This window comes from Hordeum vulgare, chromosome 5H (genome assembly GCF_904849725.1).
Source record: "Hordeum vulgare subsp. vulgare chromosome 5H, MorexV3_pseudomolecules_assembly, whole genome shotgun sequence".
Classification (NCBI taxonomy): domain Eukaryota; kingdom Viridiplantae; phylum Streptophyta; class Magnoliopsida; order Poales; family Poaceae; genus Hordeum; species Hordeum vulgare.
In genome coordinates, this window is record NC_058522.1 from 567,402,196 (window position 1) to 567,474,284 (window position 72,089).

A 72,089-nucleotide genomic window follows, 5' to 3' on the forward strand; every position below is an offset into this window, starting at 1 on the left:
GACGCGTCGTCATCACTCGGCCGCTCTGCGCACCGTCGCTCAGTCGGACACGCGTCATCAGCACTCGACCGCCCCGTGCGCCGTCACTCAGTCGCACGCGTGGTCATCACTCGGTGGCCCTACATATCATCGCTCGGACGGACGCGTCGTCATCACTCGGCCGCTCTGCGCACCGTCGCTCAGTCGGACACGCAATGTCCGCACTCGGTCGGTCCACGCGTCGTCACTCAGTCGGACGCGTCGTCATCACTCGGCCGCCCTGCATGCTGTCACTCAGTCGGACGCGTTGTCAGCGCTCGGCCGCCCTGCGCGCCGTCCCTCACTCGGATCCGTCGTCAGCACTCGGTAGCTTCGCGCATCGTCAGTCAGCAAGACAAGCCATCCTCACTCGGCTGGAGACTCCTTCGTCACTCTACAGCTCCGCGTGCCGCCGCTCGATTGGACGGTCCTTCGTCACTCTGCAGCTTCGCGTGTCGTCACTCGACTGGAGGCTCCTTCGTCACCTGGTTGCTCTGCGCGTCGTCATTCGGCCACCCCGCGTGTCGCCACTCAGCTAGACGCGTCTTCATCGCTTGACCGCCCAACACGTCGCCACTCAGCCGTACGTGTCTACTTCGCTCGACCGCCCCGTGCGTCGTCAGGCAGCTAAGTCATTTTTTCACAGACTGCATTCTATTAAATAATCTTTTCTACATTACCGAGTGTCGAGGAAGTCCCACATGACGTTCACTCGGAGGCCACGCCACTGAGTGTACCTCTGCACTCGGTTGTTTATTTTTATGTGGGAACACTTCACTTCCGCTTCGTTTAGGTCCAGTACTCAAACGAGTTCAGCCGGATCCTCCACTCTTTTAGACTCTTGCTGGTTCCGAACCAGCAATTTCGTGGCACACCCAACGGGTGTCTATGGGTGCAATTTACACAAACTATTTCAGAAAAGATCAGATTACTTTGATAGTTTTTTATGCTGGCTTGTGCTATTTTTCATACACAGGTTACTCGACGCATCCGTGCGCCATCCTCGTCGCTGCTCAGGCTCAGTCGCCGCAATGATCATTCATGCGTTTTCACGTGTTCGGAAGACCTTTCAATGGCATAGTGGACACGGCCGCCCCGCGTGCCGTCGGTGGGTCGGACGCCTCCTCGACATACATCACTTGGCCGCCCCGCGCGTTGGCACTCAGCCAGAATCGTCTACCTCACTCGGATGCCATGCGCATCGCCACTCCGTGTAGCACGTCTTCATCATTCGGCTGCCCCGCGCGCCACCGTTCAGCTCAGCTGCGACTCCGTATCGCCTAAGTTAAAACTACTACGGGTACGGACACGCTCCACACTCGGGGGCTTAGCTGCGACTCCGTATCGCCTAAGTTAAAATTACTCCGAGTACGGACACGCTCCACACTCGAGAACTTAGCTGCGACTCCGTATCGCCTAAGTCAAAACAACTCCGAGTACGGACACGCTCCACACTCGGGAACTTAGCTGCGACTCTGTATCGCCTAAGTCAAAACAACTCTGAGTACGGACACGCTCCACACTCGGGAATTTAGCTGCGACTCCGTATCGCCTAAGTTAAAACAACTCCGAGTACGGACACGCTCCACACTCGGGGGCTTAGCTGCGACTCCGTATCGCCTAAGTTAAAACAACTCCGAGTACGGACACGCTCCACACTCGGGGGCTTAGCCGCGACTCCGTATCGCCTAAGTTAAAATTACTCCGAGTACGGACACGCTCCACACTCGGGAACTTAGCTGCGACTCCGTATCGCCAAAGTTAAAACAACTCCGAGTACAGACACGCTCCACACTCGGGGGCTTAGCTGCGAATCCGTATCGCCTAAGTTAAAATTACTCCGTGTACGGACACGCTCCACACTCGGGGGCTTAGCTGCGACTCCGTATCGCCTAAGTTAAAACTACTCCGAGTGCGGACATGCTCCACACTCGGGGACTTAGCTGCGACTTCGTATCGCCTAAGTTAAAAACTACTCCTAGTACGGACTGTTGGGGAACAACGCATGGGAAACAAAAAAATTCCTACGCGCACGAAGACCTATCATGGTGATGTCCATCTACGAGAGGGCATATTCGATCTACGTACCCTTGTAGATCGCACAGCAGAAGCGTTAAGAAACGCGGTTGATGTAGTGGAACGTCCTCACGTCCCTCGATCCGCCCCGCGAACCGTCCCACGATCTAGTGCCGAACGGATGGCACCTCCGCGTTCAGCACACGTACAGCTCGACGATGATCTCGGCCTTCTTGATCCAGCAAGAGAGAAGGAGAGGTAGATGAGTTCTCCGGCAGCGTGACGGCGCTCCGGAGGTTGGTGATGATCTTGTCTCAGCAGGGCTCCGCCCAAGCTCCGCAGAAACGCGATCTAGAGGTAAAACCGTGGAGATATGTGGTCGGGCTGCCGTGGCAAAGTTGTCTCAAATCAGCCCTAAAACCTCCGTATATATAGGGGGAAGAGGGGGAGCCTTGCCTTGGGGTCCAAGGACCCCCAAGGGGTTCGTCCGAGCCAAGGGGGGGAGTCCTCCCCTTCCAAACCGAATCCAACTAGGTTTGGAAGGAGGAGTCCTTCCCCCTTTTCCCACCTCCTCTTCTTTTTCTCTTTGATTTTCTTCCTATGGCGTATAGGGCCTTCTTGGGCTGTCCCACCAGCCCACTAAGGGCTGGTGCGCCACCCCCAAGGCCTATGGGCTTTCCCGGGGTGGGTTGCCCCCCCCCCCCCGGTGAACACCCGGAACCCATTCGTCATTCCCGATAACTCCGAAAACCTTCCGGTAATCAAATGAGGTCATCCTATATATCAATCTTCGTTTCCGAACCATTTCGGAAACCCTCGTGACGTCCGTGATCTCATCCGGGACTCCGAACAACATTCGGTAACCAACCATATAACTCAAATGCGCATAAAACAACGTCGAACCTTAAGTGTGCAGACCCTGCGGGTTCGAGAACTATATAGACATGACCCGAGTGACTCCTCAGTCAATATCTAATAGCGGGATCTGGATGCCCATATTGGATCCTACATATTCTACGAAGATCTTATCGTTTGAACCTCAGTGCCAAGGATTCATATAATCCCGTATGTCATTCCCTTTGTCCTTCGGTATGTTACTTGCCCGAGATTCGATCGTCAGTATCCGCGTACCTATTTCAATCTCGTTTACCGGCAAGTCTCTTTACTCGTTCCGTAATACAAGATCCCATAACTTACACTAAGTCACATTGCTTGCAAGGCTTGTGTGTGATGTTGTATTACCGAGTGGGCCCCGAGATACCTCTCCGTCACACGGAGTGACAAATCCCAGCCTCGATCCATACTAACTCAACGAACACCTTCGGAGATACCTGTAGAGCATCTTTATAGTCACCCAGTTACGTTGCGACATCTGATACACACAAAGCATTCCTCCGGTGTCAGTGAGTTATATGATCTCATGGTCATAGGAACAAATACTTGACACGCAGAAAACAGTAGCAACAAAATGACACGATCAACATGCTACGTCTATTAGTTTGGGTCTAGTCCATCACGTGATTCTCCTAATGACGTGATCCAGTTATCAAGCAACAACACCTTGTTCATAATCAGAAGACCCTCACTATCTTTGGTCAACTGGCTAGCCAACTAGAGGCATGCTAGGGACAGTGTTTTGTCTATGTGTCCACACATGTATATAAGTCTTCATTCAATACAACTATAGCATGGATAATAAACGATTATCTTGATACAGGAATTATAATAATTATTATATTTATTATTGCCTCTAGGGCATAATTCCAACACGGACACGCTCCACACTCGGGAACTTAGTTGCGGCTCCGTATCGCCTAAGTTAAAACAACTCCGAGTATGGACACGCTCCACACTCGGGAACTTAGCTGCGACTCCATATCACCTAAGTTAAAACAACTCTGAATATGGACACGCTCCACACTCGGGAACTTAGCTGCGACTCCGTATCGCCTAAGTTAAAACAACTCCGGGTACGGACACGCTCCACACTCTGGGACTTAGCTGCGACTCCGGATCCCTAAGTTAAAAACTACTCCGAGTACGGACACGCTCCACACTCGGGAACTTAGCTGCGACTCCGTATCGCCTAAGTTAAAACACCTCCGAGTACGGACATGCTCCACACTCGGGGGCTTAGCTGCGACTCCGTATCGCCTAAGTTAAAACAACTCCGAGTGCGGACATGCTCCAAGCCCGGGGAATTAGCTGCGACTCCGTATCGCCTAAGTTAAAAACAACTCTTAGAGACTTGATTTTGATCTAGAAATCATATAATGCAGATACAACAAACATTCCACATGACGAGCATTGGATGACTTAAACCCTCTGCCGGACTGATCTAGTCCGACAGAGGCTCGGGGACTACACCCAGTGGGTGCACTTAGCGTGCCCCCACTAGAAGAGAAAAACAAAAAAGAAACATTCTGCTTGGTCAGGTCCACCAACAACATCCAAATTCAACAGATTCAACAGATTCAACCGACTACCAGCACTCAGTCAGAGTCTAAAGATCCTGTTGGTCACTCGGATCTACTTCAATTCTTAAGTTCACTCGGACGTACTACTCAGCGGAATCGATCAGGGCGAATGATGAAGACATCAATCAACGCATAATTTTGCAAGGCCCTGAAGCACGTTCAAGTTCGGTCCGCTGCTACAAGATTTACATCGACACCTTCACCACTCGGACCCTGATCCATTCGGGGGCTAATGACGGGGGTATAGCCCTAGGGTAGGGTCATAGGTCTGACCAATACGTCCTACCCAAGGGCACCTCATTATTAGTTTAAGGACTACAAGGGAAATTCTACTAGATCGTGACAACATCTAATGCACTCGGTACGGATCCACTCAGACAAGTACATTCCATCCACTCGGATGACAGTCAACCACTCGGCCGTATGACTCACTCGGTCATGCAAATACCAACAGTCGGCAAGACATCTGTAGTGGGCTGACATTATGGCATCAATGCCCCATCTTGTAACATAAGAGGTGACGAGGTGGCGCACTCTATATAAGCCACCCCCTCCACATAGCTAAGGACATCTTCTTCTTCTTCTCCCCCAGCGGGCCCATTCTTTCCCTGGAGCTCTGGCTCTCTCTCTACACCATGTAACTCATGTCCATGACAGATAAAACAAAGCCTCTCCGGAACACAAGACGTAGGGTTGTTATCTCCACTGTGAGAGGCCCAAACTCGCTAAAACCACTGTGTCACCCATGTGCATCTTGATAGATCATGCTCCGTTATCCTACCCTTTTTCTATTGTCGGAATCGTTACCACGACAATGCCTCAACAAGAAGATGGGTGAGTATGTAATTGAATATAATCGTTGATGTATTATATGTGTGTGATGAATAATTATTTATTGTTAATTACATGCATTAGGAACTCATGTGAATTAAGTGTTCTTCATTGCTTTAAAAATTGGAATGGCGATACATGTGATCGATCTTTTTCACAGGTACAAAACTAATATTAGTATTCTTTACTATGAACACTTATAGTGGACTAAAATAATTTGAGTGTTGCTTTGCAGAGATCAATTGATGATGCGAGGGAGCTAATGATAGCGCAAATGATTTTTTCTTTGAAGAACACACTTGGGGAAATTAAAAACAAAGTTATTAGGATTGCAGGGAGAAAGAAATAGATGACATGAGAGGAGATTCATGGGTGTTTGAGTTTACTACGGGACTAGATTATTTTATCATATTTTGTGCTTAAACATTTTATACGTAATAGTAATTATATAGTTTTAATAATATATAAATATTACGTTGTTGTTGAAAATTCTATCAACTGTGCTATGTTGTCGGTGCATGCAGTCGGCGCGACGTCGGCGCATACCGTCGACGCGACGTTTTTTTTAAATGAACGAACCGGGGCAACTGCGTCCGCGTTCGGCGGGGCATGCAGTCGGCACGATGTATTTTGCATGAAAAAAACCGACGGGCATCTGCGTTCGCGTGGCGTCGGGACATGCAGTCGGCGCGACGTTTTTAGCCCAGAAAATGATGGGATCAACGGCCCGCGTGACGTCGGCGCATGCAGTCCACGCGATGTCTTTTTTGCACGAAAAAAACCGACGGGAATCTGCGTTCTCGTGGCGTGAGGGGACGCAGTCGGCGCGACGTTTTTTTGCCTAGAAAACGAAGGGATCAGCGGCCCCGCATTGACGTCAGCGCATGCAGTCGACACGACGTTTTTTGCCCAGAAAATGACGGGGTCAACTACTCCCGCTTGACGTCGGCGCATGCGGTCGACGCGACGGGGTTTCACCCAGAACTCACGGCGCCGTCATGGCGTCGGTACATGCATTTTGCATTAAAAAATAGCACAATCGATGTCGGGTGAAGTGCTCGTAGTATTGTCTTATATAAAATGAACAACATATAACATGAAAAACATATATGTATTATCTTAAATAACAAGAAAAATATATACATATTGTCTTATGTAACACAATATTATTGTAGATATAAAAATCTAAAAATTACAATAACACCGCTTCTGTCTTCAACATTACTGGATGAAACACCGCTTCTGTCTTCAACATTATGAAACACAATATTATGTAACACAATATTACTGCATGAAATAAATTATAGGTTATAAGAAAATAATTACCGAAATGAAACAACATAAGTAAAATAACAAACAACATACGTACTCTCGATTTTGGTTGCAAGTGGTCTTGTTATGACCTGAAAGTCTACATAGTCTACATAGACGTCCGTTTTTTTCATCAAATGCTTTTGGTCTTCCATTTTTGATCACCTCGGGACCATTCTTATCCTCACCTCTAATATTCTGTTTAGGTGCCCCTTTGGTGGACACCTTCACTGGATCACGAATAAGAATATGATTCTGCTTAGGCTGAAATTCATCATTACTCACAAAGATTTGCTGACTGGGTTCTTCATTATTCAAGATGTCCTTATTCGCTATAATTTCTTTTATTGCTGCCAGCATCTTATGGAATACGAATGGGTTATGACATGCGATATGAGAAGCTTCTGCAAATACACTGCTCAACGTACTTTATCTAGCTCTGGCCTCCTTACCCGTCCAACCCCATGAAAACAGATCGCTGGTGCGCTTCACGGGCAATCCAGATCTTGCTTTCTTCGTGAACCGTCGCAGGATACAACACTTAGGTATTGCAGGTAAATTGAGTGCATTCAAAACATGAAGAATATGCTTGCAAGGAAGGCCTTTGCGAGTCATACTTCGACAACTGCACTTTATAGTTTCTGCAGAGTTACCTGATGCGTAGTCCACATTAAACATGTGATCCCTTTTATTTTTCCAAGCAACCACGAATCTGTGACTGTCTGCTCCTCTTAATCTATCAATTACCTCAAGCTGATGTACCTTTTTAAAATCTTCCTGCAAGATGTAAAAGTTTGCCTTCGTGAATGCTTTGGCAGCAAACACCTCAATGGTCTTACACTCAGTCACTGCTACTGGTAGAGTCTGTGAGGCCTCGCAATCGTCATGCGATTCATTCTCGCGCACGTGCATGATGCAATTCTCATAGTGTACAATCATATCAACAATTGTCATACCGTAGTCCAGATGTAGGTGCAGGCATGAGTTCAGGCTCTCGCTCCTCTGATTACTACGCATATCAAGAAATAACCCACCAGACAAATATGATGCAGCCCAAAGCTTCTTCTTCCTGTACATTCTATGGAGCCATGTTTTTGTTTTCTCCATCTACCATTTCTGAACAAACGCGGCCCATCTCTCCTCGAAAAATGCATGTGTGGTGGCGTAGTACAAGAGTGACCTGAATTCCTTCAATGACTTGTGGTGGAGGTGTTTCTGTATGTTTTTTCAATATGCCATGAACATAGACGATGCCACACGTCAGGAAGCACCTTCCTGATAGCCCTTATCATCGTTGCATCTCCATCAGTAATTACAGACCGGGGCTTCTTCTAGCAGTGAGCTTTCAAAAATGTCTCTAGCAGCCAAATACGTACCTTCAGTCTCATCTGAAACAATGGCGAATGCAAAAACCGTAGTGCAACGGTGATTGTTGAGACCAACAAAAGGGATAAATGGCATTACATACATATTCATCTTGTACGTACTGTCGAACACAGTGACATCACCATAGTCAAGATAATCCCGACGTGATTGCGAATCACACCAGAACAGGTTGTTCAGCCTACCTTCAGCGTCAACGGTATGCTCAAAGAAGAAATCCGGATCCCTGTCCTTTCTAGCCAACATGATTCCTATAGCAGTGTCAGCATCACCTTGGACAAGCAGTTTCATCTTCTCCCTATAGCACATATTATACAATTTCCTCCTTCCAAACCCTGTCTTAGCGTACGAACCGTACCTGCTGACAAAGTTATCAAAAATGATATGCTTTCTTATCCCAGCTCCTGCTATAGCTAAAATCTCTGCTTTCTGGAAATCTTTGATTACATTGTGAGACCGGAGGAAAGGGACTTCGTCCGGTTTTGCAAGAACATGGTTATGATCATCGAAGAAACTGCTCACATACCAAAGTCCACTCTTTCTATCAAGCTTCACTTTTAAATGGGCTTCACAGAAACATCGACTCTCCGGTCTCAGTCTGCGGGTCCGGCCTTCCATGGTTAAAAATTTTGCCTGTCGTTTTCCTGCCCTGGAACAGAGATACCTCCTCATGCGTAAAACTTTTTGGGAACCTTTTCTAAATCTTTTCAAGTCCCTTCTGATACCGAATCCACGATCTTTGTCGTACTGGTTATAGAACATGTATGCCTCTCCTTCTGACCTGAATGTCTTGGCCATGACTTCCCAATGCCTATCCGACGTCTCTTCCTGATATTCATCATAGCCGATGTTAAGGTCAAAATCAAGATTGCCAACATGCTCATCGTTCCCATTAGAACCATCAACACCTCCCTGCAAAACAAGACATATCACCATGTTCGTCAGTCTTTTGATATGTTTTCAGTTTTCATGAGTAATTTGAACATGTAATATAACTTACTTCGCTCATATTTCCTTCATTAGATGCATTGTCATCATCCTCATCATTATAATCATCCTCATCATTATCAACATCCTCATCATTGTTATCATCCTCATTATTGTCATAATCCTCATCATTGTCATCATGTAAGGTTCTCGTCTCAGCGTCACCATCGGTATTTCTCTGTGCAGATTCAAAAGTGTAAGTGGTAATACAATTTGTATGTTAGTAATAATACAACAACATATTTAAAACATACCTGGGTTCCACTTTCAGCATAAGATTGATCATCGCTGTCATAATCGTCATTGTGATCATTAGCATGCACCTATTTAAATTCAATAGCAATTGTAAGTGTTAATGTAATAACTTATATTTTCATTTTTTATAGTCAACGTACACAACACTTACATTACCACTATATGATCCATCCTGACTCATATAGTTGTGTCCGAGTGATTTATTTGCATTCAATGACGAAGATTCATCATCACTACTAGAGTCATCACCAGCATATCCGGTGTTGTCTTGATCTATTAATAAACCTTTCAATAGGTATTGTATCAATGTCACAATAAACACTCATACATAGAATCATGAAAAATTGTATGGATTAAATGAAAAAACTTGCTGTCCGTCGTCGAAAGGTTGATTGACATCGTTCGACGTCGGTGCCACGTCGGTCACTGCAACCGTCGGCGTCAATGCGGAGGGAGAGGGTCACGTCGCCGGTGGAGACGTGTGCGGCGGCGGAGACGAGACGGTGGGGGAGTCCTGTCGGCGGTGGATGCGACGCGTGCTGGACTCGCGGCGTCGGCGGAGACGTGCGGGGGGTGGAGTCACGTCGGCGCCGGGGACGGCGGTGTAGACGTCGCGGCGGTGGAGGCGGACATGATGAAGCTAGGTTTTTTTCTCAACCAAACCGCCACGCGTGGGTGACGTGACGTATGTACGACGGGCGGGCGGACGGGGCGACAGATACGGTACAGAACGTGCCATGACCATACTGTCCTTATAAGTTTAGTGGGGGTTGGGTGGGTGGGGGGGGGGGGTATTGTTGTACCGAAGAAGTGCTCTTCATCTTGTTTTTGTGGTTTTTGCATATGTCGGAGAGTATGCAAACGGCATATACTCCTTTCATCCTAAAATTCTCTCTTTTAAATTTATCTAGTTACGGAATGTCTAAACGGCACGGACTCCCTCCGTTAAGTAATATAAGACGTCTTAGATCATCACTACTAGCGGAAAGGTTTATGACAAGAAATTCATCTTGACAGAATAGAGGCATAGAGCAAACACCCGCCACCTAATTACACAGATGAAACTCGACCAATACAAGAGTTCACTCCTAGCTCTGCTCCGGTACCCAAGGAACGAAAATGCTAGACTACCAGTACCGTTCACAGCGTCCCAAAGTCAGGCGTACATACAGCAGCAGCCCAGCAAGTGCGCCGCCGCCTTGGCCTTCTTTCTATTCTAGCTCCAGCTCCACGCCGCCGCTCGCGACCTGGTGGCTACCAGAAGCAGACGGACGCCGGATTGGCAGCCGGCGGCGCCTTTCCGCGGGGGATGCGGCCGTAGCGGAACCCGTGGACGGTGCCACGGCGTGGGGAGGAGCGGCGGCGGAGCGCGGGCGCGGCCCAGCCAAAGCAGAGGCGGATGCGCGCCCGGAGCCGTCGGAGGCCCTTTGCGGCGGCGCGGCGCAGGCGTCGCGCCCCGGCCCAGACGACGCGGCGCGTGCGCGCGCGCGGCGAGACCTCGGCGTCCCTTGAGAAGTGGTAGCTCCGGAGGAAAAGCTGCCGCCGCTCCACCTGCCGCTCCCACTGCGCCATGTACTCCACGTACAGCCACGCCGTCGTCGCCATGGCCTTCTCCCCCGCCGTCGTCGCCGGCGAGGCCACTCGCACAGGCATGGGCGCGGACAGACAGGTTCTTGGCTCTTGGCTGGCTGACTAGCACTGTTCGGCTCCCGGTCTCTTGGTGGAAGCAAGAAAGTGGTAAAAAGAAGGTGATTAAGCAAAGCGCGTGTGAGGACGACGAGTAGTGGTGGCGGCGGTTTGCGTGGAGATCTAAGGAGGGATACGGCGAGACGGAGGATTTGTAGGGCGGAGTGGCGGCTGGCGAGCGACGGCGGGAGGAGGGGGTTGGCGGCGCTGGCCGCAGGCAGCTTCGGGGGGAAGGGAGAGGAGAGGAGAGGGGAGATGGTTGGAGTGGGAGCGGGCGGGTGGCCGGTTTTATGCTAACCTTTGGACGTTTACTTTACATCCACAAATCATACAGACACTTTCTGCGACGGCTGACAACCAAATTTTAGTATGTTTTCCCTCTCGTGCTAGAGGAGAATTGTCATGTCTGGCATCTGTGTGTGGTGCGTACTTGGAAGTCGGCGTTTACATTACATGTTGCAGAGATTGGACAGTTAGACGACTCTACATAAAGTCTATCATTTTCACCAAGGATTTGGTCTGAGCAAAGTCAAGTTCCAGCTTAGCACAAAATATTTGAGGATCGATCGGCACTTCCACACTAATCCAATTTAACAGCATGACCCTGGCCCATGGCATGTGTCTGCAGATTTCCGTTCCAAAAACTAATGCATAGTGCAGAAGGCGGGGCCAACCCACCCATTTGGTGTGCCTTTTTCTCCTCTTGCAACCGTTGGATCGTCAGGCAGGCATTGACCTTTTTTGCACTAATTAACTGTTTCGCACTCTGTGCATGTTTTAAAGCCTGAAACTAGCACGTGAATGCATGCTGAAATCGTCCATGCATGTCAATCCGAACGTAAATGGAACGCAGATTTAGATTTTAGCTGTAGAATGGATGGTGGAAACGCCATTGGTGTGAACTGTGAAGACAAGCTAAGCTCTGGCTTCGTACGACCTTCTCTTCTTAACCCTAGGTTCCATTTCGAAAAAAAAGAAGATAAACCCTAGGTTCGTACGTGGTTGCGTCCCGTTAATTTAGGAGTATAACGAACGACGATGGTCAATGGAAGTCATTATTATGTCACGGTGGGTTAGGACGGGCGAGCGGTGCTCGTCGAGGTGTGTGCCCTTGTCAATGATATTCTGTCAATGCTAACTCGGTTTAGGCTGCTCATAGTGGGGAGTAACTAAGAGTAGTAACATGATGTTGTTATTAGTCTATGTTACTACCTTCATAGTGGGGAGTAACATACATGTGGTGTCATGCAAACAAACATTTATTAGGTTGTAGACACATAGTGCATTGAAATATGTGATGTGATGGTAACTAGCTATGTTACCACTACCATCTCTCTCCACATTAAATACTTGCCACGTCAGATTTTTTACCCACGTGGCGTTGATGTTACTACTTAGTTACTCCCCATTATGACTAGTCTAATGTCCTGCATGCCCATTGCCCAATGCCTGATAATTTAAGTACTCCGTACTATTTAACGGGCGAGGTTGCTCGCCGTGGGAGGAGATGTCGTTTGTTCGATCGTTCGCTTGTGCACACGGCTTCCCATGGCGTATTATCGCCTCCATCGCCGCCAGCACCCAGGGTTATGTAGATTGAGTGTGAATGACTGCCAAACAAATATATTGATAGATTGAGTGTGAATGACTGTCAAACAAATACTTGATAGATTGAGTGTGCACGTCCGGGAGCGAGGAACGATGATTAGGCAATGATGATGGCGGGTCAATCGGCCGACTTGGTCTTCACATTACGCCGGCTGCTCTGCTCTTGCTCTTGCTCTATATACATTCACCGATTCACGAGTAAGTATTCACAAGACTGCAGCTGTATGCTTCTCCCCTACGTTACGTGGTGTAGCGCACCGCCGTTACACCCCATGTAAAAGAAGAAAAATGCCGATGCATAACTAGATAGTACAGTTTCCAATGCCCGGCCACTGCCAGGCAATGCCGTCAAACGTGAGTGATCGCAAGGCAATACGGGGTACGTTCTGCTGCATGAGAGCCATTTGGCCGGACGGACCCAAATGATTATTAACTAAGTTTCTGTGTCAGAATGGGGGAAAGAACTCAACTCAACTGCGCACAGTGTCAGCTCCCACGCAGTCCTGTCATGAACCATGAACCTCCGGAACTGCATAATGAATCTCAACTGGTTTGCAGAGTGGAGGGAGTATATTGCACACACGCGTGTACAATCAGTTAAGAAGGTGTACATATGTGTCAATCGTGTGTAACTCGACTGCACATGTCTTGGAAACATATTAGTAAAGGCAACTCGCAGAATATGTAATCATCCAAGTCAATCCCTCTCTCCGCCTCTCTCTCAAATTAACAACTCCTCTTTCCTTGTCCATTGACAGTTTCTTGGTGCTCCCTCTCCTGAGCTTAGTGCTTACCTCCACCGATTGCAACACACGTGTCCACGTCAATGGCAGTTACTGCTGAAATATTATCTATAGTGTCACTCTCAACCATGACTGCTGATGTGCCTCGATCCGCAGTTGGTTATTATTCGTCCTGGCACGTCATTTGGCTGGCTAATCCGCTCAAGGCATGTTCCCTGCGTGGTACGTGACACGGAGCGTACGTGCATGGCATCCATTTTCTGCGTCCCATGGCATGGCCGGCCGCGTTCACCTGTACTGACGGAGTGTTCCTCCGTGCATAGAGCTTTGGTTGGTTCCGGTTTGCCCACTGGTTTCACGTACGGACAATCCCATTTTCCTTCCTCGTGGTGCGGAGTGGTCAATGGCGTGTTCGCTATGGGTTCCCAAGAGAAAAATAGCGTGTTTCTGATGATGGGATTAGCGCCAAACAAAACAAGAGCAAGTGACGTGACCCCGCCCTCTCTTATCCTCGGTTTTCAGACTTAGGCCTGATGTCATGTGGTTTGGCGTCCTTCGCTACTAATGTTCATGACTAAGGGGTTGTTTGGTTTCCAGCAAAAGGTTGTCACGTCTAACCTTAGTCATGTCACAATACCTTAGGCATGTGTTTGGTTCATTGCCACACTTGTGGTTTGCCATATTTTTCTAGTTATATGGTCAACACGTTATACACTCAATTTTTTGCCAAATCTTGCCATAGTTATAGTGTCCATTTTGTTAGCCACAGTTTTTGTGGCAGCTACACATTGCCTAAGGTTAGTTGTGGCAAAGTTAGTCATGAACCAAACAGGCCCTAACTTTGTCACAACTAACCTTAGGCAAAGTGTGGCTGCCACAAAAAATGTGACTAACAAAATGGACACCACAAGTGTGGCAAGATTTGATAAAAAATTGAATATATGATATGTGGACCATATAACTAGAAAAGTGTGGCAAGTCACAAGTGTGGTAATGAACCAAACGCATGCCTAAGGTATCGTGGCATGACTAAGGTTAGGCGTAGCAACCTTAGGCCGGGAACAGGGGCGGACCCACGTTCATGGGAGTGGGGGCCTAGGACCCCACTCAAAATATGAAACTCCAGTTATACTTCTTTAAAATTTTAGAATTTTTTGCCCAAACTATGTAAATTTGTATAAAGTGTGCCCCCACTCTTATTATTTGCCCCTACTTAAAATAGTTTCTAGGTCCGCCCCTGGCTGGGAACCAAACAGCCCTAAGCCTACTAGTCTCTGTTGCCAACCATCCCAATCGTTGAGACGCAGCGTAACTGTCTTCCTAACGTATGTGCATGCTGATCACCAGGTGCGACCGTGTCCAACTCGATCACATCGATCGCATGGGCAGCTCGTCGGCGTATCGGCCGGCACGGATCACACCACCGTCAGCAGCACATCATCGTCCCTGCCAACAAGAGTCGAGACCTCTTTTGAACTCTAGTTTTGTCCATCCTCCAAAGGTCCAGTAGTTCGGCCTCACCTGACCAACCATGTTGAACTGCCCCTCACAAGGAGTCAAATCTCCTGTCGTGCACTGCATTTGACCAAAGACACACTGGGCCTTTCCGCAACAAACTTGTTTTGAATCCGACAGTATGCCAATGGCATATGTCAGAAGGAAGATTTGTTACAAGAAGCTCATCTCCGTTATGAATGATTGGACACGAAAAAGGGTTTCTTTCGTTTTGTATTACAAAGCAACCAACACCATACAACCGATGATAGGTGTTGTGGTGGAAGCAGCACATTCACGTCCAAAAGAAACAAATGTCGGGGACGACGGATCAACAAAAACGAAGAATCCTCGCGACTGCTGCGTCCATCGAATATCTCACACCAAGCTCCTAAACCCCATGACGCCGATACCCATCAACACCTTCAAAAAAGGACACGGCGATGACGATGTTGTTGTCAAGGGTTTCCCCCGATACGCGATAAGGAGAAGGAAATGGTAGCCCCTCACACCTTCAAGGATGGTCCTGCGGCACCATCAGGTACCACCGCATCATTGTCGACCAGGCCGGTAGGGATTTATCCCGATCCCAACCTTCACATCAAGCGTGCTAGAACCCGCCACCATACTGACAACCACCCCACACAAACACGATTTTGAAGCTTCCCACGCTGTCTCACCAAAGCTAATACGCGAGGCCTGAAGGAAAGAGACACACGCACGCGGGAAACCAGGAGCAGCATCATCGTAACACGCGGGAGGGACCGACCTCCACCATTGAGGCAGTAGCCGACTGAAAGGAACAACAGAGGCATACTAGTCACGTGGGCCCGCAGGTTCGTCCAGGCCCCGAAGGGGTCCGTGAAGCCCCGGCTGCCGTGATGCAGCAGGTGCGTCCATGGCTCCGATCCGAGCAGGAGTTGATTATCATCCGACAAATAGCAGCACCGTCGAAGGATCGAACCGGCCCGCCCAAAACCCAGATGGGGCCCAAGGGCCTCGATCTGAGTCGGGGCAACGCGCCGGACCAGCACAACGGCAGCCGCTACCTCGTCGCCAAGGGGCAGCACCATCGCGAACAAGCCACCCGGAGACCGTCGAACAACCTACCGGCCAAGGAGCACCGCCATGCGGACGCACCCCCGAGCAGGAGGCCAGGACACACGGGGAAGGGAGATCCCGCCGCCGCCGACACCGTCCAGGCCTTGCTTGGCGGCAGGGAGGATGGACATTGGGCACAGGCGAGGGGCGCCACAGGAGTGAATGATAGGACAGACCCACCACCTAATTACACAAATGAAATCCAACCACTCCTCATGTAGACAATATGTATTATCATACAAAGTTATAAACTGGATGAGGGCGGGGTCTGTTCTGTTGTATTCCCTCTCTATTTTAGTTTGCATATAAGATTTATCAGAAGTCAAACTTCGTGAAATTTGACCAACCGTATAAGAGAAGAAAAATACATTCGCAATATGAAATCAATATCATCCGATGGGTCATGAAATTAGTTCTCATAGTATATAACTTTCCTATAGATTTTCCATTGTAAATGTTGATACTTTTCAGGATAAATTTGGTATAGTTTGACCTCAAGCAAATTTTATACCCAGAGTAAGAAAAAGGAAGGGAGTATTTTCATCATGTAGACAGATTATAAGCATGCCTGACTCAGCGATCAAATGTCCAAATTATATACTGAATAGTCAAACAAACAAACAAAAATCTTTACATGTTAGTGGAACCCAGCTTCTGCAAATGCAGTTAGCACCACTGAATCTCACTTGTCCTTGCCATACTAGCTTCTATACTTAGCTGTGCTCCGTTCACATACATACAGTAGAAGCCAACATGTGTGCTGCCGCCTTGGCTTTCTTTCCACTCTAGCTCCACGCCGCCGCTCGCGACCTGGCCGGCTGCTACCAGAAGCAGACGGACGCGGCGTTCGCGGCCGGCGGCGCCTTTCCGTGGGGGATGCGGCCGTAGGGGAACCCGTGGACGCCGCCACGGCGGGGATAGGAGCGTCGGCGGAGCGCCGGCGCGGCCCAGCCGAAGCAGAGGCAGATGCGCGCCCGGAGCCGTCGGAGCCCCTTGGCGGCGGCCCGGCGCAGGCGTCGCGCCCCGGCCCAGACAACGCGGCTCGTGCGCCCGCGCGTCGAGACCTCGGCGTCGCGAGAGAAGTGGTAGCTCCGCAGGAACAGCTGCCGTCGCTCCACCTTCCGCTCCCACTGCGCCATGTACTCCACGTACGGCCACGCCGTCACCATGGTCTTCTTCCCCGCCCTCGCCGGCGAAGCCACTTCCATGGACAGGGCGCGGGCGGGGTTCTTGGCTGGCTGGCTGGCTGGATTAGTCGGCTCGGCTCTCTGTCTCTTGGTTGAAGCAAGAAGCTAGCAGGCGATGATTAAGCGCGTGTGGCGGTTTGCGTGGAGATCTGAGGAGGTGCGTGGCGAAGCGGAGGATTTATAGGGGAGGGTTGGCGGCTGGCGAGCGGCGGCGCCGGCGGGAGGAGGAGGGATTGCCGGCGCTGCGTGCAGGCAGCTTCGAGGGGAAGGGAGATGAGAGGGGGAGATGGTTGGAGTGGGAGCGGGAGGGTGGCCGGTTTTATGCTAACGTTGGACGTTATGCCTGCGCTTGACCGGCTAATTCAGCAATTCCGTTTACTTTACTTTACACAGACTAATCAGACACTTTCTGCTTGATTGGAAAATGACACTGCCATTTATAGCTTCCTTCCAGTCTGTACTAGTACCATTATTTTAGTGGTTTAATTTTCTTTTCTCTCGTGACGAGGAGACTTGTCATATCTCTGTGTGGGGTGTGTACATGGAAATCATCGTACTTCCTTCATTTTTATATACAGTGACACAAATTCATATTACAAGTAGTATTAAGGTAAAAATTAATGTCTTCTAAATCAATGTTGCATGACAACTTGTCTTCTAATTTGTCGTGTAAATTAATTTATATTTTTCTCTTTCATGCACATCATTAAGGCTGGTTGTAATGGGCAGTATCATATACTAGTATCATGCATATGTAATGCATACCACATCCATAATGCATAATATCATATGTTAGTATCATAGTGTAGTTCATTTATTGACATGCAAGACACATAGTAGCACATCATTTAATATGATACTCAACCCTCGTTTTTTTCATTTAATTCTATGTCACCTCATCGAAAGTGCCTAGTTGGCATGCATAATACTACCATTACAGGCAGCCTTAATATTGCATGCAAGGGATTACAGGATTACGGTACGACGGCCACATGGCTAGAGGAGCGGGGAGGGGCTGCCGTGCCATCAGCCATGGGAGACGGGCGCGTGGACATGTGGTGGTTGGTCTGCCATAGAGAAGAGAGGAGGACGACGAAGAGGCGTTGACCTGCGCTGACGGGAGCTCTGTTGTCGCGCCTCTGTCCGCCTCCTCTTCCCCTTGTTTGCTTGCTCCTTTCCCTCAAGTGTGGCGAAGCGGGAAATCGAGCGATAGATACAGAATACCAGCCAAAGTCGAGCTCCTGACCTCTAAATTTGGGAATAGATACGCGGGCTGCGGAAGCGGGCCAGCGAATATCTGGAGCCAATTTAGCGACTCAATTCGCGGACTATCCAAACATTGGCATTCGGACTGTCCAATGCCAATAACGATATGTAGGCCTCAATATCAACTTGCAAACAGGTGTAGAGGATGGATCGATGCTTCCACTTTGGCACTAATTAACTGCCAGAGCATGTGCAAGTGCAGGAGCTGTGCGATGTACTCCCTTCGTTTCTTTTCAGTTTGCATATAAGATTTGATCAAAATCAAGTGATACAAAGTTTGATCAAATATTTATCAAAAGATATCAACATCTATAATACTAAACCTATATGCTATCAAAATTAATATCATTATGCATCTACTAGTATTGATTTCATATTATAAATATTTATATTTTGTTCTATAAATTTAGTCAAAATTTATGAAGTTTGACTTTGACCAAATCTTATATGCGGACTAAAAAGAAACGGAGAGAGTAAGTACTACTCGGATTGTGGGCCTAGACCCGTTCGTGTGTCCATTTCTCACTCTACTAACCGTTGGCTCGGCACTTGGCAGGCAGGCAGGCTTTGACCTTTTTTACTGTATTTATTACTTCCTTCGTTTTAAAATATAAAACCTTTTAGTGATTTCAATAGGAGACTACATGCGGAGCAAAATAAGTGAATCTATACTTTAAAATATGCCTATGTACATCCGTATGTAGTTTATAGTGCAATCTCTAAAAGGTCTTATATTTAGGAACGGAGGGAGTACTGATTAAACCTGAAGCTAGCGCGTGAATGCATGCTCAAAACGTCCATGCGACCACGCGTGTCAATCCGAACATAAAATGGAACGCATGTTTAGATTTTAGCTGTATACTAGAACGAGCGGAAGAAACGCCATTGGTGTGAAGACAAGCTAAGCTCCGGCTTCGTACGACCTTCTCATATTCCTTGGGTAGGTTCGTACGTGGCTGCGTCCCGTTGTGCTGATAATTAACTATATACAACGATGATGGTCGTCATGTCACGGCCGTTACAGGGCCGAGGTGGACGAGGACTGACCAGACGGACGGTGCCCGTCGATCGACGAGGCTTGACCTTGTCAATCCTAGAGTCGTTCATCGGTTCTTGGCGAGTTTTGTTTGGATTTAAGGGCTACTGATGGTTATACAACCACGGAGCGGCTTTGACTGACGTTGTGCATATGCCGGAAGCCTGAAACTAGCGCGTGTTATTAAAATAACAAACTGGATAAACGCGAGTCTTATCATCTCATACACGGGGAAATGGTCTTTAGTCTTTTTTTTAGATAAATGAACCATCATTAGCCAGTGATGACAATGACGCGGGTTAATGAAACTAGGTGGGCCCTTTACTAAAATGGGCCGCGTAAATGGATGCAGGTCACGCGAGGCTGATACTAGGAGACCCGCGTTGGAAGCAACAAACCCGCTTATGTTTAGTCCCACCTCGACTAATGAGGGAAGCTTCACCCAGCTTATAACCCCACCCGCCGTATTAGAACCGTCCCTTCGGGGACATCCGATAAAATTGGAACGATACAGAGAAGATTAGCATGGCCCCTGCGCAAGGATGACACGCACAAATCGAGAAATGGTCCAAATTTTTTTGAGGTTTCGCCCGCAGCTCCTCTTCCTGCTCGCAACTGTGTCCCTGAAGTCTCTTACTTGCGCTTGTTTCTTTGCGGGCGCTCGATAGTTTAAGTGCAAAGTTTTGTTGGAACTTTACTTGCAAACTGCCCTCCAATTTTTATTTTGAATACATACAGTTCCTCTTGGCAGTTCACTTGCCCATTTTCTTACAATACTCCTTTGGATCATTATCTTCTCGTAAGGTTGAACATGAATTAAAGTGAAAAAAAAATGGATGTGATAATCTTCCCAAATGTAGTTTGTATGCAGGTTTTTAAAAGTCTTGGTTATTGTTCACTTCTTTGAAACCTAATTGCACCTCCCTTATGCAACTTGTCATCAGTCCCTTGTAAACATTATACGTATTTTTTGTTAATACCCCAGCCATATTTATAATTTATATTTAAAATTAATTTATATATAACTGTTAATATGGTATTTTTTAGATAAAATTACACTTTAGTAGAGTCGTCATATGACTCCCGGTTGCCATAATTGATGAAGCTCATTTTATGAGCGATCCCGTAGCCTCCATACTTGGAGGTTTGGGAGGTCTAGTATGAAGCTCGCTTCATACCCAAACGCCAGCACGGGATGAAAGTTTTATCTTCTTCGAGTCACGTCAGTGTTAGGTTTTGAATATGTATGACACACGTACATGCGTCCACGTGTACATATATATTCATTGGTCAGGCGTGGTGAATGGACGACTATCCACCCACCAATTGAGGTCGCCCACCGCTTCCATGAGCAGATTCAAGCCCCGGCAGCCCGGGCGGCGGCCTGGGGCGTGAGGCCCATCTCCAGTGTGTACGGCAACATTTACTATAGCTATACTGCTACAGTAAATGAAAGTTGCATGGGGCTTGGCTCATTCCTAAGTCCGTCACTCACCGCTCCCCTCGGTTTCCATGCCGTCCGTTCAGATGGCCGCACCATTACATCCCTGATACTCCCTCCGTCTCGATGCATTAGGCATTTTAGAAGGTGCACTGCAACCTAGGCACGCATAGATTGGGTAGGAGAAGAAAATTAAATTGTAGAGGAAGCCAATCACATCATTTCTTTCTCAACTGAAAACGTGCTATTAATTAAAAGACCTCTTGAAATCCAAAAAGTGTGCCGCATAAATTGCATTCACTGGTCCTTCAATTAATAGATGTGGTCTAATTAATATGCATGCAAGTAGTACTACTCTAATGTGCCTTACTGTTTTGTGATTATTTGATTTTCGTAAGATGCCTAATGCACCGAGACGGAGGAAGTACGTTGCACATTCATACACCAACTAGCTTCTTGGACTTAGTAGGACGTTCAACCTCAAAAACAAAAACTGATTTGTACGGTATTTAACCTCTTGGGCACAAGTAAGAAGATGCATGTGTCTAACGTACGTCCAGTAGAACCTCCCTAAAAATTCGATTCCACATGTCTTGCTAGCAAAGTCAATCCCTCTTGAATTAACAAATCTCTTTGCTTGTGGAACCTGGCGTATGACCGTGCACAACTATTAATGTACTTTCTCTCTTTCATAATATAAAAACATTTTTAACACCATAGTACTACCAAAAATGATGTTTTTATATTGTGGGACGGAGAGGGTATATATTATCAGTAGCTTGTTTCGCACTCTCTCTGCTTAGCATAGTACACACGTGTCCACGTCGATGGCAGTTCCTGCTGAAATATTTTGTGTCGACGTCGATGGCAGTTTATACTGCCAGCTGAAACAGTGTTTTTATTGTCACTGTCAGGCAACGGTGAGGTGTCTGGATCCGTGGTTTATTTCTAGTCGGCTGGACACGAGTCGCGTGTTTGTGCGTGGCACGTGACACTTTGATGCATTGCAGCCATTTGCATGGACAGCCCGTGAAAAGGAGCATCGCCCTCGAAACTCCTGATTTTATCACAACACGGTTTTTCTTGCTGGCGGTCAATGGCGTGCAAGTTACCAAGTCGACAAGAGAAAAGTAGGCTGCTTATCATAATGGTGGGATTAGGACGAAAGCTGAGCAAGTAATCATTATGAGCCTAAAAGGGGTCTCAATTCCGCTTGGCGTCATTAGCTCAGGGTTTAAGGAACCTGAGCAAGCGATAATCTCATTCTCATTCCTACGATATCATCTGTGACTTTTACAGCGTCCCAATGTCGGACATACAAGACAACAAATGCGCTCCCGCGCGCGAGCTCGATTTTCCTTATCTATTCTACCTTCACGCGACATGGCTACCAGAAGCAGACGGACGCCGCGTTGGCGCGGGGGATGCGGCCGTAGCGGAACCCGTGGACGCCGCCACGGCGTGGGGAGGAGCGGCGGCGGAGCGCGGGCGCCGCCCAGCCGAAGCATAGGCGGATGCGCGCCCGGAGCCGTCGGAGCCCCTTGGCGGCGGCGCGGCGCAGGCGTCGCGCCCCGGCCCAGACGACGCGGCGCGTGCGCGCGCGCGGCGAGACCTCGGCGTCGCGCGAGAAATGGTAGCTGCGGAGGAACAGCTGCCGCCGCTCCACCTGCCGCTCCCACTGCGCCATGTACTCCACGTACGACCACGCCGTCGTCGCCATGGCCTTCTCCCCCGCCGTCGCCGGCGCTGCTACCAGCACGGACATGGGCGCTGACAGGTTCTTGGCCCTGCTCGGCTCTCTGTGTGCCTCTTGATGGATCGGAAGCAAGAAAGTGTATGCGCGTGCGTGAGGATGATGAGTACGTAGTGGCGGCGGCGGTTTGCGATCTGAGGAGGTATGCGGCGAGGCGGAGAGTTTATAGGGGAGGGGTGGCGGCGGCGGGAGGAGGAGGGGTTGCAGGCAGCTTGGGAGGGAAGGGAGATGAGTTGACAGGGGAGATGGTTGGAGTGGAAGCGGGAGGGTGGGCGGATTTATGCTAACCCTGACGTTTCATTTTTGTTTTCTTTACAGGGACTAATCAGCCACTTTCCTGCTTGATGAGAATTATCGTATCTGCGTGCGCGGGGTGTACACGGAAGTCAGTGTGTACATGTTCTGGCAATCGGACAGTCAGATGACTCTGCATAAACTCGATCATCCTGACCAAGGAACTGGAGGTCTAGAACAAAATCAAGTTCAAATTAGGCACAAAAACATTTTCGAGAATTTTTGTCCAAAAGGACCCCCTGTCGAATGAGATTGCCAAAAGAGACCACCTGCGAGTGAAAAGGAGGAAAATGACCCCCACCCGGGGTGGCGGCAGGCGCGCCAGGCGGCACGTGGCACCTGCCGCCACCGCACGAGGCGGCCGTGGGGCCTGCCGCCACCGCGCCAGGCGGCTGGGGCCTGCCGCCACCAGGTGAGGCGGCCAGCGTCGGATCCCATTCCCGCCCACTCCTGTCCGTAACGGACAAAGCTGGGTGGGCCCTGCCGCCTCGGGAGCAGGCGGCGAGGGCATTGTTTCCGCGCGGCCGACACTGTTGCTGATTGCGCTGATTTCCGTACGCTGATTCCCAGGCTTATTTCCCGCTCGCACCGACGAAACAGTGAGAATTTTTCCCGCTCTCCACCGACGAAACAGTGCGAAACTTCTTCTTTAGAAGCGAACCGCGTCGCTGCCTCCTCTCTCACTCTCTTCTCCTGCCGTTGCCTCCCGTGTCACTCTCTTCTCTTTCTCTTTCTCACTCTCTTCTCTTTCTCTCAAGAGCTACTCCGTATGAATGTTGATGTGGCGATTTAGGACGGTTTAAAGTTAGATTTTGAAGACGTTGTAGTTGAAGAAAAGATAGATCAAGGTAAGAGCTTTCCATATCTGTTGGTTGTGTTTGCATGCATGATGTATTTATTTTGTTTGATTAGTTTCTAAGTATGTGTTTTCTTTTGTCTTAGTGAGCGTATTATCACTTTTGTGGAACTATTTTGAAGACGTTGTAGTTGAAGAAAAGATAGATCAAGGTAAGAGCTTTCCATTTGTGTTGGTCGTGTTTGCATGCATGATGTTTTTATTTTGTTTGATTAGTTTCTAAGTATGTGTTTTCTTTTGTCTTAGGGAGCGTATTATCACTTTTGTGGAACTATTTTGTCATGCGATATGAACTACTAAGTTGAAGATCAAGGTATGAGACTTTGTTCATATTTGTGTTCATGTGATAATAGGTCGACTATGTTCATATATTACCGATGATTTGTTCGTGTTTGCATGCAACTGGTATTTAGAAAGGAGCCGGAAAAATGCCTATGTAACTAGCATTTTTGTAAAAAACATGTAATAATATGTTAGCTCCATTAGTATTATTACATACAAGACGCGTGTGTAATATATTTGTTTATTTGATAATTTGTCAACCCCGTAGAAATATGACTCGTGATATATATATATATATATATATATATGCATGCAGTATGTATTTTTAGACTTTTGCTAGCACGGAAATAATTATGTGTGTAATATTTTTGTTCATATGAAAATAGGTGGAATTCGCTGATATTATTCTGGTGATATATTATATTCGGAAGGATATCCTTATTTAAACCAGAGGTATGAATGACATATTGTAATTCATCTTCTATTTATTTTATAGATGTAGTGTCACGATAAATGATACAATATAAATTATTATGCGTAGATGTAATGGATGTTGTTAAATTGTTATATGTAAAAAAAATAAGTAATGGATGTTGTTATTACAATGTAAATATAAAAATATGATTTTTAAAGGACTAACGATGTAAATATGGCTGCTCGTTAGGTACTATGGAAAATTTGTTAGTGTTTTATGGGCACATCGTACGTGAGGGTCCTTCTGGTGTGGATGTGTCTAGGTGCGGGATGACTACGGTTGTAGTGAAAGACATGGTTAATGTAGAGTATGCGGCAGTTAGAAGGTGCATCCGATCGGTGTTTGGTTCAGCGATGAATGGAAAAAAAATGACCCTGGAGGCTTTCGTGGTTGAGGGAGGAAATCGTTGGGTTCTGCGACGGGTTACTGGTGAAAGAGCATGGGCTTCGTACATGGGTTTTGCAAGCAATCCCAATAACTCCATGTATGGACAACCCATGGTTTATGTGGAGTTTATTTCTGCCAGTGATGTCGCCGAGTGCAGTAGCGGTGCCGGTGAGGCCGAGTTGGCCATAACTGTAGCCCCCGACGCCGGCCCATCGGAACCAAGTGGTGGCGAACATATGGCCATAATTGTAGCCCCCGACGCCGGCCCAACGGAACCAACAGGTGGCCAACAAGTGTATGACACGGGATATTGGTCTGCGGTCGTTGACATGAGCGAACATGTCGAGGGATTGCCGGAGGCGCTAGATGATGACGATGATGGTCATTCTTCTGCGTCTTCGGAATCAGATGATGATGAAGTTGTTCCTCCTGAGAATGCGGTCGCTGCAGCAATCAACCCAGAGTTTTTACAGGTTATGAGCATCACCAATGAATTTCACTCTGTTGCTGGCCTAGACGCGGGGAGTCTGGCCGTTGGACAGATTTTCCCAGATAAGAAATCTGTTAAACAAGCAATACATAGCTATGCAATTGCTATACACTGGCAACATAGAGTGAAGCAGTCTGATAAAAAGGAGTTGAAGCTCATATGCATCCATCTCGTCGAGGTAGTTTTACTGCCGACCCATCCCTTTTGACATCCCTCGTTGATAGATGGAGACCGGAGACCCACACATTTCACTTTCGATGTGGAGAGCTTGCACCTACTCTAAAAGATGTGTTAATGATCACAACTTTACCAATTAGAGGTGTGCCAGTGGTACATCCACGAGTTTCTCCTAATTGGCCAGCAGATGTCTCTGCCCGTCTGAGGCTCGAAATGCCCATATCAGATCGTTCTGGTCCGCCTCGAGGTGTCCCACACAGCTGGCTTCGTATTAACTTCGAAATTTTATCTCCCCATGCTGATCCCGAGACAACGAAGAGACACTTGTTTGCATATTTGTTGTGGCTCTTCGGTGTGATGTTTCCTAATTCTCAGGGGGAGGTAGTTTTGCCTCGTCTCATCTATTTTGCCGCAAAGATAGTAGACGAACCTTTACCCCAAAATCCACCATATAGCTTTGGTTCTGCTTTGCTTTCTCACACATACCGAGGGTTGTGTGATACCACTCAAAAAAACGGCATTCACATCTAAAGCTCCATTACTTTGTATCTCTTACGAGTTTCTACAGTTGTGGTCCTGGGAATACTTACCTGTAGGACGACCGCAGATAGTAGAACCCGCAACCCCGTACAACTATGGTGAGGGTGTTGTAACTATGTCCACTCGGTGGATGCTGGGTCGAAAAAAATGGTCTACTAAAATTGCAAAAAATTGTTACCCCATATACCATGATCAGTTTGAGCTTCTTAACGACTCACCAATAACATGGAACCCGTGGACTGAGGCGCACATTGATATGGTATTTGGTTCGCAACACATGCCAGTGGAATGCGTGAGAGATAGTGCCTTTTGGATGACTCGCTGCAATTTACTCTATCTATGGTTTGTGGAACCGTATAATCCTGACCGTGTCATGAGACAGTTCGGTCTATATCAAGATATTCCACCACCGGTTCCAAGATGTATCGACGAAGAAACTCATAAGTAAGTAAGATGTGACCTAGCTAAATAGATATTCCATCAACTATTCTTGAATTTTTTTTGTTATCTATAATTACAGGATGACCAATATGGGCAGATCTGGTGTGGACTGGAATGCAGAAAACATTGAATGGATAAATCAGTGGAATAATGAAGCTCTACAAAATATAGTGCCTCAGCAACGGTAATTTTACTAATGTTAATTTAATTATGTGCTTATAAAATACAGAATGTGATGTCAATTTAGTAATGTTAATTTATTTATGCAGAACGTACGATGCAACTACGACAGAAGCGTACTATAATTGGTATCGCATGAGCACGCGTACTAGACTGACGAGTGAACCACCTACGATGCCAACACATCCAACGCATATGGAACAGTTGCAGAGACGGATGGACACATCATCAGCTTACTATCGTGACTCTGCGGTAATAATCAACATCTTGCTATTCAGGTCCATCATTTCATGAACAATTTAACCAACGAACAACGATTTTTTCAGATTGATATTTGCACCCAAGTACAAGCGATGGCGAGGGAAGGAATGCGAGCCCAGGGAATTGATCCTAAAGGCAGGTCGTGGTTTAAAAAAATTAGCGAATTCGTGAGCACAAGGTTTACGAGATGCGGTACAGAGAACGACCTTGTCACTGCAGCGTACAACATTCCGGAACCGAGGTCAGCTAGACCGAGTGCGGCGCCGTCGTCGTCCATGCGGTGGGGAGAGGGTCGTAATACTACGCCAACACTTCCACGACATGACTCGTCTCTACCAATACATGGGCAGACATCACAGGTAAATGCTCCAGATGTAGGTTCGACACCCAAACAGACTCATTTCGTGGAGCAGGATGAATATACAGCATACGGCGCACACATTCAAGGATCTCAGCCATATCTGTCCACGCGAGGGATTAGGATGCCCGAGGAGAATCGTTGGGCTGAGACAAGCGAGGGAGCACAAAGCTACAACAGCGGTCAGGTATGTACAATTATAATAAGCAATTACATAACTTCTATTTACACATCTTTTTGCTACACACAATTTATTTTGAAAACATTTTTTCGTGGAGCAGGAAATTAATGATTCATCATGGGGAGATGAACATACCCAGCGTGGCGTACAGAAAGAAATACTCATAGAAACCCATGATACTCAATGCACGCTCCCAGGAATGATAAATAATTTTTTCGGGCAGGACGTTATTGGTCCATCTTACATCAATTCTGAGTCACAACCATTCACCTACAATTTAGAATCATCATCTCAATATGGATTTCAGACTCCACCACCTATGCATGAGTCGCAGACACAGGAACACGAGGGACAGTACGGTCGTGGTCTTCGTGAACACAGACCCCCTGATCGATTGTCACCCTCCGGTCGTCGGGCAAGCACTAGTAGAAAACAGGGCATTGAGCCAACCACATTGGACCCGGATTGGATATAAACCGGTTCTAAAGGGTCTGTCCGCTGGGCCCCCTCCCTGCAGCAAATGGCCGCAAGGCCTTTAGGACCAGTTTGTAACACAAACCGGTCCTAAAGGTTTTTGGACCGTTTGCTGCAGGGAGGGGGCCCAGTGGACAGACCCTTTAGAACCGGTTTGTATCACAAACCGGTGCTAAAGGTTTTCTCATTTTTGCAGCAACTGCGGGGCCCCGCTGTCAGACCCTTTACCACCGGTTTTTGACACAAACCGGTCCTAAAGCCCTCCTCTCCTTCCTCCCCGAGCACCCTATATTCCACCCCATTTTTTCTAGCTCGAGCTCAACTCCATTTTTTCTCTCTCCTTCCTCTTGGGAGCTCTAATCCATCCCCATTTTTCTCCACCATTTGTCAAGATTGTTGGCACCCATCGGTCCTACGGTTAGCATCAACATTCCCTCTTCCGGCATTGCAAGTTTTGCTCGTTTTCTTGCTCATTTCATTTTTGTTGTGCTAGCTAGGTGTTTGATGAAATGCCTAAGGTAGAGAGAGTTCATCATTTGTTATGTATACATATGTAATTTGAGCTCAAATTTAATTATGATTTGTGGTTTTTTTTAGTGTCGCGCGCCTTGTCCCCTTCCTCACCGCCGTCGATCGCCCCGTCACCGACACAACCTTGGTGAGCCTATTGTTTTTATTTACCAAAACAAATTTTGATTTGTATGATTTACATATTTACTTGTATATAATTTTCTTATTGTGTAAGATTTTTTTTATATGTATAGCGCCATGGTTTTGATATCCGTCCCCGTTGGCCCTCGTCCAGTCTATGATTCGGATGTGGTATATTATCTTTTATAACTACATATTTTCATTTCCTGATTATATGACAATTAATTACGCCGACCAACTTGACATAGATATTTTTATCTAGGAGGTAGTGGAACCGGAAATGCCAATCGACCCTATTGGTGAGAAGTTACACTTAGTTGAACAAAAAAATGTTGGCCTGAAAGAAAGATTGAAAAAAACTGAAGAAAGGTTGGAAAAAACTGAAAGAGAGAAGATGACCTTGGAAAAGGTTCTTGCCGGTGTCGTCGATGGTCACAAGAGCGAGATGGACGCAATGCGTCTGAAGATTAGAAAGATTAGAAAATATGCAATTAGTAAAGAGGCTTGGTATCATTATGCTGTCGGGTCAATTGTTACCTTTGTTGCGATTTTGATCGCATTTGTTGTTGTTTTTAAATGCATTAATTAGAGAGATTTTTTATGGTTGGTTTGAGTGTGTGTTTTTATGAGAACTATATATGTATGGTCACTACGCTACTTTGGTTTTAACGTGTGATGAACTTTTTGTATTAATTAATTAATTTAGTCATGATGATTTAGCATAATGGTTTTTTATAAATTTATATAATGCAGATGAACTGGCAATGGATGTACAGTGATCAACGTCGTCCCGAATTCCTTAATGGCATGCATAGTTTTCTCAATGTGGCTGAGAAAAACAGGCAGAATGGATTTATTTTTTGTCCATGTAAAAAATGCCAGAATAAGAGGAATTTCCCTAACTCAAGAACCATACACACCCACCTGTTGCAAGAAGGCTTCATGCCCAGTTATTTTTGTTGGACCAAGCACGGAGAAAGAGGGGTTGTAGTGGAAGACAATGAAGAAGAAGAGGATAATGATAACTATCCTATGTTCGGTGAACACGGTGATACTGAAATGGGGGAAGACGAGCCTGAACTTGAGGACATTGTTGATGAGTGTGATGATGATCTTCGTCAGGTCATTCGTGAAGAACAGATAAACTGCGGAAGTGAAAACGAGAGGTTGAAGTTGGAGCGCATGTTAGAAGATCACAAAAAATTGTTGTACCCAAATTGCGAAGATGGCCAGAAAAAGCTGGGCACCACCCTGGAATTGCTGCAATGGAAGGCAGAGAATGGAATATCTGACAAGGGATTTGAAAAGCTGCTGAAAATAATGAAGAAGATGCTTCCAAGAGATAACGTGCTGCCCTGCAGTACGTACGAAGCAAAGAAGGTTGTCTGCCCTCTAGGATTGGAAGTGCATAAGATACATGCATGCATCAATGACTGCATCCTCTACCGCGGTCAGCACGAGAATTTAAATGCCTGCCCGGTATGCGGTGCATTTCGGTATAAGATCAGGCGAGATGACCCTGGTGATGTTGAGGGCGACGACCGCCCCAGGAAGAGGGTTCCTGCCAAGGTGATGTGGCATGCTCCTATAATACCACGGTTGAAACGTTTGTTCCGAAACAAAGAGCATGCCAAGTTGCTGCGATGGCACAAAGAAGACCGTAAGGAAGACGATATGCTGAGACAACCCGCTGATGGGTCGCAGTGGAGAAACATCGACGATAAGTACGAGGACTTTGCACGTGACCCAAGAAACTTAAGGTTTGGTCTAAGTACAGATGGCCTGAATCCGTTTGGGGAGCAGAGTAGCAGTCATAGCACCTGGCCCGTGACTCTATGTATCTATAACCTTCCTCCTTGGTTATGCATGAAGCGTAAGTTCATTATGATGCCAGTGCTTATCCCAGGCTCGTCGCAACCCGGCAACAACATTGATGTGTACCTGAGGCCACTGGTTGATGAACTTTTAGAGTTATGGGCTGACGAAGGTGTACGTGTGTGGGACGAGTACAAACAGGAGGAATTTGACCTACGAGGGTTGCTGTTTGTAACCATCAATGATTGGCCCGCTCTTAGTAACATCTCAGGACAGTCAAACAAGGGATACAGCGCATGCACACATTGTTTAGGCGAGACTGAAAGTATACATATAGGCAAGAATGTGTACCCGGGGCATCGTCGATTTCTTCCAGACAGGCATCCCGTAAGAAAGAAAGGAAAGCATTTCAAAGGCGAGGCAGATACACGGAGGAAGCCAACCCTCCCTAAAGGTACTGATATATATGACATGGTCAAAGATATAAAAGTAATCTTTGGTAAGGGTCCTGGCGCACAATCTGTTCCGAATGACGCCGACAACCACGTAGTCATGTGGAAGAAGAAATATATATTCTGGGAACTACCCTATTGGAAATTCCTAGAGGTTCGCTCTGCGATCGACGTGATGCACGTGACGAAAAATATTTGCGTGAACCTGCTAAACTTATTGGGCGTGCATGGGAAGAAGTCGAGAGATACACCAAAAGCACGGCTGCACCACCAACGTATGCACGAACGAGATGACCTGATGAATCGAGAGAATTTCAAAGGTCCTGCCAGCTACGCTCTTACCAAGGAAGAGAAGGAGATCTTTTTCCAAGTCCTGAGCAGTATCACGGTCCCGTCTGGCTACTCGTCGAACATAAAAGGAATACTAAACCTGGAAGAGAAAAAGTTCCAAAACCTAAAGTCTCATGACTGCCACGTGATCATGACCCAGTTACTTCCGATTGCATTGAGGGGGCTTCTGCCAGAAAACGTGCGAGTACCCATTGTGAAGCTATGTGCATTCCTCAACGCAATTTCTCAAAAGGCAATCGATCCAGCAACTCTACCAAGTTTACAGAAGGACGTGATCCAATGTCTTGTCAGCTTCGAGTTGGTGTTCCCACCAACCTTCTTCAATATTATGACGCACCTCATAGTTCACCTAGTCCAAGAGATTTCCGTTCTCGGTCCTGTATTCTTACACAATATGTTCCCCTTTGAGAGGTTCATGGGAGTCTTGAAGAATTATGTTAAAAACCGTGCTAGGCCAGAGGGAAGCATGGTCAAGGGCTATGGAACAGAGGAGGTCATTGAGTTTTGTGTTGACTTTATTCCTGACCTGAACCCGATCGGTGTTCCTCAGTCGCGCCATGAGGGGAGACTGCGTGGAAAAGGCACGCTAGGAAAGAAATCAACAACATGTATGGACGAGCAATCTTTCACTCAAGCACACTACACAGTTCTAGTTAATTCCAGCTTGGCGGCTCCATATATCCAGGAACACAAGGATATTTTACGCTCGGAATACCCAGAGCAACCTGAAGATTTCATTGCTAAAGAACACGCGAAGACTTTCGGCGGTTGGTTGCAAAGACGTCTCATTAATGACAACATTGTTGAAGATGAGCTATACTTGTTGGCCAAGCAACCATCTTCGACTGTATTGACCTTTAAAGGGTACGAGATAAATGGTAACACATTTTACACGGCAGACCAAGATAAAAAGAGCACCAACCAAAACAGTGGCGTCCGGTTTGATGCAAAAGACGACAACGGGCAAAGGGTCACATACTATGGTTACATAGAGCAGATATGGGAACTTGACTACGGACCTTCCTTTAAGGTCCCTTTGTTCTGGTGCAAATGGTTCAACCTGTCACGCGTGAAGGTAGACCCGAAGTACGGAATGACAACAGTGGATCAGAAGAATCTTGGGTACGGCAATGATCAATTCGTCCTAGCCAATGATGTGGCTCAGGTTTTCTATGTGAAGGACATGTCTAGCAGACCGAGAAAAAGAAAAAGATAAGGAAGCGAATACATCAGACGATGAGCCAAGGCGCCACATAGTTCTTTCAGGGAAAAGAAACATCGTGGGAGTCGAGGACAAGACTGACATGTCAGAAGATTACAATAAATTTGATGAAATTCCTCCCTTCAAAGTCAAAGATGATCCAAGCATCCCGTTAAATGATGAAGATAGTCCATGGTTACGGCGCAATCAGAAGAAAGGCAAGAAGAAAAATAGATAGGGGGTGTTGTTGGTGATGTGTAATAATGTATTAAACCTTTTATGTAATTGTGTTGACCATTTTGATAAATATTAAAAATTTGACCAGTTTCCACTAAATTTGATCATTTTGATAAATATCATTTTTATTTTTTAAGTGTAAAAATAACATTTTGACAATTTGTAAATAAATGTAAAAAAAACAGAAAAGGAAAACAAAAAAATAAAATAAAAGAAGAAACAGAAAAAAGAAAAAGGAAACAAAAAGAAAAAGAAAACAGGAAACAGAAAAAAGGAAAAAAGAAAAATAAAAGAAGAAACAGGAAAAAGAAAAAGGAAACAAAAATAAAAAGAAAACAGAAAACAGAAAAAAGGAAAAAAGAAAAATAAAAGAAGAAACGGGAAAAAGAAAAGGAAAACAGGAAACAGAAAAAAGGAAAAAAGAAAAAGGAAAAAAACCTTTAGGACCGGTCTGTAACAACAAGCGGTCCTAAAGGTGACCTTTAGGACCGGTCTGTAACAACAACCGGTCCTAAAGGTGGGTTCGGTTCGCGCCCGAATTTTGGACCCTTTAGCACCGGTCTGTGTTAGCAACCGGTGCTAAAGGGTCTTTAGCACCGGTTGTTAACACAGACCGGTGCTAAAGGCCCTATACCTCTCCGGGGTCGCCAACTTCTCGCCTTCCCGCGCGTGCCTTCTCTCCTTCCCGACTCGGCCTCGATCTCTCCTCGCCGCCTCGCCGTGCCGTCGCCTCCTCGCCGCGCCGCCGCCTCCTCGCCGCGCCGGCCGCCTCCTCGTGCCGCCTCGCCGGCCGACGATCCTCGCCGCCTCCTCGCCGCGCCGTCGGCTCCTCGCCGCGCCGGCCGCCGCCTCCTCGCCGATCCTCGCCGCCTCCTCGCGCGCGGCCTCCTCGCCGATCCTCGCGTCGCCTCCTCGCCGCAACGTCGCCTCCTCGCCGCCTCTTCGCCGTGCCGTCGTCAAAGGTATATCCATATTTTCGTATATTCACGTAAGGACATCCTATAAAAAAAGTTACGTGAAGCCGCCTTCATCATATTCCGACGATTCCGTAAAACCCTAAACCGACGATTCCGACGATTCATAGTTTACCCTAAACCGACGATTCCGACGATTCATAGTTTACCCTAAACCGACGATTCTGACGATTCCGTAAAACCCTAAACCGACGATTCCGACGATTCATAGTTTACCCTAAACCGACGATTCCGTAAAACCCTAAACCGACGATTCCGACGATTTCGTAAAACTTTTCGACGATTACAATTCCGTGGAACCAAGGGTTTTCGGCGGACCTTGGCACTTACAAAAGCCGTGGTAGAAGCAAGAGGAAGGCGCTGGAACGGATAGCGACATTAGAAGAAAAGGTGTCGTTTCTCTTGAAGAAAGGGGGACACCCTGTACCTGACACTGAAGAGGAGGAAGAAGATCCTGCACCTGACGCTGATAGGCAGCAATTAGAAGACGATCCTGTAGCAGATGCCGTCCCATCTCAGCATAGAAGCAGCGTGGGTTCCACGCAGCTGCAGCTAGAAGACGGTCCTGCAGTCGAACCGTCGGCGCCTCACTACCCCGTGGATGATGTCACGGAGAAGACAAACTGTGAGATACATATGCCAATGGGGAACATATCCTTCATGGTGGCGTCAGGCTATGCTTTACCGAATCAACCTGGAGCAACCTACCATGGTGGTCAGATTCCAGCATCCCATGCTCGTGTCGGGTTGTCAACAATTACGCCGGGATGCCAGTCAATTGAGCTTGATATTCCTGGAGGTGAAGGCGAGAAGACACTGGGAGAAATGGAGCTTGGTATCATCTTGTGGAAGAAGAAACACATCGTGTTTCCTAACGCGGCGCCAAGGCCACCGACTCCTCCAGGTACAATTATGCACCACCTCCAACAATTACTGAATGTTGCACCACATGTAAGCCTATTTTTAATAGTTTTTTCACTTTCGTACAGAGAATGCACGACCTCCAAGTCCACCCCCCAACGCACCTCCAAGTCCACCCCCCAACGCACCTCCAAGTCCACCCCACAACGAAGATAGGGAGCCCGAGGCCGAGTGTCCATCGCCCGTGCACTCCAGTGAGCCGACGGATGCGCGCACTACGGGTACGGCAAAGCGGAAGCTGCAGTTCAGAAGAAACGGGAGTCCTCCCAAGAAGAGAGAAAGGAAACCCAATAAAGTCAAGACTCCCCCGAATTTACCAGGCCTGATGACTCCGGAGGAACTAGACGAGGCCGTGAAAGCCAAAAACAAAGCATGGTTCGCACGGTTTCCCCTGAAGCCCCCTCCAGACATCTGGAAGGAAACTCTGAAGAACGTACCAAAGTGGAAAATTGAGCGCACCATCGACAACTTATATTATCCTGAACCGCCGCCACCGCCGCCCCTTTCAAACTATGAACGGTTCATTGAAAAGATGCACACCGCACAGATGAAGCAGGCGGAGCAGATGAAGCAGGCGGAGCAGACGAAATGCGGGAAACAAGTTCCCCAGCTCGGACAACAAGAAGCACAGTCAATTGCCCCGCTCAAGGTGTTATCTGACCAGGCTTCAGTGTCCGGTCCACGCATGGGCGACGTAGGTTACGCTATTGCTGATGTGGTATATAAATATAAGACCGAGCAGCCTCTGGTCGAAAATCCTAGTGCTCTAACAACCCAACTATGGAATTTACATGGTTGGTACTTGGAGGCCGCAAGGCAAAAGAGAGACTGTATCATGGCGGCAGTTCAGGATCAACACTACTTCGGAGAGTACGGTGTGGAGGTTGGGTTCGATGATTTTTTCCAGATGTACAATCAACGTGCCCTCGACAAAGCTATCGTCAGCTGCTACTGTTTGTAAGTGATTTATTTGTGTAATTTAATTATTTAGTTAAGCTCGCGTTCATTGCCCGTATAATTATCACTCACGAGACATTCTTTTTGTATGCTACTATGCAGAATGAAGATTCGTGAATGCAGGCTGGCAGGAATCTGGGACTTTGGGTTCATTGACCCGTATTCGTTTCATCAAGAGACAATATAAAAGTTCAACAAGGATACACCGGATGATTTGCTAAGGTTTTTGAAGCGACAAAGTATCAAAAAAGAAATACTTTGGCCCTACGCATTCAAGTGAGTGTTACTGTCTTGTACACATTCCATTTTGCTTACCTGATGTTAAGTGTAATTGATGAGTATGCATGACTGCGTGTGTACACGTGCGCAGGTCCCACTTCATATTGTTCATCATTAGAATCGATCAAGGAGTGGTTGAAGTCTGGGACCCGTTAACCTGGGACGCTGACAAATGGAAGAGCGTGCGTCAGATGCTTCAAAGGTATATATATATCGGCCTCTTTCGTTCATCGGCCTCTTTTTCGTTCATTTCCTGATATCAAGTAAGTAATAATTAACTCTTGTATTCATTTTTCTTTGTCGGCCAGGGTTTGGCAAATGTTCATCAAGGAAGAACCCGGTACATGGGCAGACAAGCTCCACTTTCAGATTAACAAAGTAAGTAGTACTACGTACCCTGGTTTCAATACCATTACCATTCTCTTGATTATTATTAATTTGACTGAATTATGTTCTTGTATATAGGGCGTCCCGCAACAACCACAGGGCACTGATTATTGTGGATACTACGTTTGCGAGTACATTCACAGGATTATCAATGAGAAATCCCGTACTTCCAGAAATCTAGAGGTACGTAACCGGATCTTCATAACTTTATTTATGTTGCCATCAATTATGTTAGTTTTGTTCATAACTTAATTGTTTTCATCTACTTCTTTTAAAGCTGCAACGAAAGCGGGCGATGCTAAGACCAATCCAACGTTGCAAGGCAGTTGCAGAGGAATTGGCAGGATTTCTCCTCACGCAAGTCATAGATGAAGGCGGAGAATTTTTCCATCCTATGAACCAATAGCCAGCTCCCTTCTCTATGCAAGTATAGAGCTATATATAGGAAACGAACTTCAAATTATGTAATGATAATCGGTCCAGTACTTCGTGTTACATGTATATATGTACTTTTATTTGGTGCATCAACATTTAACCGCAAACACGGAATCGGAGAAACACTTAACCGCAAACACGGAATCGGTGTTTCCGGATACGTGTTTCCGATTACGTGTTCGTAAAAAACGGAACACGGACACACGGAATCGGAAACACGAAATCGGAAAGACGTAAACGGAAATGCGGAACCGGAAACACGTAAACGAAAACCCTGAAAATACGGAACACGGAAACACCGAAATACGGAATCGGAAACCCTGAAAAGAAAAGGAAAAAAAAGAAAAAAAAAGCATTAGGACCGGTTGGTGTTACCAACCGGTCCTAAAGGTCCTCCGCCTGCGCGCACTTTTCGGCGCCCACGTGGAGGCCTTTAGCACCGGTTTGTAAGAGACCGGTGCTAAAGTGGGGGGCCTTTAGTCCCGGATACGTAGCACCGGATGTGTATCCGGGTCCAAAGGCCCTTACCAACCGGTTCTAATATCCCTTTCTCCACTAGTGAAGGCCAGCTGGTCGTCGTCGCATAGGGTGATTCGTCTATGTATGTGTGCGAACAATTGCATCTCTCTATGTCAGTTTCAAACTTTCAGATGTACGTACAAGACATCTATGTAGTTTCATGAAATAAAAGTTCTCGATATATTTGAAGTTGCTTCCATAAAATAAGATACATAAAATAAGATTCATAAAATAACATACATAAAATAACATACATAAAATAAGATACATTAAGATGTAGAGTTCATAAAAAAAACTACATAAAGTCGTCGTCATCCTTCGACGATGCAGAGCTCTCGCCCTTTGACGAAGCGCTACTCTTGGCCTTCGTCGATGATGCGCTCTTGGCCTTCGTCGATGACGCGCTCTTGGTACTCGACATGAAGATATCGTCTTCGTCCTCACTATCGTCAATCCATAAGAAGGGATGTTTTACTCCACCTCCACCGCGTATGTGTTGGCCTTTCTTCTTCCATCTTTCATTCAACCGCAGAAGTTCTTTCCGAATCTCCTCATATGTCCTTGCAGGCCACCCCTTCCTAGCTAATGCGTGGGCAACCTCATTCAGTAGCGTGTCACTACTGATGAGTTCGTCCCATGAAACTATTTTATTATCTATCTTGAAATTGCTAGCTAAGCGCAGAAGACACTCGGACATACCACTATGAAAACTACGATCGAAAGGATAATGAGACATTTTCAGCACACTCCTTACCCACCTTGGTCTGGAGGGGGTTTTATAGGTGCAGCAGAGCGAGACGAATAACTAATGGCGGGAAAACGAGGCGGGAAAGCGAGGGCGGGAAAGCAAGGGCGGGAAAGCGAGGCGGGAACAAAATGGCGGCAAAGCTATACGCGGGATAAAATGGCGGGAAAGCGAGGCGGGAAATAAATGGGGGGATAAAATGAACATACACGTAGCTGAAATTAAGATACTCATTGCGGAAATTAAGATACACATTACTGAAAATAAGATACAATTTTCCGAAATTAAGATACAACTTGCAGAAATTAAGATACAACTAACACAACTTAACATACAATAAAATAAATCTACTGAGTCCAACGTGGATATTTTCCTTTTCCATCACCAGCTTCTTCTGCTGCCTTGGCGGCACGAGCCCTTTCTCTCTTTCTCTCCCTCTCAGCTTCACGGGCCTGTTCCCGCTGTCTGTAAACCTCCTCCAGCCGAAGTTTCTCTTCTTGATTTTTCCTTATCATCTCATCAAGAAAAGCCCTCTGCTCCACACAGTAATCTTCCCACTCTTTCTTCTGCTCTGCTTTCTCCTCTGCTTCAGCCTTCTCACGACGCTCTTCCAAGTCCAAGCTAGCCCATGCACGGCGACCTCTTTCACGAATCTCGGTCACCGCCCAGTCCGGCATTTCCGTGTCAATCCAACGATAGTACATGCAGAGAGGAGGAGGAGACTAAAGGATGGATCAGATTCAAGTAAACAATAATATCAAATAACAATAATCTGGATGACTTGAGCATACCGGAGGCCTGACGTACGCAGAAATAGATTCGGGTGGATCAGATTCATAATTGGCGCACATGCAAAACTTCATGCCCAACCAATCTGAAAAATCCGTCACCTCCTTCACCTTGCAGACATCTTCGCACCAACATCGAACTGCTTCCACCCCCCGAGGCAAGCTTGCACTCTGCATTTCCTAGGCCTAATGCTCTGATCCGAACAAGGCAAACTCATACTGACTATGGAGGTGCAGGTGCTTTGAAGTCTGTCTGATGATGAAGAGAGTTTCACTCCCTGCCTCCTTTTATAGGCTCTGCCGGATGTCTACGCGGGAAAAAAGGGCGCGAAAACGAGAAACTGCAGCGGGAAAATTTGGCGGGAAAATAACGCGGGAAAATTAGGCGGGAAACTATTGCACTGCTCGTCCGTCGTTATCGCGTGTACATTCTAAAATAAGTCCATATACATCCATATGTAGTCTTGTAGTACGAACTCTTAAAAGACTCTTGTAGTTACTTTTGTATAAATGATATTTTTTTCAAACATGAAAGAGAATTGTGTGTGATCATTATAGAAGATAAAGAAGAAACAAGTACAAAGCTCTAAGCGTCATACAAAAAAAAGACCAACTTTACTAAGAGCATCATTATAGAACCATGAAAGAGAATTGTGTGTGATTATACGAACAAGGATTCAAAATCATTTACTTTCATGTAAATGATAGTTGCATTTTAAGTATTAAGATTACATATTATGGCGACCAACGAGAGCATCATCACTAAGTGATTAGTTAGTAATGTTTTCTACTTTATTCCATGGCAGTGTCACTGCTGCGATAGCAATCAAACATTCACTCTCAAAATATTTGACCGAGAGCTAAAACATACTTTCTCTATAAATAAATATAAGAAACGCTATTGTAAACAATGTCGACCTAGAGATAAAAGCCCCACGAAACCACCGTAACGAACAGTGTCGACCAGGAGACAAAGAGTCCCTCTGAAATCGCCGCGGTGAACAATGCTGACCCGAAGATGAGAGCCCCGTGAAACCACGAAAAAAACCGCCCGCCTTCACCGGCGTGGATATCTTGGTTTGGTTCGAGGGATGGGGGATAACCACGGCCCAACAAAATATCCGTAGTATATGCCTCCCATGCACTTAGCCATCCGTGCAACTTGCACAATATTTTTGTTCAAAAGGATTGCACGGTCCGAACCGGAGCAAGTTGGCAGGAGTAAATTTTGACTGTTTCGTCGGTGAAGAGCGGGAAAAATTCCCACTGTTTCGTCGGTGTGAGCGGGAAATAAGCCTGGGAATCAGCGTACGGAAATCAGCGCAATCAGCAACAGTGTCGGCCGCGCGGAAACAGTGCCCTGGCCGCCTGCTCCCAAGGCGGCAGGGCCCACCCAGCTTTGTCCGTTACGGACAGGAGTGGGCGGGAACGGGATCCGGCGCAGGCCGCCTCACCTGGTGGCGGCAGGCCCCAGCCGCCTCGTGCGGTGGCGGCAGGTGCCACGTGCCGCCTGGCGCGCCTGCCGCCACCCCGGGTGGGGGTCCTTTCCCTCCTTTTCACTCACAGGTGGTCTCTTTTGGCAATCTCATTCGACAGGGGGTCCTTTTGGACAAAAAATCCATTTTCGAGTCTGGGTCGACACTGCCACCTTGGCAGTATAATCTAATTTAACCCCAGCATGGCCATGGCATGTGTCAGTTCAGATTACCGTTCCAAAATCGTTTGTGCGCGCGCATTTTCTCCTCTTGTAACCGTTGGATCGGCAGGCTTTGACCCTTTTTGCGTTCATTAACTTTTTGCGCCTGTGCATGTTTAAAGCCTGAAAAGTAGCGAGTCTAAAATGTGTAATGCGTGCGTGCTGAAACAGTCCGGACATGGAACACAGATTTAGATTTTAGCAGTTGAAGATCGAGCAGAGGAAGCGCCATTGGCGTGAAGACACCCCAAGCGCCAATACGACCTTCTCTTCATCATCAGAAAAACTAAAGCTGTTGTTTCCTACTGCGTGGCTGCGTCCCGTTGTGCTGTTAATTAACCATATATATACCACTCCTGCAAACGACAAACGACGATGGTCAATGATGATATCACGGTCGGTACAGACGGAGACCTTGTCGGTCGTTGAGTTTCTCGTCAGTTCTTGGCGTGTTTTTGTGTTTCGATCTGTAAATGTTTTCCGTTGGGCTATGCAAAGCGGGGAGTGGCAGCTTTGACTGACGTCCTGCGTGCTGAAAGCATGCAATTAGCGTGTGTTTAAGACGGGGATTTCAAACGCTAAACCGTTGCCGGGCTTCCATGTATATGTAAATAGATTATGGTTAGAAGGGAGGAAAACAGCATTGGCAGGGAGACCAACAAGCTGGTACGTACTTTGGGAACGTTCCACCACACAAGTGGCAGCACGGCGGCGACAGACAGATACATGCAGGGACCTGCATGATGTGGCCCAGGAAGGTACCGCGTGTACACAGACGACAAACCTAGCGAACTAGCGATTCTTCCTCAGTTTTGGGAAAAAACGAAGCAATTCTTTCTATTCCATCCCGTAGCAATCCCAAATCATACGCCGTCCTTTTCGCGATAACAAACACGCCATCCTGCACCTTTCTCCTAATTTCCTTCCTAAATCGAATCGCCACTTTGCCGTCTCCTTGATTTCTATTTCCGGGGACCTCGATGCCGAGACACTAGTTACTCAGTACGCGGCGGCGGCGGCGGCGCTTTCCTCTCCCAGACTCTCGCCTTCAGGCGCTGGATGGGTCATCGCATCATTGTTGAACGCCTACCACCAAAGTCGATCGAATCATCCAAGGTATTTTATATTAGCGTTCCCTAATCCCCACTCCCTATACGTTTAGTACTGAATGGTCCATCTTTCACATACGTGGTGCATAGCTCGCATCTATCAATCTTTGATGTCTTATTTATTTCCAGCAAGATTAAAAGATACAATGTGTGGATGATGCAATCAGAGAGGCGATCTTAATAATAAAATCAAGAGAAATATTGGTGCTTCATTGAACCCAAATGGTGAATTGGGGATAGTTGTTGTGGAGGAAGCTGAACTAATTGATGGGAATTCTGAATCTCTGAACAGGAGGGAAATGTTGATATCAACATCGGTAATAAAAATGTAAGTGGCCTTGAGAGTACAGTTATTTCAATAGGTGTACATGCACAATTTGCTAGTGTTGATGAACATCCAGTTTTGCTTTTGTCCTGGATTAAAAAAATAATGAAATTTGATGTCCCAAATGGTGTAATGTCTACTATGATGATCTTTTAGTATATCAGGGAAGTAAATTTTTATCCAAATGGCTCTATTGCTTATTAGCTTATTTACTTCCTCCGTTCCTAAATATAAGTCTTTCTAGGCATTCTACTAAAAGACTACATACGGATGTATATAGACATACTTTATAGTATAGATTCATTCATTTTGCTTCGTATGTAGTCACCTAATAAAATCTCTTAAAAGACTTATATTTAGGAACGGAGGGAGTATATTGCATGTAACCGTCCCATTGGTTGAAAAAAGCTTTTCAGAGTTAATTATTTCATATATATATTGTTCAGGATGCATTTAAGTGATTATTGGTAACATTTTATATATCAATTATTATTACTATTATGTTATTCAGGCTTAGCTTAGGGCCCTGAGTTTTGATTTCGTCCCGGGCCCCCATAATCTCAGGACAGGCCCTGTGCTGCAGTGCTGCTCATTGCCTACGTTCCCAAGGCGTACAGACGCTGGTCGAGGGACGCAGGCAGCAGCACGGACGGCGTCGTCGTATCGATCGGGAAATTCGACAGAGCAACACTGCTGGCCTGGCTGGCGGTCGCTTGTGCTGTTGTGCATGCGGCGTTGCATGGCGTACTATCGCCTCCATCGGCACCATTTAGCGTCAGTTGCTTAAACGTAGACGGAGTGTCAAACGAAATATAATCACAGATTGAGTGTGCGTTGCACGCGTGCATATCCGGGCGCGAGGAATGATGATTAGCCAATGATTTGATGGTGGCGGGTCAAACGCCCGACTTGGTCTACAACTACAACTACACGCCGTCTGGCTGCTCTGCTCCTGCTCTACACACGTTCAGAATACTGGAACAGTATACCTTCTCCCGTGCTTTTTGCACTGTGGCGCACTGCTCCCTCTAGCCTCAGTTACATTTGAATAATCCAAGCGGAGTATGTCTTACCTACACTTAAAGCAGAAAAAGAAAAGCCGATGAATACATATGTTTCATATGCTGAGCCTGGGCGCGTAGCCTGCATGACAGCGGTGTAAAGTACTTACCGGTATTAGCGCATGTGCAGGCTCCAGTGATTAAACGGAACAATGAACCGGATGGCCAGTGCCGTCAAATCTGAGTGATCGCAAGTCAATAGCCAATACATGCTGCTGGTGAGTGAATCCGAGGCTGGCTAATACAGCACAGCACAGTATAGTATAGGCCCTGTTTGGATACTCTAACTCACTTAGAGGTTAGAGTTAGATTCTAACACTAGACTAATCCTAAACTAACTTTAATTAAAAAGATGTTTGAATGTAAGGGTTAGATTGCCAATAAATGCACTTTTTCCAATCATTTGACTCCTTTATCTAGGATTTTGTGTGGTGGAGGAAGAAAGAAAAGTAACTTTTTCTGGACCCCACCTAACTCTAACCCAAAAAAGCACCTCTTGGGTGGGTTAGATTTTTTAGATGGGTAAGATGCATCTAACCAACTCTAACCCATCCTGTTTGGATTTTTAAGGGTTAGATGAATTCAACCTAACCAACTCTAACTCTAACCCTAAGATCCAAACAGGGTCATACTTGTCAACAAAGCTGTGTTGAAAACTCGCACGCCAGTTGCAGAACGTCAGAATGGGGAAGGAACTCAGCTGCGCATGCACAAGTGTACAACAATGTCACACCCCATGCACTCCTTTCTCCTTCCTTGGACAGATGGGCAATATTATCTTTCCATGGAGCAACCTGCGTGCAAGTTGACCACGGGGTAAAGGTAGTAAGTTTTTGTTTCATTTCTTGCCGGAATCGTCGTTGCGTAGGAATCATCGTGGCAGGACCGTAAGAGAGCTTGTACTAGTAGCAAAGATACGTTTCAGTGTCACGGTGCATACTTAATTAATCACACTCCTGGAGTATATACATTGTCCACGAAGATGTACATGTGTGTGTAACGTCCAGTAGTAGAACCTTCCCAAATCGACTCCACGTGTCTTGCAAACAAAGTCAACACCTCTAGAATTAACAACTACGAGTATTATTTTTTATAGTAACAACTATAACCGGTAGTGGCTTTCTTCGAACTCTCTCTCCGCTTACTTCTACTACTGTTAAGAATAGATTAGTTGCTTATTAATTAAGTTGATTAAGATCAAGTTAATTCTTAGATAGGTTACTTAGTCCACAAGCAACCTTGCACTTCCTTGACTCTCAATGAAACTATGTCATAACTTGGCCCTTAAGTAACTTCAAGTTACTTGTCTCCCAAGCAACATGTGTACTTCCGCCCGGGTATAAATACCCCATTGCTATCATCAATAAAGACTAATGAATCATCTTTCATTCATCTCTCTCGTTCTTTATTTTTTACTTCAAACGCGTTATGAGCACGTAGGTTCTGCCAAGAGCATTTGAGCGTTGACAATCACAGTGGAATTGTTACGGATAAGGGATAAGACAAGTTTCATTGTGATTACGACGATCCCAACGGAAAACACCTTGCTCTCCATCAACATGTGATGGACCGAAGATGAAGAAGTTTCAAGAACGGGATCGATCCATCTACAAGAATCAATGATCCTGATGGATCACTGCACGCTGCACTTCATTTGTCCTGTTTCTGATTTGAATAACAAATGGGTATTCTAATCAACTTTATTGTTGATTCGGCATGCATCAATTTGGAGCATGGAGATCTGACATGATCAACGCACGGACGAAAGCCACCACAACATCGCTCCGACGTCAGAGATTTCAACCAACCAATTGCATCATCGAGGACACACGAACCGCTGCAGCGTAGTTCTTCCTCAGATAGGCACGCCTGCAGCAGTCGGCCGGCATCATTCGTCCAGGGAGTCCAACGGCAATATCGTGTAACGACGCTTCTTCGGAATTGATTGCTGGAGAACTTCGTACATGGACGGACATGCAACTGTACAGGGAAGATAGATCAGAAGATTTTCGTCTTGTTTTTGTCTCCTCACGATCCATCACGGATCTAACTCTCGTTCTGTATTATGCATGCAAATCGCTTGTGAACACGACGAGGAGCGACCGCTGGATTGAAGTGGCGCTCTTGGGCGCACAATGCAGCGGCTACGCTACAGCCATAGGACGCGGCGGTGTATCAGCATCAATGATCCATTGATCGTGTCTCTTGAGAGCAGACGGTGCAATCCGTCGATGGCGGTTACACACAGTCATAGGCTCATAGCCCTCTTGAACGACGTCGGCGACCATATCAGCATGGAACAGATTAGTCCTCTTACTTTTTTTCATTTGTGGATAAGACATTCCTTTTTCCCTCATGTTAGACTTTTATGTCTTCTAAGACTGCATAAAATATAATTATGCGTCATTTTACATCTTGTAAAATATCATGTGAAGCCTCATGTCTTCATATATTACATAAATATGTAAATTATTAAGTTTTGCATCTATATGTATTACCACAGTAATACTAAATGCAACGTGCATCGTTCGCAATTTAAGACAATATATATGTCTTTGCCGCAAACATTTCCTAAGGCATGCGTTTTAGAACAACTATATTTTGCAATTAATTTTAATTTTTACAAATGTTATTGTAATTCAAAACAAGGATTACATAGCCTCATACTTAATATGATGGCATCCAAGTTTATTCGTGAATCACAATGTATTTGATGGCATCAACTGCATATTTTTGTAGATTATCCATCACTACTGTAAGATCTACGTTTTGTCATTTTGGCAAGATGACTATCTTCAAAGTGCTCTTCCAAATATTAATATTAGACGAGACTACCTCAAGATATCATAAGGTAATACTGGCATCTACTGCAAAAATTTGCAGACTATCCACTATTACTGCAAGGTCTACATCATGTCATTCTGACACATGACTACCTTCAAAGTGATTTTCTTAAAAATAGCATAACATAAGGTAATAGAATTATGAACATCTACTGACAAAAGTCAGACTATGTTTTATATTATTGCGAGATCTACACCATACTGGTGATTATCTTCAAAGTGTTATTCTATATCAATTGAGGCTTACACATATAAGGCATCAGCCAAACAAGAACTTGCTCCTCTAAAGCATTTATTGTTGTTGTTTACTAAAATATTTTACTCTCATAGTAAATATTGGTCTTGCACATTTTGCTTGAATATGTCATAGGAAACTATGAAAATATTTGCATATACCTGTGATTACCTTCTACTACATTCGTAAAATGCATGGCAATGAAGCCTACGTCACTATTTCTAATTATAGTGTCATCCAAGATGGATGCCATAATTTATAGCGAGTGTCTCAAACACTATTGCAAGATCCACATCACATTGTGGTTGTTATTTTCATAGTGACAAAGCAATGTTAAAATTGCAAAGTATATGTTTTTGGCTGTGACTCTAAAGTCACACTTTTTATCATGAATGAAGTCCAAAACATTAGCAATAATTTCAATGCATGTGTTATATTGAAGGATACACCTAGGTTCACCAAGGATCACCTTGGCCATGGTTGTTCTCAAACAAATTATTTTATCAATATATAGTTCTTACTCATAGAAGTAAATTAAAATGAATGCAATAGCATTTTCATGTAACACATGGCTGACATCTCCAAATGCTTTAAATTCATGTTAGGTGGGAGTATTTATCGTAAGATGATTCATGACATCAGTCATTATATCCACATGTGCATTTGTGGCCACTATAACTCCACCTTTGGAATATGTGTCATGACTATTCTCTTAATAGCTAAGTATATTCATATGTATTTCATGTGTCACCAAGTTCACTTAGTTCTCAAACTAAGTACATAATGATGAATATTTATTCACCTTGAATATTTCTCTTAAGAGAAACATGCTGCCATGAGCACATTTGGAATGATCACCCAATAATATATATTTTTCAAGGCCTCAAGTCTATTGCAACTTACAATTTTGGTAGTCATAAAATCAACTTTAAGTTGAGATTTTATTATCAAATATTTTTCGTATTTGAATCCGATTGAAAAGCCCATAATACACTTTACATCCTCTTATGATGGTATTACAACTTTCATGGTAAAGAAACATGTTATTTCTTAAAATCATCATATTCACCCAATGGGTGCTTCAAATATTTGCTAGCATTAAGAATACTATGCAAGTCAGTGGTTACAAAATAGAACCATGAGGAATTCAAAGTAAAGTGAAGGCTAAAGACAACCAATGACATAATTACCTTTTAATTGGTAATTGATCATTTTCAAATGATCACAAAGACAACTCTCAAGTTTGTCAAATGTGTGGTTACATAAGTATCATACATATGATTACCAAACCGTCAAACATATGGTCAAACCAAACCATAAATTTATTAAGAAGGTAAATAAGTTCATTGGGATAGTTGAAAATTTGCAAACATACAACGAGGAAATATCCTCGTAAATGATTGTTTTCAAATCTTCATGAGAAGGAGAACCAAAAATATAGTGTAATAAAAGAATGATCAATTCCTTTATGCCTATGATATGTTTGCATAATTAATTTTTCAGTAATATGGGTGACCTCATGGAATATCCTAATTATTCCCAAAATAACATTAGCCTATACTTGTGCTACTACATGTAGTGTAATGTCCAATACCCCATTTATTGGACATTATATTTGATAAATTTTGAATGTATGAATCAATTCATACTGAATATTGTTGCGTACACAATTATTTTCTAAGTATTAATGAATTAAATATAAAGCTTAATAGCCTTAGCCATCCTGGTTTGGGGATGATTAGAAAATTATTGACAATTCTATTGGTCATAACTTAACAAGTTGCAAAATTTCCCAAATCATCACATTTTATGTGCACCACATGTGCCATAGGGGAATCTAATTTAAGGAACTCTCACCTTACAATTCTAAATGAGCCAACTCATTCTTCCTTGAACACATTCAAAAGATATGTGCATTACTCAACCATTGTGTGGTATTATATAGATACTTCATTGTACTCATGAAAACATTTATAAAATGATTTCCAGTGTGTCTCTTATCACACAAACCATGAATGATATAACTAAATTAATTGCTTAAATTCTCAAAGTAAGAGCAAGCTAGTTATCCTAAACAAGGGATAAATCCATTCGAATGGACAACTTCGTTGAACTCATTTCACAAGCAATGTCTGATTATACCTAATACTTTATGTACATAGACATAATGGTTTAGTTCAATATCTTATCAAAGATAGTGAAATTAATAATATGAACAAACTTATAGAATCGTAATTTACTAGCCTCATGCTAGACAAATACGGCATTACACACCGTAAGTATGATCTAAATCATACCAACTGCATAGCATACTACTTTCCCCTTGTAGTAATTACGTGGAAATCAACAAAGTATATCCTATCTGCGATAATTCAGTTACACGATAACACCACTCCAGCGTACATCAATGGGCTCTCACAGAAATTTAGGAAACTATGTGAGGAATAACAATTTATCCGTCAATCAAAATTATTCACAGCCCGTATGCTGATTGCATCAGCAATAAGGACATTTCCAGCATTAGGGGGAGATTAGTACCACAAAGAATGTCAAGAAATAAATTAGACATGTTATTTACATTTAGTCCTTATATCCACGTACTCAAAGAATCTGAACAAGAAGTTTAGAATCACATATTTGCAACTTATTGCAAATCTGCCATATACATTTACTCATGACAAAGGTGTCACTCAAATTTATATTCCTGTAGTAAAGTGTCATAAAGAGTGGAGGTACCTGATAAACCACTCTTCTCCCCAAATGAGAGCAAGAGGGGAAGAAATCTGACCACATGAGATATAATATCGCATATGCTTCCGCGGAAACAGAGGAAATCAAATCCTCAACCAGTAAATGTAATTCAACATCAAGTTGAAAGACACATCACTGGATGCTCATCATCCAAAGCCCGACATAAATGTGCACAAATGTTTTGGTGTCGGGACATCGAAACACCTTGACTCCATTGTTGTAAGAAATCACAAGGAGTTAAAAGGAATAAATACATTTCCACAAATTTCATCGATTCCTCTAGAATCATATAACATAAGTCTACATTTGTCGACATATATTTCTTCTAAAGATTGCTAAAACCTTTTGGGCCCTGAACCAAAATCCATGGTAGAGTGCCTCTTGTACTCATATTGGTTCACATAAAAGGAAGCAAGTAATGAAGAATAGCACTCGCCAATCAAAGAGTGGTATTTACCACAGTAATACCTACTCCTCATAAGTATCTTCCATATGGAATACTAAAAACTTCTCATTCATAGACAAAGTCCATGAGGTGGTGAAAAAGCGAGGCTTGTAGCAAAAGGGTTCACGCAGAGACCCAACATCGATTACGATGTAACATACCTTCTTGGTATGAGTGGAACTATGTTTCGATAATAAATACAGTTGGCAGTACAAATAATATTATCCATGCAGTTAATGGATGCAATGACTACATACCCATATGAGTCACTCATTTTGGAAATCTATATTAAAGTCCTTGAAGGGCTTCATTTCCGAATCCAAAAACAAATCGCAACATGTATTGTGTAAAACTTCATAAGTCACTCTATGACTAGAAATAGTCGTGAATCATATGGTACTACCGACTAGACGAGTTCCTTCTTCAGAGGATTACTCAAAGGATGATGATTGTTCATGTGTTAATAAAGGAATCCCAAAACTTTATTTCCTTACATCACCTCAGTGTATATCGATGATTTCATCATCAATGTCTCTACAAGACATAAACATACACAAAATCATCTCAAGACGAAAAATTTGGATTCAACCAAATTTAGCTTAAGCTTACAACTTGAGCATTCTCTCAAGAATACATATCAGTCTACATATATCCAAAACATATACGAGAAGTTCAGTGTGGATATATCATAACAACAAAAGACATGTATGGTCATACTACCTTTGATAAGGTACATACCTAGGGTTGATAATGAAGTGACATAAAGACCTGAAGTTCTATATCTCACTAATGTCAAAGCACTCATATGATTGCAAACTATGTCAGGCCTGACACCATATTTGCTATGTTTGTTCAGAGTGCAACCCCCAACAAAAGGTACATGCTTGATATATGGAATATCATCTTATATCTTAAGCTCAGAATAAATATTGGACAATTCCATCAAGAAATACAAGATATGACCACGATATGATATGATGATATTGGCTCTTTATTTGATCCCAATGACGCCATATCAATGACTGAATTTGTTGGAATAGCCTTTATATGGAAGTCATCTAAATGGACTTTAATGGTTATTCTCACTTATCATTCTGACATAATTGTTTTATCTAAAATCATTGCAAAATATGCATGGCTTGACAGAATGATTAACCACACTCAAAATCATGTGGTTGAGATTCATCAGAATCACATTACTTGATTTATAAAGCTACTTCCACTTGTGTTACTCAATACCAACAGGTTATATGAAGAGCAATATCATAAATCACATTGCTCGGAAACTATTTATCCTCATGGATTAAAGAAAAGTGAGGAAATAATTTGCAAACAAAATCATGTGAAAATCCAACAGATTGTACACAATCTTATGTTCATGTCAATGAAATTGGTATGAGACATCCACCATATTTGCAAAGTTCACGGGTGTAATCTCCCAAACTATAACCTATTAACAATCACCAGATTGCATATATTGTACTCTTTTTTCCTTGATGAGTTTTTCCCTAATGGTTTCTCATAAAAGGTTTTTAACGAGACAATATAATCACAAGTGTTTGTATATGCCATATCATTTTCTCCTTATATTTTTCCCACTGGGTTTTAAAGGAGTTTACAATGACATGTCAAATGCACTCTTTTCCCATATGAGTTTTTCTCTCAAAAGTTTCTCATGATGGTTTTTAATGAGGCAATATCTTGTCAAAGATCATATGTCATACTTTTTATTTTCCCTATTGGGGTTTTAAAGGAAGTACTAAAGACATATCAATTGTTCTCTAAACTCACCAATGAGTTTTCTCCTTCTTCAAAGGTTTTTCTCATATGAGTTATCAAGAGACAATAATCATTATATGTTGCATTATTTTCTCCTTATTATTTTTTCCACTTGGTTTAAAGGAGTTTTAGCAACATATTTGCACAATTCTCCTCATATTTTTCCCACAGGGTTTTTGGAGGAGACTTTCAAGAATATTCAAAGAATTTATGAAGATGATGCATATACTCAAGAAGAGGCGTTGTACAAGGGGGAGTGTTAAGAATAGATTAGTTGCTTATTAATTAAGCTGATTAGGATTAAATTAATTCTTAGATAGGTTACTTAGTCCTCAAGCAACCTTGCACTTCCTTGACTCTCAAGGAAACTATGTAATAACTTGGCCCTTAAGTAACTTCAAGTTACTTGACTCCCAAACAACATGTGTACTTCCGTCCGGGTATAAATACCCCATTGCTATCATCAATAAAGACTAATGAATCATCTTTCATTCATCTCTCTCGTTCTTTACTTTCTACTTCAAACAACTACGATGAATGTAACGCGTGCTACACACGTGTCCACGTCGACGGCAGTTAATACTCCTTCTAAAGTACTCCTCCGTAAAAAAATGCGTTTAGATCACTAGTACAGTATTTTTTATCGTCACTTTCAGACAACAGTGAGGTAGTTTAGTTAGAGCATGGCTAATAGAAACGCCGGCTACCAGCTGTATATCGGTGCCATGTCAACAATAGCCTCGTAAAAGAAGGGGGTGTTTCTTTCCAGGGACTTTTTGGTGTAGGGACTAAAAAAGACTAAAAGAAACAGGAGGGATTTTTAGGGATTAAAGGGAGAAGTCCCTATGGGAGGGACTTTTGGGACTTTTTTGACACTTTTTCCAACAGTGCCCCTACTTTTAGCATGTCATTTAATAACTTCTATTATATTACTAGGGGTAACATGGTTTTTTGCATGTCATTTAATTACCTCTAGTCCATGTTTAGTCCTTGGAAAGAAACGGGTAGCGACTAGAGACTTTTTAGTTGGGACTAAAAAAAGTCCTAGGACTTTTCAAAGAAACAGGGCCGAAGTCTGATGTAATAAGGCTGGCTTTATATGAGCTGTTGAGGCCAGGGCAATCAATGTTCGCATGCATGGTAAGAAAGGGAAAAGGCAGTTGATTGGGTGGTGAGACGCACGGGATTGGAGCAGTGGCCCTGTCGCCAGCTTCGAGCTGCAAGCGGACTAAACTTTCTCGCGTCTTGTGCTGCAGCCGGTCGACTAGCGAAGCGCGCGTTCCCTTCTCTCTACTGGCTTTACCCTCCTCCAGCTTAGATTTGTGAGGTGGCGCGACTCCGATTGGTTACAAGAGATGAACTAGGGTTTGGAGATGAGATGGTGCTGATGAAGATGTTGATGGTGATGAGTCTCCTCCGATGAGAGGAGTGTTGGTGATGACGATGGCAACGATTTCCCCCTCCGGGAGGGAAGTTTCCCCGGCAGGATCGTCCTGCCGGAGCTCTAGATTGGTTCTGCTCAAGTATTCGCCTCGTGGCGGCGGCGAATACTTCGAAAAGCCTCCTCCTGATTTTTTCTGAAACGAACCCTTCTTGTAACAAAAGGGGGGAGCCAGAGGGCCAAGTGGGAGCCCACAAGCCCCCTAGGCGCGGCGAGGGGGGAGGCCGCGCCTAGCAGGCTTGTGGCCTCCTGCTGAGGCCCATCTAGTACTTCTTCGGCCTAGTATTTTTTTTTAATCCCAAAAAAATCCTCGTTTATTTTCACGGCTTTTGGAGTTGCGCAGAATAGGTATCTCAAACTTGCTCATTTTTCACGCCAGAATTCTTGTAGCCTGCTGAATAGGACTATTGTACTTGCTCTTATACGATTTTGTTAGAACACATCTAGATGTGAGATAAGTATTGCATATCTAAGTTCTACTCCCTCTGTAAACTAATATAAGAGCAATTCTAAATGCACTTATATTAGTTTATGGAGGGAGCATATCATTGACCTTACGTAAAGATTCATGTGAGTATTTTTTATTTAAATTATGCTTGATTTAATCATTTAGTTATATTGGCGTGGAAACGTCCTTTGGGTTGGATGGCGAATCTGCACAAGTAAAGGAATGCTCTGCGCGTGGAGCGCATCCATTTGCATTTGCACGGTGAAGGCGCAGCAGAGGACCGGCTCAGCCAGGCCGGCTGCACGCGCGCCTTCGGGGTTTCAGACATCGGTGAAGACGCCAGCGCTTTGGTTCGGGTTACACACCCACTGTTTCGCTGACGGGTTTTCTCTCTTCTCTCGTGGTCAATGGCGTGCTCGTTATGGATTCCCATGAGAGAAATAGGGTGTTTATCATGATGGGATTAGCACCAAACCTGACAAAGTGACGTGACCCCTTTTATCCCTACCCCCCTGATGTCATATGGTTTGGCCGGCGTCCTTCTCTACCGTCTGATAGATTCATACGGTTGCCAACCAACCCCAACCCCGTCGACACACCGTCCCTGACGTACATGCCAATCACCAGGCGCGACCGTGTCCAACACGTATGCGTATCACCCTCACACTGCATCAGCCAAAACAAACCCTTTTTGAATTTGAAGTTTTTGCATCCTCTACGGCCTACTAGTAGTTTGGCCTCACCGACCAACAACGCTCAACAAACCATGTTGAACTCAACCATGCATGCATGCGTCTCACAGGGCGTCAAACCTCCCCTCGTGCACTGCACCTGACCAAACACATATACATACCTTTCTAACAGATCCAATCTCATCTCGCAGAGATCAAAAGCAAGAGCTGCCAGGAACAACCGGCCACAAACTCTGATGTTTCAACCAAAAGCTTCAGGGTAGTTTGACATTTTTTCACATTTCAAAGCAGTAATTCTAATCGACGTGTAACAGTTCTGAATGCTTTCTTGGTTCTATAGAACTTTACAGGGCCCATGTAGTAGTAGCTGTTGTTAACATTCTATCACCAACTCCGACAAGCGGCAAACCAAAAAAAATTAAAACAAGCAACGTTCCTGTAAAACCCCTAGATATTACACGAATAATTCAGCGGAAGGCCAGGCTCCCCTTCGGCGTGTCAGCAGCGTGCCAGAAAAATCATCTCCTCTGTGAAACGACGACCACACAAAACTGTAGTAGTATCTAGCACAGCCAGCCGTTCATCGGGCATATGCAGATCACAGATCGACACACAAGGGAGGCCGGCCTTGCGATGTTCCTTGGCGTTGTGTTCAGCTTTGTCCAGCCGCTTGTCGGAAGCTGATGAGGCCCGAACGGAGCAGCGCGGCAGGCAAGCAGCACTTCGTATGCGCCGTCTACTTGTTCGGGCAGTCTGATGCTCTGTGCCCTGATTGACCGCATGTGAAGCACGCGCCACTGAAGCTTCTGCTCATGCAAATTGTGGGGGAGTATTAGCTCAAGAAAAAGGTCAAAGTAAGTTTTGGTCAGGATTCAGGTAAGCTGCAGCAGGGCCAAAAACTAGCAAACATCATCAGCTTCATTGCCTAGCACTAGGTAATAGGTAGTATAAAGCATCAGGTGTACACATGTACTGATGCTGACTTGATAAAAGTAGTGGAGTTCTAGTCTTCAGTGTCACATTACATGTTCAAACTCGCATCTACTTAGTGAAAAGAACATCATCATGGGTAAAAAAGAAGCAAATGGACGACCTAAAGATGGATAGGCGTGCATCTGAAGAGCAATTTCTAATGTTATTTGAGTGATTCGATGATGCTTACCTGTCCCTGCTGCCAAAGGACGAGCCACCGCGACCACCGTATGACGATGAACGTTCACCAAAGGAGGAGGATCTGTCACCGAAGGATGACGAGCCACCACGCCCACCATAGGACGAGCGGCCACCGCTGGGGGATGACGAACGGTTTGATCTTCTCGCACCACCACCTGAAAAGTCATCATCTGACCAAATGTCGTTGTCAGGTCTGCTGGAGCTCCTGCCACCACGACGGAATCCTTCATCAGAGTCCCAACCACCACGTCCTCTTGAGCCGCCACCCATACCGCCCCTGGACGACCCCCGCCGGTTCCTAGAACCCCGGTCTGAGTTTGAGAATCGGCCGTAAGAATCAGTAGCAGGGCCATCATCTTGCAACACCGGCAGCTGCAAGCAAAAAGTAATAAAAACAGTCACCACACTAGCTCATAACAACCAGCATCACATATAGAACAAGAGAGCTATAAGTACGGCGCTATATAGTGTGTGCAGTGCAAGACTAGCACATTGTTAATTTATCATTCCTTATTTCATTGGATCATAGACATCACATATAACAATAGGTCAATTTGGCTTGGCTAGAGGTGAAAGACATAATATAGTAAAGAAATAAACATTATAGAACTAGGCCTTTAAATCAATTTATCTTGGTCAGACTTTTCAAAATTTAGCCAACAAGTGATGCCATTATGTATGCCGTACCAAGCCATCAATATTCCCGAGCACAGATTATCCATAGTAATTAACTTAAGAAGATCAAGATGCAAAAGCTACCTTTGTTACTTTGCTCAAGGTGTTTCCTGGGGGCAGTTCCATGGTAAGCAGATCCTTTGCAATCTCCTCGGGTAAATCAAAGACTGCTCCTTGGACCTGGTACAATCGACAATGTGTACAAAAGATTGAAAATTTATTTGAACAAGGGACATAATAGAAAAGAGATTGTGCCTCATAATGATGGTTCAGTTACTATGCATGCACCTTTCTTTCCCTAAAGGAAAATGATACTACTAAAGGAACAAATGCATGGAAGCAAATGATCAACATACTGAAGAAAAAACTCACCCTCTCATCTGCTATTAGGTATATTTTTCCAACTGCATCAGCAGCAGATGGAGAGACATCAGACAGAAAACCGGTGACAGATCTAGGAGAAAAGAAGCCTCTTGCATATTCTGGATCCCTGGTTAGTTGTAGTGTCACCGATCCCTGCAATTTAATAGAGTTAACGAGAGTATTTGAAGGCGACATGCTTAATAGAAAACTGTAAGACAAGGCAAATGCACAACAAAGCTATGGATAACCTATCATAGTAAAGGCAATTCGGATACTAGTAGTAACTCTACTACCAGTAGACTGTACTAGTAAACATATAACATCAACTGGATAAATTCAGAAGTCTAGAAGGCACTTCTAAGTTTTAAGCAAGAACAACTGCATCATAATGATAGCAGAACAGGTAAAATGTCTTTTTTACTTCACTGTGCAAATTAGTTCGGATTGGTGGAATTCATGTAAAAACCATGCATACGAGTAATCTCCTGGTGTCACTTTTTACCTGCTCATGGCTAATCAGGGAACGTGAAGAAGGTGGCTGAGAAAATCCACTCAGATGTGCCAATGCAGAAGCAAGAGCAGTAGGTCCTAGTTCTTGGCTTAGTCTCTCAGCCGCTGGAACAAAGTATTGAATCGACTCGGGGTGCACACCTCGCAGAGTAGCAATGACATGCTCTGCAGATGAATCCAGTACTTCTTCCATTGTAGGTGGGCCAATAAACTCAAATTTGCACCCAACATCACGTTCAAGTGATTTAACTGTCCTTCGCTGATTGGTTGTAAACATTAAGATTGCATTTCCTGCTTTCCCTGCTCGTCCAGTGCGTCCAGAACGATGAACAAAAGTCTCGGGGTCATTTGGCAACTCATAATGAATAATCTGCATTAACATAAATATCTCTCATTCATTAATCCGTATCTGCCATAATCCACTTGAGATAGCAAAATGCTGAAATGAATTTAATAAGCTAACAGCAATTGATAGAAACAGTACCACGTGAATTGCAAGATTAACCCAAGATACCAGATTGAGATGTGATACAATGCATGAAAGCTGGATGGTAAAACAAAGGTATCCCGGACTTAAATGTGTGACGGTATTTGAATTCAAATTTAAATTCAGTGTGTAACTAAGGCAAAGTTCTTCACAGATTTGATTATTTACTTACTGTTTTAGCACCATAAATAATATCAAATGTGTGAGACTGAAAGTTCTTGAAAGATTTGATTATTTACTAATTGTTTTTTGTCAGAGATATACAAAGCAATAATTTGGTGAGCACAAGTTGTTAAACATATTATATGCTGGAAATTCAAAACATTTATCAGTCAACAAACGGAGCACAAAGAGTTAGTGTTAGAGGTTGGATGATTTGCAGAAATATGTATCTAGAATCAGATGAAGTGAAGAGGAGTTGCAAACCCACCAAATCAACATTGGGTATATCAAGACCACGAGAAGCAACATCAGTGGCCACAAGCACAGTAAATTTCCCTTGGCGGAAACCATTTAATGTCCTCTCACGCTGATGTTGTGAAATATCACCATGAAGCGCCTCAGACGCAATACTGGTTGTCAATGCTAATGATACCTCGTCTGCATCCCGTTTTGTCCGAGTGAAAACAATAGTTTTCCCACCCTTTGCATATACCTGGCAACTAAAGATTTGAGTAACATTGCACTAACACATGTAAAGTGATCAAAGTAGGATATCATCGAAAATCTTATGCACCAACGTTAAAACACTAAAGAGGTCCAAGCAAATCATTAATTGCACTTTTAAAAGGTCAAGCACCCATAGAACTAAAAGCACAAAAGTAGTTGTTATTTGTAACTGCTAAACCAAGACTGCCATTATTGTAAAAGATAAATACAGCCCCACGGCAACTTAAATGAATGAAAGAATAAAAGTTCAAGGAAAGTATAACCTATATTCAAGAAAAAGTAATGTCAACATACAAAAGTAAATGCTAATCAACGAAATCATGCACATTGAAACTATCTGCTTTATTTATCTCAGCCCAGGGGTTAGACATAAAACAGAGGGCAGTAAACAACAGAAGAGAGGAAAAGATTACAAAAAAAAAAGCCAACAAATCATGAAACTGCATTAACATACCGTAATGAGATCACTAAGAATGGTGCGCTTTGAAGTCGTTGTGAGTGGAATAGCAAAGAGTTTGATTCCTTCAGCTAATTTTTCATCTTGATCGCCAACCTAATTAAAACATGGAGGGACCAAATGCCTGATTAGGACATAAAAAACAAATAGTGAAGCATAGCAGCATATATCTCACAGAGCAGCAACAGAAATCTTCAGGTGCAAGTAGCCTGTTGCGCTAAAAAAACTGCAAGGAAAATACTTTAAGGCCAGTCTTGTCTCTTATGTCCCACTGTTTTATTATTTTTACAAGTGGGACGCACCAGCTTCCCATTTAAGCAAATAGAAACTAGAAGAGTACTACAAAATATGCTGGCCGCCTTCGCGCAAGCAAATACATGGCAACAGTAAAATCCATCGAATACTCCTTTGTTAAGTTACAAGAGCTAAGGGTAGCACATTGTTGAAGTTTGTGTTCATGCACCGTGACCAAGAACTAAACCCAACACTTCAATCTCACATATAGCTTCACAGAACAAATGTACGATAAACAATCATGGGTCACATGTGTCAAAATACCAAGTTTAGTGCCCAGAATTTACACAGAATAGCACACTAAAGAAGGAACCATAGAGCATGGTCATAACAATTAAACATGCATGACTGTCTAAAGTCAAGATGATAATGCAATAAATGCAAGAAAATGCTCTTAAGTAGATAGTAACACTGATTCATGGCCTACTTTTGTCAAACAAATAACAGCAAAATAACCAGCAAAAATTAAGGCCCCGGGAAAAATAGGAAAAGATGTAAAAGCGTGAAAGCCATACCAAATCAATTGTCAAAGGATTATTCAAGTACCGCCTAGACAATTTCTTCACCCAACTAGGCATGGTCGCAGAGAAAAGCATGCTTTGTCGTTCAGCTGGCAGCTGTTGCAATATTGTTTCCACATCTTCTTCAAATCCAACTGCAAGCATCTGGTCAGCCTCATCAAGGACCAGATACCTTACTTCTCCCAACTGAAGACTTCCACCGTTTATCAAATCAATTAGGCGACCTGGAGTTCCTACGACAACATCAACACCACGGGAGAGTGCATTCTGCTGGGTATTATACGATACACCACCATAAACACACACTGTACTAAGCTTTGGCGCTGATTCCATAATTTCTTTCTCAACTTGTTTAGCCAACTCTCTAGTGGGTGCAAGGACCAAAGCTCTCGGAATACGACCTCGCCTGCAAAAAGAGAGAGAAAAAACATAGTTAGGGGATGTGAATTATCAACTGATTTTAATGCTGCACAAGTGCACATCATGAAGATGCAAAACGAGATAAATGTGTACCCGGGAGTCCGCCCTTCGTCCTGCTCGATTATTTGCTTGATCATGGGTATACCAAAGGCTAGCGTCTTTCCAGTTCCAGTCTTTGCTCTTGCAATCAGGTCACGGCCCTCAAGTGCTGGAATCAATACAGCCCTCTGGAGGAAACAAGAAAAATCAGTAAACAACCAGGCAAATAAGCACCTCATATAGAGTAAAACAAGCAAAGTGAAAACATGTGTTACATAGTACAGAATAGTTAGAAGGAAAACTAATTCATACAACTAACATCATCTTTTTACATGTTACATTATGCATTTCCTTAATGGGCATGGCTTAGACAATGTGTTATCATAACTACCTTGGACTTAGAAATACAAATGAAACATGCTACCTTCTGTTCAAGAAAAAAAAAGGGAACAAATGGCACAATTGCCCCCCAACTCCTGCGCCAACTGACAATTTTTTGCCTATACTCTGTGCTATTTGTGAGAACAGGACAGTGTGACTTAGAATGAAAGTCTACAACATAGGTGTTGTCAAATCTCAATGCAAAGTGCAACCAACAGCACAACATGGTCGCTTGGGTAGTGTTGAACCAATTGTGGGTTCATGGACAAATGGTATTAGGTTCCAGCGTTGGCACTTAGCAACTTTGTTATGACACCACTACCGTCTCCTTTACCCACTAAAAGGTAAGAACAGTGTGGCTCCAATTATCACGTGCAACACCCTCCCGAGCCTATGCACTACGGCACTACCAACTGAATTCACCGAATGCTGCACTGGCATACAACACTGCCATCCTAACAGTCAGCTAACCTATGTATGCACCACGGATTACATGACCGACTGAATTCTACACTGACAGACACCGCTCTCCTCCCAACAGTGAACAGCCTCGGAACCTGAAATTGGGGCGTAAACACAATTAAGCGGCTCCAAAAGACGACAGAAATTCAGCTCACCTGGATGGGGAAGAGGTGGGTAATTCCGCGCTTCTCGAGGGTGGCGACGAGCTGGGCGGGGAGGCCGAGCCTGGAAATGGCGAGCTCATCCTTGTCCCCCTCCACGGCGGCGGGCCCCTCCTGGTCGCTCCCGTACCCGTCCTCATCCTCGTCGTCGCTGCCGGCGCCGAGCCCGAGGCGCTTGAAGGCGTGCTCGCTGAGCACGGAGTTTGGCGACGCGATGGCCGCGGCGGCGCCCGCCCACCTGCGGCCGAGCGCCCAGCAGCGGAAGGCGGCGCGGAGCCGGAGCGCGGGCGCGAGGCCGCCGCTGGGGCTGGAGAGGGAGAGGGACGGGAGCGTGAGGAGGGAAGCCATGGGGGGAGGAAGGGGGGAAGCGATAAGAAATGGAACGGATGGCTGCTCGGCTCTGGATAGGAGGGGGGGAGGGTTTATAGCCGGGGGGTGGATAGGGGGGAGGGGTTTGCCAGGGTTTTTGGCCGACGGGGAGCCTCCTCCTTCACAGGAAACGCCTCTACGCTGTCACCGTGGTGAGAGGGTTGTGTCATGCTTGTCCCTATGCTTTCTTCTATGATATTTTCTGAAATATCTCTTCATGAGATTAGGTTAGGACTTAGGACAAGTGCGTATGAATGGGCTCGCCATCATGTAATGTCTCTCAAGTGGTGCATTGTAGGCTCCGAGACCGACGCTCCAGAAGATTTCCCTTTTATTTCGTTGATGTCGTGCGATTAGATTGTATGTCGCATTCATCATCACATCATCTGCATTGCATCGGCACTTCATGGCGTCAGTTTTTAAAACTGCATCCGTTATTAGTTGCCAGTTCTCTGTGTGTTCGTCGTTGACCGTTTCGAGGCCAATCACACACGCACGCGTCCACGACATCATTAAAATCTTGTTTATAAAAGTGTGTATAAAATATTTTCGGATTGGGTTGAAACTTGGCGTGCAGTCTTGTTTTAGTGTAGGTAGGCCGCCTGCCAAATTTCATCGCAATCGGAGTTCGTTTCATACCCGAACGACCGACTCTAGCGTTAGCGTCATCGGTTTATCGTCACACGTTTTTCGTTGTTTTAAAACTTCGTTGCCGGGCCGCAAACCTCCCTCTCTTCCCCACCTAGCCTCTCTAACATGGCCCAACTAGCGAACCTAAGCTAACCCTAACCCACCTCTCCGATCGAAACGTCCGATCGCGATCGGAGGGTCGAACCCCCCCCCCCCCCCCCCTAAAAAAAACCTAACCCTAGATCCCTGCCTATATAAGGAAGGCCACCCCTTCCAAATCTGGCTCTTCCAACCTCCCACTTCAATTTCCGCGCCTGCCCAGCCTAGCGCCACCACTTGTCGTCGCCAGCCAACTCCTCAGCCGCCACCTCGCCCCTCGCCCTCCTCTCTCCTCCTCAGCCGCCGCTGCCCGCTGCGGACCCGATCCGGGCCGAGACACGACGCTCGCCCGTTGAGCCCAAGTTCTTCTGCCCGAGAGCTCCCGAGATCCAGGAGCAGCGGCGGCTGCCCCACGCCGGATCTGCCCCAGGCCATCATGCCTCGTGCCGCCATCCGAAGCCCCGCCGCCGGCCGGAGCAACAGCGGCTGCCCCGCGCCGGATCCGCCCCAGGCCATCGTGCCTCGCGCCGCCATCCGAAGACCCGCCGCCGACCGGAGCCGCAGCCCCAGCTTTGTCCCTATGCTTTCTTCTCTGATATTTTGTGAAATATCTCTTCATGAGATTAGGTTAGGACTTAGGACAAAGTGCGTATGAACGGGCTCGCCATCATGTAATGTCTCTCAAGTGGTGCATTGTAGGCTCCGAGACCGACGCTCCAGAAGATTTCCCTTTTATTTCGTTGCTGTCGTGCGATTAGATTGTATGTCGCATTCATCATCACATCATCTGCATTGCATCGGCACTTCATGGCGTCAGTTTTCAAAACTGCATCCGCTAATAGTTGCCGGTTCTCTGCGTGTTCGTCGTTGACCGTTTCGAGGCCAACCACACACGCACGCGTCCACGACATCATTAAAATCTTGTTTATAAAAGTGTGTATAAAATATTTTCGGATTGGGTTGAAACTTGGCGTGCAGTCTTGTTTTAGTGTAGGTAGGCCGCCTACCAAATTTCATCGCAATCGGAGTTCGTTTCATACCCGAACGACCGACTCTAGCGTTAGCGTCATCGGTTTATCGTCACACGTTTTTCGTTGTTTTAAAACTTCGTTGCCGGGTCGCAAACCTCCCTCTCTTCCCCACCTAGCCTCTCTAACACGGCCCAACTAGCGAACCTAAGCTAACCCTAACCCACCTCTCCGATCGAAACGTCCGATCGCGATCGGAGGGTCGACCCCCCCCCCTCAAAAAAAACCTAACCCTAGATCCCTGCCTATATAAGGAAGGCCACCCCTTCCAAATCTGGCTCTTCCAACCTCCCACTTCAATTTCCGCGCCTGCCCAGCCTAGCGCCACCACTTGTCGTCGCCAGCCAACTCCTCAGCCGCCACCTCGCCCCTCGCCCTCCTCTCTCCTCCTCAGTCGCCGCTGCCCACTGCAGACCCGATCCGGGCCGAGACACGATGCTCGCCCGCTGAGCCCCAAGCTCTTTTGCCCGAGAGCTCCTGAGATCCAGGAGCAGCAGCGGCTACCCCGCACCGGATCTGCCCCAGGCCATCGTGCCTCGCGCCGCCATCCGAAGCCCCGCCGCCGGCCGGCGCAGCAGCGGCTGCCCCGCGCCGGATCCGCCCCAGGCCATCGTGCCTCGCGCCGCCATCCGAAGACCCGCCGCCGACCGGAGCCGTAGCCCCAGCTGCCACTGCCGCGATGCCCGTTCCTGTCGTCCGCCACCGCCTCGGATGTCTCTAGCGCCGGCGCCCTACATCGCCCTGTCGCCTCACCCCACACCCGATCCAGAATGAGAATCAGATCCGATCGAGATTCCTCGCTCGTTGACAGGCGAGTAGGCCTAACAGCCCCGGCCCAGCGCGCCTCCACCGCCAGCCTCGGCCTCCAGTCGCGTGGGCCCAGCTTGCCACGGCGGCCCAGCCGCTCGCCTCCTTCCCTGACGTCCCAGACGCCTCCTTCCCCCGACCGAGCCGGCCCAACCACCTCCTCCCCTCGCTTGGGCTGAAGCCCGCAAAGGTGAGCAGCCCCGTTTCCCCCCCTTGTTATATGTCGCCCGAGGCATAGTTTATTTATCCTCCGCCCATGCATGTTGGCCCATTAGCTGGCAGATTCGGCCCGTAGGATTTTTAGTATTCCGACGAATTTAGTATTTTTTCCAGAAAAATGCATATTTTAAAAAGGCATGTAGTTTTTAAACCGTGTGTCATATCGCGACAAAGTATATATGTAAAACGTGTAGAATTCCGATTAGATTAATATTTTCCAACTCTCATGCATGTTTAAAGCTGTTAGCTGTGTTGTTTGCATCGATTTGCGTGTCGACGTGATAAAAATGGTTTAGATCGTAGTTATTTAACCATAGCTCCGTTGGAGATGAGCCATATATGTAAATGGACTAGAACGCCGTGTAGTTTCACGTGAACCACTTTGTTTTGCCGTTTAACAAACATAAAATATGATTAGGACAAATCTGGACAGATTTAGAAAGTAACACATGGGGTTAGTTCGGAGATGTTATATGTCGTTTCCGGACTCATTTAAAATGCCTAGATAGGTAGATTGTTTGTGCTTCACCCTCGTGTCATGTTTAAACAACAGTTAATATTGTCGTGTAAATAAATGGGAGTGAACTAAATAAATAAATGTGGATTTCCGTCAATATGCAACTCGTTGCATATTGAGCTTCACTTAATGTGTAGTGTTTGACTGTTGTGAATTGTCATGCCCTGCCTTGCATATTTAAAACCGATCATGCATCATATTAGGGTGTGCGTCATATCATGCATGTGTGTGGTGAATATCGTGTGTTGACGCTTGTTTCCGGTTTGCTTCGTCTCGATAGAGTTTCGCAAACGTGTCGGAATGTGAGGACTCGTTTGATTACGTCAGTTCGTCTGCTTCACGGATTCATTCTTCTTCCAAGCGAGATCTTAGAAAAGATGATCATTTCCCTAGATACCATTACTATCATTGCCGTGCTAGTTGTTTCATTTCTACCGTTATGTCTTGCTGCCTACCACCTGTCAAATATCAGCCTCCCAACATTGCCATGAAAACCTTCAGCCTTTCTACAACCTAGCAAACCACTGATTGGCTATGTTACCGCTTGCTTAACCATTGGATAGCATTGCTAGTTGTAGGTGTAGTTTCTTCCATGTGCAAACATGGGTTCCTTGTTATATCACCATATTATTGTTAATTAATTTAATGCATCTATATACTTGGTAAAGGGTGGAAGGCTCGGCTTTCTAGCCTGGTGTTTTGTTTCACCTTTGCCGCCTTAGTTTCGGCTACCGGTGTTATGCTCCATAAATGAGAGCTCCTAACACGATCGGGGTTGTTATGGGGACCTCCTTGATAATTCGTTTTAGTTTAAGACTGGTCTGGCAAGGCCCAAATTTGGTACTACATTTGCCTAATAATTAATGAACCACATAGGGAGTAATTAACCCGAGGAAACTGAATCAACCCCCGGGCCAATGCTCCTCATAAGTGTTGGTCCAAACTAGAGCATTATGTGGGGCCAACCCGGGGCAACTCGGGAGATGTCTATCAGGCCACTGTACGCTTCGCTTATCCGTCGTGTCCCGAGAACGACATACGCGGCTCCTATCAGGTTCGTCGACACGTCGGGCGGCCTTGCTGGATTAGTTTTACCTTTGACGAAATATCTTGTGCATCGGGATTCCGGTGATGCTTTGGGTAATCTGAGAGTTGAGGTTTCCCACTAAGGAATTCGAGGAGATCACGAGTTTCGTGATCGAGGCTTTCTATGCGGCTTGTGGTAATTTGTGATGGACTAGTTGGAGCACCCCTGCAGGATTAAATCTTTCGGAAAGTCGGGCCCGCGGTTATGTGGCAACGTGGAAACTTTGTTTAACATCCGGTTCTAGATAACTTGAAGTAAGCTTAATTAAAATTTGCTAACTAAGTGTGTAACTGTGACTGTCTCTTTCGTGAGTTCCTTCTCCGATCGAGGACACGGTGGGGTTATGTATGACGTAAGTAGGTGTTTAGGATCATTCATTTGATCACTATTAGTTCACATCCGTTCATGTGTAGATCATCCCCCGCTATTATTCTTGTACTCGTAAGTTATCCACCTCAAATAAATGCTTAGTCGCTTGCTGCAGCCTCACCACTTAACCATATACCACCCATTAAGCTTTGCTAGTCTTGATACCTTTAGAAATGAGATTGGTGAGTCCCTATGGCTCACATATTATTACAACATCAGTTGCAGGTACACGTAAAAGGTTACTTTGACGTGAGCACGTTGATTGTGCTATTTGGAGTTTCTTCTTCTTCTTCTTCTTCATCAATCTAGGATGGGTTCCAGGATGGCAGCCAGGGATAGCAAGGATGGACGTTGATCTTTTCTTGTTTATTTTCGTCCGTAGACGGACCCTGCCCTTCTTCATGATGACTATATGTATTGTGCTGATGTGACTCTGATGTAGCTTGTAGCGAGTATAAGCCAACTCCTTATACTCATCTTTTCAGTACATGTACTTGTAACGATATCCATTCTTGCGAAACGACGAGATGCGTTTCTATCCCTATCGAGGCCCTCACACCAAAATACGGATAGGACCGCATCTTGGGCGTTACAAAGGCTTACGGAAAGACATCGTGCTTTTAGGCCCGTCGCGGGAAAAATGATGTTGATTGACTCGGTCAGGTCTACGTGTTCTAATATGACCGAGGGTGGCCAACTTGTTCATCACGAATTTGGTTAGAAAGTAAAAATCTTGTTGATTTTGCTATGTGGTTCTTGGATAGTAGAAATGATGATGACGAATGACAACTCCAAGGAAAACGTATGTGACGATTGTGCAAAATGTTATTTTTCATGGTAATAAGGAATCGATTCAGTGTTTGTTCTTAGATTGCCCATTTGTTAAATTATCATGGCATACTGCCCATATTACCTTTAACCTGCCACCCACGAGTAGTACGAGTTTGTTCAGAAACTGGTTGATGGGGTTCATCCTAACTTAAACTCCCATATTTGTGTGGGAGTTACTGTTTTGCCGTGTCGCAATGAATGTGTCCCTTTCCAATGCTTCATCTTGTACATGTGTTAAGGTTCTCATGTATATAAAAAATCTGATGTGGCAAGGTAATTAAGAGAAGAGAGATGAGTTTGATGACCCCATGAGAAACAATGCCATCCCGCACTCCCTCCCTCTCATTTCCCCTTCTCAAGTCAATCTTACTACACTAGATGACCCGTTGCGTCAATTGCCGCAAAGACCAACTACAACCCAGAAGTTAAGCTAACTATCTGAATGATTTTCTCCTCATTGTCTGTAAACGACTATGTTGTATCGTGTTTCTATTTGCCTTGATTATGATCATTGCCCATAGCTTTCTTTGGCGACACATATGTCATTTGCTTGAGCCGGAGAATGGACTCCAAGATCTTTTTGGACGCTCTCACATTTTCTCATCTTGTAATTACGATGGGAAAACAACAATCATGAAATTAGGTGAACTATTTAAAGAAAGTTTCTTGTGGACCGTCTGCAAGTAATCTGTACCTAATAATAAAGAGGCTATTGCTTCCGTCGGAAAACCTGTCATTGCCGTTTTTTTAAAAGCCCCTGTCTTTTAGATAATTAAACCCATAGTACCTTTTTATGTATTACGAACAGGGAAATGTTTCATTTTTGCAGAGAGCCCCCTATGGCATTGGATAATAGAAACGCATCTGGGCTGACAGAAAACGCACGAGGCATTGGATAAGAGAAACGCACCTGGGCTGACAGAAAACGCACGAGAGGGCTATCGCTTCTGCCCTCATAATCCCACATCGATACTTCACAGATAATTTCGTCACTTTATATACATGCGCCTTGGTGATTTTACAAGAGGCAACGGAAATCAACAGAGGAACAAATTCGAGAAGAAGAAATTGGGATGACGCGAACAGAGGTGGAGCCGCGAGACAGAGGGGGCTCGGGGCGAAGGAAAGGGGCTCGCGCGGCCGATGCATACGTGGAGGTGGGGGCGTCGGGGTTAGAGGATTCAGGAAACCGGCGGGGTAAGTCTTGCCGAAGACTGACCCCGTAGGCCGACCTCGCAGCAGCACACCATGGGAGGTGGTCGCGAGGTGCAGAGGTCGGAGGCGGTGGAGGAGCAGAGGAGGAGGCGAGTGCGGGCGCCATTGGAAGGGGGAGTCGGGGAGATTGGGGGTCCTGTGGGGCTCTCTCCCCTAGCGGCGCGAGGTGGAGGAGAGGAGGGGGGCTGGGGATCGGGCTAGGTTAGGGGATTTAGGAGTGGTTAAGGCTGGGCCTTGGCACGCCTAATGGAGTGTGCACTACTACTCTCTCTCTTTCCTTTAATTTCTTTCTCTAAATTCTTTAATTAAAAATGTGTGGTATTATTTTTTTCCCGTTGCAACGCACGGGTCCTTTTGCTAGTTATATCTATATTGCATTGCAGACGTGCGCTGTTGTGAGGGCCTTTTCTTCCCAGACATACCTTGGTCCATCTGTTCGCTCCTTAGCCTTCCCAAGATGACAGACCCATCCCTTGACCACATCATTGACCATCCCCTTGTCAGCAACACATATAAACATACGACGGCAAGGGTCCGCGTAGGCCAATCTCCTCCATAGATGGGCACGCTACCCATCCCACGCCAGCCGGCCAGGGGAATGCAATGCTACCCCCTAGCCTCGTGATTTGTTGACCGGCTAGAGACATACAACGACTAGATCGATAGAAATCCCGACCGCACTCCCCATGGAAAATTGTGTCCTTCTGCTTGTGTGATCCCGGGTGGGGTCCTCCCCTGCCTTCCTAGCACCTTGTCGTTCCTTTAAGCCACCACCACACATTACCTATGTTCAAATGCAGAGGACACTAGCCTTCCCAGACCATGTCTGTTGTGAGTCCTACTCGAACAACGGTCGTCAGATGCTATCAACAATTGGCCTCGATCCGACGAAGAGGTGGTCTTGCCTACTGATACGTCCATTTTGCATCATGTTTTGTTACTATTATTTATAGTGTTTTTATGAACTATACTACTTTTTGGAGTAATTCTAATGCCTTTTTTCTCATAATATGCAAGGATTACACCAAGAGGGAGAATGTCGGCGATGGAATTTAGGACCTGGAAAAGCTACGTTAGAGATACCTATTCTACACATCTCTAAACGGGCTGAAACTTCATGAAGATTTTTTATGGAATATATAAGAAATATTGGAGGAAAGAAGTATCGGAGGGGGCTGTCAGGTGCACACTAGGCACCAGGGCGCTAGCCCCCCTAGCGCGGTCTGGTGTCTCGTGGGCCACCCAACCCACCTCTGATGGCCATCTTGTGGTATATACTCTCTTTTGACCTGGAAAAAAAATCAGGAGAGGACTTTCGGGACGAAGCACCACCGTCTTGAGGTGGAACCTGGGTAGGAGCACTTTTGCTCTCCTGAGAAGCGATCCCGTCGAAGGAACTTTCCCCCGGAGGGGGGGATCGAGGCCATCATCATAACCAACAACCCTCTCATCTTGGGGAGGTCAATCTTTATCAACATCTTCACCACCACCATCTCATCTTAAAACCCTAGTTCATATCTTGTCTTCAATCTTGTACCGGAACCTCAAATTAGTACCTCACGTGTGACTAGTAGTGTTGATTACATCTTGTAGTTGATGCTTTATGGTTTATTTGGTGGAAGATTATATGTTTAGATCCAATATGCTATTTAATACCTCTCTGGTCATGAGCATGTTTATCACTTGTGAGTAGTTACTTTTGTTCTTGAGGCCACGACAGAAGTCATGTTGCAAGTAGTCATCTGAAGTTGATATTCGTTCGATATTTTGATGATATGAATGTTGTGATTCCCTTAGTGGTGTTATGTGAACGTCGACTACATAACACTTCACCATCTTTGGGTCTAAGGAAATGCATTATGGAGTAGTAAATAGATGGTGGATTTCGAGAGTGACAGAAACTTAAACCCTAGCTTATGCGCTATTCTGTAAGGGGCTGATTTAGATCCCTATGTTTAGTGTTATGGTCATAATTTATTCTTAATACTTTTCTCGTAGTTGCGGATGCTTGCGGGGGGGGGGGGGGGGTAATCATAAGTTGGAAGATTGTTCAAGTAAGAACATCATCCAAGCACCGGTCCACCCACATATCAAATTATCAAAGTACTCAACGTGAATTAGCCCAACATAACGAAAGTGACTAGATGAAATTCCTGTGTGCCCTCAAGAACGCTTTGCCTATTATAAGAAATTGTCCTGGCCTGTCCTTTGCCACAAAAGGATTGGGCTAGCTTGCTACACCTATTGTTACTATTGCTACTCATTACTTGTTACAATTATCTTGCTATCAAACAACTTGTTACCGCTATTTCAGTGCTTGCAGAAATTACCTTGTTGAAAACCGCTTGTCATTTCCTTCTGATCCTCGTTGGGTTCGACACTCTTACTTATCGAAAGGACTATGATTGATCCCCTATACTTGTGGGTCATCAAGACTCTTTTCTGGCACCATTGCTGGGGAGTTAAGCGCCTTTGGTAAGCGAAATTTGGTAAGGGAAAATTTATATTACGTGCTGAAATTTACTATTACTTGTCACTATGGAAAGTAATCCTTTGAGGGGCTTGTTCGGGGTATCTTCACCTCGACCGGAAACGCCAAGAGTTGTCCCTCAACCTGCTGAACCTACTGATTTTTTTATTATGAAATTCCTTTGGGTATGTGTCACGCCCAGATGCGACCCTATCCTCAATTTGGCACGAGGGCCTCGTCAGGGATAGAAGCGCATCTCGTCGTGTCGCAAGAATGGATATCGTAACAAGTACATGTACTGAAAAGAAGAGACATATAAAGAGTTGGCTTACACTCGCCACAAGCTACATCAGAGTCACACCGGTACATTACATAAACATCAAGAGTGAGAGCAGGGTTTGACTACGGACGAAAACAAACGACAAAAGAAGAACGACGTCCATCCTTGCTATCCCAGGCTGCTGGCCTGGAACCCATCCTAGATCGATGAAGAAGAAGAAGAAGAAGCAACTCCAAATGAACAATCAACGCGCTCGCGTCAAGTAACCTTTACCTGTACCTGCAACTGGTGTTGTAGTAATTTGTGAGCCACAGGGGACTCAGCAATCTCATTTCCAAAGGTATCAAGACTAGCAAAGCTTAATGGGTGAGGCATGGTTAAGTGGTGAGGTTGCAGCAACGGCTAAGCATATATTTGGTGGCTAAACTTACGAGTACAAGAATAAGAGGGGGGAAGATCTATGCATATCGGTCGTGGCTACTGATGATCAAATGAATGATCCTGAACACCTACCTACGTCAGGCATAACCCCACCGTGTCCTCGATCCGAGAAGGAACTCACGAAAGAGACAGTCACGGTTACGCACACAGTTGGCATATTTTAATTAAGTTAACTTCAAGTTATCTAGAACCAGTGTTAAACAAAGCTTCCACGTTGCCACATAACCGCGGACACGGCTTTCCGAAAGATTTAACCCTGCAGGGGTGCTCCAACTAATCCATCACAAATTACCACAAGCCGCATAGAAATCCTCAATCACGAAGCTCGCGATCTCGTCGGATTCCCTAGTGGAAAACCTCAACTCTGAGATTACCCAAAGCATCACCGGAATCCTGATGCACAAGATATCTCGTCAAAGGTAAAACTAATCCAGCAAGGCCGCCCGACGTGTCGACGATCCCGATAGGAGTCGCGTACCTCGTTCTCAGGACACGACGGATGAGCGATGGTTACCACGCCAAACGCCGAGTTGCCCCGGGTAGCGTTAATAAGCCCCGGGTTGATTAAATTATCCTCAGGGCCCGGGAAGTCCCTATGCAATTTTAGGTGATTAGGCAAATGTAGTACCAATGTTGGGCCTTGCCAGACCAGCTTTAATCTAAAACGAATTATCAAGGGGGTCCCCATAACAACCCCGATCATGTTAGGAGCGCTCAATTATGGAACATAACACCGGTAGCCGAAAACTAAGGGGGGGGCAAAGGTGGAACAAAACACCAGGCTAGAAAGGCCGAGCCTTCCACCTTTTACCAAGTATATAGGTGCATTAAATTAAATAGCATTAATATGGTGATATAACAAGGAACCCATGCTTTCACATGGAAGCAACTGCACCTGCAACTAGCAATGCTATCAACAGGATTAAGCAAGCAGTATCATAGCCAAACAGTGGTTTGCTAGGTCGAACAGGTTGAAGGTAATCATGGCATTGTTGAGAGGCTGATATTTAACAGGTGGTAGGCAACGAGACATAAACGATAGAAGCGATAAAACTAGCATGGCAATGATAGTAATGGTATCTGGGGAAATGGTCATCTTGCCTGAGATCCCGCTTGGAAGAAGAATGCCTCCGTGAAGCAGACGAACCAACGTAGTCGAACGGGTCCTCACATCCGACACGCTTGCGGAACTCTATCGAGACGGGGAAACCGGAAACAAGCATCAACACACGATATTCACCACACGATGCACAACACATATGATGCATGAGCAGCTGAATACATACAAGTCACGGCATGACCAATCACACAGTCAAACTCTACACATTAAGTGAAGTTCAATATGCAACGAGTTGCATATTGACGATACTCCACGTCTATTTATTTAGTTCTATCCCGATTAGGTACACGACAATATTAAATGTGATTAAACATGCAAGAGGTGAAGCGGAAATTAAACTATCTATCTAGGCATTTTAAATGAGGTCGGAAATGTCTTATAGCACCTCCGAAACGACCTCACAAGTTAATTTACAATTCTGTCCAGATCTGGCCTAATGCTTTTAATTAGTTGTTAAACAGCAAAACAA

General features: G+C 45.3%; 4 protein-coding genes, 2 long non-coding RNA genes and 1 other non-coding gene across 7 annotated transcripts; 3 read left to right on the forward strand and 4 right to left on the reverse strand.

The window, feature by feature from the left end:
- Positions 1 to 10,268: 10,268 nt before the first annotated feature.
- LOC123399301 lies at positions 10,269 to 11,285 on the reverse strand. Its single transcript, XM_045093716.1, has one exon. It carries the CDS (start codon positions 10,929 to 10,931, stop codon positions 10,533 to 10,535), a length of 399 nt encoding a protein of 132 aa, XP_044949651.1. The 5' UTR covers positions 10,932 to 11,285; the 3' UTR covers positions 10,269 to 10,532.
- A 5,198-nt stretch (positions 11,286 to 16,483) lies between these two features.
- On the reverse strand, positions 16,484 to 17,372 carry LOC123399304. The gene has a single exon (XM_045093719.1). The coding sequence runs from the start codon at positions 17,116 to 17,118 to the stop codon at positions 16,732 to 16,734; it is 387 nt and encodes a 128-aa protein (XP_044949654.1). The 5' UTR covers positions 17,119 to 17,372; the 3' UTR covers positions 16,484 to 16,731.
- A 2,502-nt stretch (positions 17,373 to 19,874) lies between these two features.
- Positions 19,875 to 19,977, forward strand: LOC123400476. The gene has a single exon (XR_006610739.1). It is a non-coding gene; the product is annotated as a U6 spliceosomal RNA (small nuclear RNA).
- A 2,064-nt stretch (positions 19,978 to 22,041) lies between these two features.
- On the reverse strand, positions 22,042 to 22,784 carry LOC123399889. The gene has a single exon (XM_045094272.1). It carries the CDS (start codon positions 22,603 to 22,605, stop codon positions 22,228 to 22,230), a length of 378 nt encoding a protein of 125 aa, XP_044950207.1. The 5' UTR covers positions 22,606 to 22,784; the 3' UTR covers positions 22,042 to 22,227.
- A 1,229-nt stretch (positions 22,785 to 24,013) lies between these two features.
- LOC123399715 lies at positions 24,014 to 24,732 on the forward strand. Its single transcript, XR_006610419.1, has 3 exons — positions 24,014 to 24,056; positions 24,412 to 24,478; positions 24,690 to 24,732. It is a non-coding gene; the product is annotated as an uncharacterized LOC123399715 (long non-coding RNA).
- A 1,894-nt stretch (positions 24,733 to 26,626) lies between these two features.
- LOC123400049 lies at positions 26,627 to 27,175 on the forward strand. Its single transcript, XR_006610473.1, has 3 exons — positions 26,627 to 26,719; positions 26,805 to 26,967; positions 27,042 to 27,175. It is a non-coding gene; the product is annotated as an uncharacterized LOC123400049 (long non-coding RNA).
- A 26,590-nt stretch (positions 27,176 to 53,765) lies between these two features.
- Positions 53,766 to 60,525, reverse strand: LOC123453140 (DEAD-box ATP-dependent RNA helicase 3, chloroplastic). The gene is made up of 10 exons (XM_045129906.1): positions 60,133 to 60,525; positions 59,189 to 59,322; positions 58,670 to 59,081; positions 57,858 to 57,956; positions 57,165 to 57,389; positions 56,240 to 56,617; positions 55,747 to 55,890; positions 55,459 to 55,554; positions 54,689 to 55,071; positions 53,766 to 54,332 (listed from the first exon to the last, which is right to left on the reverse strand). The coding sequence occupies exons 1-10, from the start codon at positions 60,484 to 60,486 to the stop codon at positions 54,263 to 54,265; spliced, it is 2,295 nt and encodes a 764-aa protein (XP_044985841.1). The 5' UTR covers positions 60,487 to 60,525; the 3' UTR covers positions 53,766 to 54,262.
- Positions 60,526 to 72,089: the final 11,564 nt, after the last annotated feature.

Excerpts from the sequence above, each read along its gene's own strand:
- LOC123399301 (XM_045093716.1), bottom strand. The coding sequence starts at position 10,931 with ATGCCTGTGCGAGTGGCCTCGCCGGCGACGACGGCGGGGGAGAAGGCC.
- LOC123399304 (XM_045093719.1), bottom strand. The coding sequence starts at position 17,118 with ATGGAAGTGGCTTCGCCGGCGAGGGCGGGGAAGAAGACCATGGTGACG.
- LOC123399889 (XM_045094272.1), bottom strand. The coding sequence starts at position 22,605 with ATGTCCGTGCTGGTAGCAGCGCCGGCGACGGCGGGGGAGAAGGCCATG.
- LOC123453140 (XM_045129906.1), bottom strand. The coding sequence starts at position 60,486 with ATGGCTTCCCTCCTCACGCTCCCGTCCCTCTCCCTCTCCAGCCCCAGC. Across the intron at positions 57,390-57,857 it reads TTCTTAGTGATCTCATTACG|GTATATGCAAAGGGTGGGAA; the intron begins GTATGTTAATGC and ends TTTAGTTGCCAG. Across the intron at positions 54,333-54,688 it reads TCCTTTGGCAGCAGGGACAG|AAGCTTCAGTGGCGCGTGCT; the intron begins GTAAGCATCATC and ends TTGCATGAGCAG.